This window comes from Lolium rigidum, chromosome 6 (genome assembly GCF_022539505.1).
Source record: "Lolium rigidum isolate FL_2022 chromosome 6, APGP_CSIRO_Lrig_0.1, whole genome shotgun sequence".
Classification (NCBI taxonomy): Eukaryota; Viridiplantae; Streptophyta; class Magnoliopsida; order Poales; family Poaceae; genus Lolium; species Lolium rigidum.
Genome location: NC_061513.1, coordinates 264,005,768 through 264,077,856, shown reverse-complemented (window position 1 = coordinate 264,077,856; position 72,089 = coordinate 264,005,768). Strand labels below are relative to the sequence as shown.

The following is a 72,089-nucleotide window of genomic DNA, read 5'->3' as shown; positions in this document are numbered from 1 at the left end:
CAAACTTTATAATATTTGACTTTGGCCAAACCCAGAATGCAGTGTAATTATTGACTGAGGGAGTAAGTATTTTTAATACTTTTCCAGTCAATTTTTTTAAAAACTATCTTGATGTCCTTGTTTTTTTTTCTTGTGAGTAACTTTTTTTAGTGGAGAGTACCTTTTTTTAGGGGATAGTGGACAGTACCTGTGTCTATGTGGCCAAGAAGCGGGAGGATCAGTCGATGTAGGTCTGTATTCCGATGTGCGGCCCATAGTCCATACAAGCACCACCCGTGGCGGAAGCCCGCAAAGAACAGTTCTGAGCTCAAGGGTTTCCCTGCGAGTGGCGGCGGCAACGATTGCAGGCGACGAGCAGCGCGAGGGCAGCTCAGGCGGACGCAGGGCGTACGACGGAGGTTCCGATACGGCGTGCGGTGAGGTCGGAGGAGCTGCGGGCGGATCCTCAGCACTAATCGCCACCACCACCCCTGGCAGCTGAAGCCAGTGAGTGCCCTCTTGTGCTATTGTTCGATTCGCCGGATTGATTCTTTCGCTTAGCTCAAATTTCTTTGCGCTGATTTTGTTCTTACATTTTCTTTAAAAATTTCCAGTGAGCAAGCGAGCTAAGTTCGCAGAGCCGGATGCGCGGACCACCACTGTAGGCTCTTGTGTCCAGTTCAGAATTAACTACGAGCAAATCAAGCAGCTTCCCATCGGCAAGGCTGTACTCTCCGACGTCATCTCGGCCGGGGGACACCTCTGGAGGATTGAATTCTTCCTGCGTGGGGACAGGGAAGCGGACAAGGGCGAGTATGTTTCTATCTTCCTGGTGCACATCAGCAAATGCAGAAGCGTCATGGCCAAGTTCGAGGTCTTCATGATGGGCAGGGATGGCAAACCATCTACATCTGACATACGATGGATATGCGAAACCTTCGAAATCAGTGAGGATGACGACTCATGGGGATGGGATGAGTTCATGGAGCTTACTGATGTGGAGAAAAATTTCTTAACAGAGGGACACGTCACATTGGCATGCACTATCATGGTCATGGATGACAGTGCTATCCCTCTCCCGCCTTCAGACATCGGGACCCATCTTGGCCGCCTGCTAGATCAAACTGAAGGGACAGACGTGTCATTCATTGTTCACGACGAGAAATTCCCTGCTCACCGAGCTGTGCTTGCTGCCCGCTCACCGGTCTTCAGAGCAGAGCTGTTTGGTCCCATAGCCGAGGCTACAATGTCATCCATCAAGTTGCATGACATCGCACCTTCAACATTCAAAGCTATGCTTCAGTTCATATACACGGATGATTTGCCTGCAGAAGACGAGCCCGGGGACTCTTCCATTGAGATGTTTCACAATCTACTCGTTGCGGCTGATCGGTATGCACTTGACCGACTAAAAGTTATTTGTGCCCAGAAGCTATGGGAAAAAGTGTCGGTAAATACAGTTGCAACTATCTTAGCTTGCGCAGAAACCCAAAACTGTCAAGAGTTGAAGAACAAGTGCATTGACTTCTTTGCGGTGGAGGAAAATTTCAAGGAGGCCATGTTCACCGATGGTTATGCATTGTTAGTTCTGAAATTCCCATCAATTACTGCTGAGCTCAAAACGAGGGTTAGGCCATAGCACGTCTATACCTCAGCCGTGGGAGCATAGCTTCAGTATTGTTTTGGTATATATATGGTGAGTAGTTTATGACATCAGGTCAAGCATACAATTTCTGTTTGGGGAGCCTGGGAGCTCGATATTGCAGAATCTTGCTAAGTGTTGGGTTTAGTTGCTATGAGTACCGATAAGTGTGCTGTCAGATCACTCAGATGCAAAGTTAAGGACGTCGTCGTGTTAAATCAGCATCCCATTCTGTTTTTGTTTCTGTGCTGGCCGGTTTGGACATGTTGTGTCCTGAAGCTTTTAGGATGTTCACTTTTGCTATGCTGGTCCATAACTATCTAACTATCTGTAGTCTTATCTCCATGAATATTTTATGATCGGTGCAAGTATGTCGGGAGTTAGAAATTCTGTGCACTTATGTTGTCATGACAAAGTTCTGGAATATGCCTTTCGCATACTGGTATATTTACTTCTATTACTCATCTGATACTGAAATCAGTGGTGTCCAGATGGGACCTATCACGTGCAAAAAGTACAGATTAGGTTTTGATTATTCAAAGTTATGAGAAGGGGGAACATTTTGCTGACTATTAAACAAATGAGTGTTCTATCGTAAATACAATGTGTATTTTCTTGGAAATGATACTTTGGCAATATAAATATGAAGTGCTATTTTTTTTCTTTCTAAAACCACCAAGCAAATACAATGGTAAGAAAACAAATTAGATAGAAAAATTAAATAAAATAGGGGCTTATATTGGATTGGCACGACATAAATCCAAATAGGATTAAGAAGGAGGTAAATTATGTCTAAATAATTAGAGAATGAGGAATACTAGTGATCTTCTTCTACTTTAAAGTAATATTCCAAACATAGAAAACCTGGAGACATGGTTGTTAGGGTGGGGAGAGGGTGTGGGTATTACTGTATTAGGTTCGGTGCTGAATATTATGATGACTAGATTTAGATGTGCGCCTTGGCGCACGATCCCGTGAAATTCGAACCAATCCGCAGGTAAATGGGATTAAGTTTGTAGGATTTAGAAACCCAAATCAGTAAGGTAAGAATAACAAAAGTAACTTTCGGTCACAATGCAACCCATCTTAAGCATTGTTTACCGACGAATATAGCAATGTGCAAACATCATTGGTACTAAAATTTTCAAGAAGGTCAATGTATGCTATAAGGTGACACTGGTATATTATGTGAAGAAGATCCATGTTTCAGCTACTTGACTCCAGTCTAGAATGACATCATCTTCTAACCATGTACCAAAAGATACAACTTGAACTTTCTTTTAAAAAATGTAACAACAATACACCCATCAAGCTAGCATAAACAAACGTTTACCGTTTACTGCATAATTCCACTCACCCAAAAGTCTACAAATGTCAGTTTCCTGGTGAAGACATGATAGGCTAGAGCCAACCACATAATTAACTACAATACCAATAACATGACGAAATAAAAGTATCTACATCAAGCATGAAGCAACAACAGAAGTAGCATCAACATAAGGTGCACGATAGCATCTTCACAATGTACACTTAGTTTATATTTATAGCCTATAAATGATATTCAAAGTCCAGGGTACACAAAAGACACACAAAGAACAGATACTTGAAACTTATAAGTTATAACACCAAAAGCTAGGAATCGTGGAAAGAGAAGGAATCAGCCACGAACTAAGTTAAAGGTAACATAAACATACAACAATGGAATAGTTTTTTCTACCCAACATCACCAACACATGTTTATCATCCACTGCTTGCTATTTTTGCTATAGTCAAAGCAGATGCTACATTTGATTTGGTATCTACTCGTCGAAATATGAAACAATATCCAAAGTCAACATATAAAAAGATTAAGAGCCTTCCAGTTTTGATGTCTAATTCTGGTATAGGTTTTTTCTTGATTTGTCCATCTACCTGGGCTTTCTGTGACGGCTGTTTGCGCCTACAAGCATTTTACATAGCACCATGCGAGTCAGATTCATAATAAAAGCTACATCTTATCCGTTGAAGTTGTGTTAGATGATGCGGTGGTTCCTCTGGATCCTCAGTAAGGTCAACCAAGCTGATGTGGAAGTTAAGCAAACCATAATAACCAGGCAGACTTAATACAGAACACATGATGAAATGTACCTAGTATGTAAGTAATTACCCCTTCAGATTCAACCTGACGAGGCAAACCCCGAAACAAAGATCTTGACACGGATGAGTTCTTAATATCTTTGACAACCCTATACAAAATGATGGATCACATACATATCAGATCACATGAAGGATATTTTATATACAAAGAATGCAAATGGATCCGATTAACTCTCACAACTGTAGTAATAGCAAAAGGAAAACACACATATGAGATACTTGATACATCTTTTATTGGTGATACAATGGAGATAACAGTTAAAAACAAAAGTGCTATACTTGGACTTAAATCAAATGTCGCATCGCCACAATCAAAAACCAAATAATTTTCTAACCCAACAACCATACTTTCATTGTTTCAGCTGCAGAGTTTGCAGCTGCCATGCCTCAGAACCAATAGGTAACAAATAATATGTGTTGAATTTTTTCAGGAATTTTACTTCATAGATGGGGCGGTATCAACTTACAAGTACCATGATATCTAAAAATTAGATTGAAATGCTGAAACATGTTGTTTGAGCAAAATAAGTAAATCTTTATCTTCTATCAAAGGCGTTACATATTACTAATGTGGTAAAGTGATATGCTACTTCTTCATGGCACATGCTCAACAAAAATGAACACAATACAAAGAGGCATTAGTGTGACATAAGACTCTAGAATAGAGAAAATCAATGTTTTTTAGAGGTCAATAGGGTTCTGATACGTCCATTTTGCATCACTATTTTATATCATAATTTACTGTTATTCATTGATATATTTCATATTTAGAGATGATACTTATGTTATTTCATCTATTTTGCATGTTTCATGATTATTGGAGAATCGCGCACCGGAGTCAGGATTCTGCTGGAAAAAGCGCCGTCAGAATGCAATATTTCGGAAGATCAACAGTTGACGGAAATTATATGAAAAATCCTATTTTTCCAGAAGACGAAGGGAGCCAGAAGGGGGAGCCGAGGGGACCCGAGGTGGACCAACCCCATAGGCCGGCGCGGCCCAAGGCCTGGCCGCGCCGCCCTGTGAGGAGGGGGCCCACAGCCCCCTCTCGCCTCCTTTTCTTCGCGTACGCCTTCGTCCCGAAACCTAAGCCCCAGAAGATAATCGCGAAGAGCCACAGCCGCCTCTGCGGGGCGGAGAACACCAGAGAGAAAAGAGCTCTCCGGCGGGCAGGAATCCGCCGGGGAAATTCCCTCCCGGAGGGGGAAATCGACGCCATCGTCACCGTCATCGAGCTGGACATCATCTCCATCACCATCGTCATCATCTCCATCATCATCACCGCCATCTCCACCGCTGCACCTCGTCACCGATGTAACAATTCGGGTTGGATCTTGATTGTTTGATAGGGGAAACTCTCCCGGTGTTGATTTCTACTTGTTATTGATGCTATTGAGTGAAAGCATTGAACCAAGGTTTATGTTCAGATTGTTATTCATCATCATATCACCTCTGATCATGTTCCATATGATGTCTCGTGAGTAGTTCGTTTAGTTCTTGAGGACATGGGTGAAGTCTAAATGTTAGTAGTGAATTATGGTTGAGTAATATTCAATGTTATGATATTTAAGTTGTGGTGTTATTCTTCTAGTGGTGTCGTGTGAACGTCGACTACACGACACTTCACCATTTATGGGCCTAGGGGAATGCATCTTGTACTCGTTTGCCAATTGCGGGGTTGCCGGAGTGACAGAAACCTGAGCCCCCGTTGGTATATCGATGCAGGAGGGATAGCAGGATCTCAGAGTTTAAGGCTGTGGTTAGATTTATCTTAATTATTTTCTTGTAGTTGCGGATGCTTGCAAGGGGTATAATCACAAGTATGTATTAGTCCTAGGAAGGGCGGTACATTAGCATAGGTTCACCCACACAACACTTATCAAAACAATGAAGATTAATCAGCTGTATGTAGCGAAAGCACTAGACTAAATTCCCGTGTGTCCTCAAGAACGTTTGGTCATTATAAGTAAACAAACCGGCTTGTCCTTTGTGCTAAAAAGGATTGGGCCACTCGCTGCAATTATTACTCTCGCACTTTACTTACTCGTACTTTATTCATCTCGTTACATCGAAACCCCCTGAATACTTGTCTGTGAGCATTTACAGTGAATCCTTCATCGAAACTGCTTGTCAACACCTTCTGCTCCTCGTTGGGATCGACATTCTTACTTATCGAAGATACTACGATACATCCCCTATACTTGTGGGTCATCAAGAATATTTTCTGGCGCCGTTGCCGGGGAGTGAAGCGCTATTGGTAAGTGGAATTGGTAAGGGAAATTTCTACTGTTTGTGCTGATTTTATTTCTGCTTGCTGCTATAATTCATTATGGAGAGATCTTCTCTTGAGTGTTTATTTGGGAAATCTACTACTACTGCAAAGGTAGTGGATGAGGCGCCGGGTAAGGAAGAAATACCATACAAAATACCTATGAAAATTATTGAACGTGTAGTGGGTAACCGTTATACAGGGGATGGAACTGTCCACCCTGGAGATCATTTATTGTTCTTACATGAATTACGCGGTTTATTCAAGTGTGCATGTATTGCTATGGATGAAGTGAGAAAGAAACTATTCTCTATATCGCTGTCTGGTAAAGCGGCGCATTGGTATAAATTACTGGATAATGGGGATTCTCTTGAATGGAATGATATTGTGCCCCGGTTTTATTCTAAGTTCTATCCTCCAAGTGAGATTCACAAAGATCGGAATCGCATATATAATTTTTGGCCTCATGAAGGAGAGAGTATTGCCCAAGCGTGGGGGAGATTGAAGTCTTTAATGCTCAAATGCCCCATTCATGAGCTTCCTGGTAATATTATTATTGATAATTTCTATGCAAGACTTTCTTTTCAAGACAAGACCTTGCTGGATACTTCTTGTTCTGGATCATTTACACGCAACAAGGAAGAGTTTAAAAGGGACCTTCTTAATCGGATCCAAGAAAATACTGAAGGATGGGAGAGCGACAAGGATAGAGAATCAGGTATAAGTTATGATTATAAATGCATTGAAGCTTTTATGGATACTGATAAATTTCGTAATATGAGTGCTACTTATGGTCTTGATTCTCAAGTAGCTGCAAATCTTTATAAAGCTTTTGCCTCTCATTATGAATTGCCAAAGAAGAACTTTGACAAGTATCATGAACCGTATAAAGATAAAATTGATTCATCTATAAATAAATGTGTTGTAGTTGAAACTGTTGATCATGTTATTCCTGAAGCTTATATTGAAATAACTCCTTTCCCTGCTAAAATGAAGGAGTACTCTGTTATAAATAGTGCGGTTCATAAAAGTGAAAAGAAACCTATAGAACTCGAAGAACAAATAAAAGTTGAACTTCGCTGTTGCAATAGTTAAAGATCTTGTGACTGAAAATGTGGAAGATGGTCATATTATTTTCTGTGAAGATGCTTCTAATATTGTTTCACATCCTAATAAGTCTAGGAAAGCTAGTGTTCCTATGCTCTCTGTTAGAATTGGTGATCATTGTTATTATGGTTTATGTGACATTGGTGCAAGTATTAGTGCTATTCCTTATGAGCTTTACATGGAGATTATGCACGAAATTGGTTCTTGTGAACTTGAAGATATTGATGTGGTTATTCGGCTAGCTAATAGAGAAACTATCTCTCCAATTGGTATTGTTCGAGATGTGGAAGTTCTATGTGGTAAGATTAAATATCCTCGCTGACTTTTTGGTACTTGGTTCTCGCTGCTAGTAAGTATTGTCCTATCATTTTTGGTAGACCTTTTCTAAATACTTGTGGAGCTATTATAGATTGCAAGAAAGAGAAAATTTTGACTAAATTTGCTGGTGAATCTTATGAGTTTAACTTCTCTAAATTTGCCAAAACTCCATATAAAGCTGATTTGCCTAATAATGATTTTAAAGTTGAACAGTGTGCATCTATTGCTCTTGCTCCTAGTAATCCTTTGCAGCAACATTTGGAGAATAGTGAGAGTGAAGTCTTTAGGGAAGAAAGAAATGAGCTTGATGAAATTTTCCTTCGTCAACCTATTCTTAAACATGATTTACCGGTAGAAGATCTAGGTACAACACCACCACCAAAGGAAGATCCTGTCTTTGATTTAAAACCATTGCTCGATAATCTTAAATATGCTCATATTGATGATAAGAAAATATATCCTGTTATTATTAGTTCTAAGCTTTCGAGTTTGAAGAAGAAAGGTTATTGGAAATATCGAAGAAACACCGAGGTGCTATTGGCTACACTCTTGATGACTTGAAGGGGATTTCTCCCTCTATTTGCCAACACGCCATTAATATGGAAGATGATGCAAAGCCTCGTTGTTGAACCTCGGCGTCGTCTAATTCCTAAGATGAAGGATGTGGTAAGAAATGAGGTATTAAGACTCCTTGAAGCTGGTATTATATATCCTATTGCTGATAGTAGATGGGTTAGTCCTGTGCATTGTGTTCCTAAGAAAGGAGGAATGACTGTTGTGCCTAATGATAATGATGAGCTCATACCTCAAAGAGTAGTTGTAGGGTATAGAATGTGCATTGATTATCGAAAAGTTAATAAGGTTACTAAGAAAGATCATTACCCTTTGCCTTTTATTGATCAAATGTTAGAAAGGTTATCTAAAAATACTCATTTTTGTTTTCTTGATGGTTATTCTGGGTTTTCACAAATTGCTGTTAAAACTAAAGATCAAGAGAAAACCACTTTCACTTGTCCCTATGGAACTTATGCTTATAGGCGTATGCCTTTTGGTTTATGTAATGCTCCTGCTACTTTTCAAAGATGCATGTCTGCTATTTTTCATGGTTTTTGCGAGAGTATTGTAGAGGTATTCATGGATGATTTTTTCTGTCTATGGGAATTCTTTTGATAATTGCTTGCGAAAGCTCGATAAAGTTTTGCGGAGATGTGAAGAAACTAACCTTGTTCTTAATTGGGAGAAATGCCACTTTATGGTTAATGAAGGAATTGTATTGGGACATAAAATTTCTGAGAGAGGTATTGAAGTTGATAGAGCTAAAGTTGAAGCAATTGAGAAGATGCCCTATCCGAGGGATGTTAAAGGTATTCGTAGTGTTCTTGGTAATGCTGGGTTTTATAGGAGATTTATTAAAGATTTCTCCAAGATTTCAAAGCCTCTTACTAATCTTCTTCAAAAATATGTACCTTTTGTTTTTGATGACGATTGTAAGGAAGCTTTCGAAACTCTAAAGAAAGCCTTAACAACTGCCCCTATAGTTGAACCTCCTGACTGGAACTTACCATTTGAAATTATGTGTGATGCTAGTGATTTTGATGTAGACGCTGTTCTTGGACAGCGAGTAGATAAAAAATTAAATGTTATTCATTATGCTAGCAAGACTCTTGATGCTGCTCAAAGAAATTATGCTACAACTGAAAAAGAATTATTAGATGTAGTCTTTGCTTGTGATAAGTTTAGATCATATATTGTTGATTCAAAAGTCATGATTCATACTGATCATGCTGCAATTAGATACCTTATGACAAAGAAAGATGCTAAGCCAAGGCTTATTAGATGGGTACTTCTGTTGCAAGAATTTGATTTACATATTGTAGATAGGAAAGGTGCTGATAATCTTGTTGCTGATAATTTGTCTAGATTGGAAAATATTGCTTATGATCCTGTTCCTGTTAATGATAGTTTTCCAAATGAACAATTGGCTGTAATAAAGGTGAACTCGCGAGATAGCCCTTGGTACGCTGATTATGCTAACTTTATTATATCCAAGTACTTGCCTCCAACCTTTTCAGCTCAGCAAAGGAGGAAATTATTTTATGACTTGAGGCATTATTTTTGGGATGACCCACACTTATATAAAGAAGGAGTGGATGGTATTATGCGAAGATGTGTTCCTGAATATGAACAACAAGAGATATTGAGTAAATGTCATGGTAGTGCTTATGGAGGACATCACGCCGGAGATAGAACCGCACAAAAGGTTCTACAATCAGGTTTTTATTGGCCAACTCTCTTCAAAGATGCAAGGAAATTTATTTTATCTTGTGATGAATGTCAAAGGGTTGGTAATATCTCCAGTACGCAATGAAATGCCTATGAATTATACTCTTGTTATTGAACCATTCGATTGTTGGGGATTCGACTTCATGGGTCCTTTCCCTTCTTCAGAAGGTAACACTCATATACTTGTTGCTGTTGATTATGTTACTAAATGGGTGGAAGCTATACCCACAAAAAGTGCTAATGGTGAGACTTCTTTAAAAATGCTTTTAGATATTATTTTTCCTAGATTTGGAGTACCTAGATATATTATGACTGATGGAGGTTCTCATTTTATTCATGGAGGGTTTAGAAAAACTCTTGCTAAGTATGGTATTAATCATAGAATTTCTTCCGCTTATCATCCTCAAACTAGCGGGCAAGTAGAATTATCAAATAGAGAGATTAAATCTATCTTGCAAAAGACTGTTAATAAAACTAGAAAGAACTGGGCTATTAAATTGAAGGACGCACTATGGGCTTATAGAACTGCTTATAAAAATCCTACGGGTATGTCGCCTTATAAAATGGTTTATGGAAAAGCTTGTCATTTACCTTTAGAATTAGAGCACAAAGCTTATTGGGCTGTTAGAGAACTAAACAAAGATCCTAAACTAGCCGGTGATAAGAGGTTGTTGCAATTAAGTTCTCTAGATGAATGGAGAAGTGAAGCTTATGAAAATGCTAAACTCTTTAAAGAGAAAGTTAAGAAATGGCATGATAGAAGAATTATCAAAAGAGAATTTAATGTTGGGGATAAAGTCCTATTGTATCGGTCTCGTCTCAGATTCTTTGCAGGGAAGTTGCTCTCAAAATGGGAAGGACCATATGTCATTGATGAGGTTTATCGATCAGGAGCAATTAAAATTAGCTCTCTTCAAGGTAATGCCACACAGGTAGTGAATGGACAAAGACTCAAGCATTATATCGCTGGAGATTCTTATAATGAAGATGTTGATATTATCCAAGTGGTAACTCCGGAAGCTTTCATCAAAAGTCAAGTTGACAGTCCTGCAGAATCCGACTTTGAATAGGTAACAGTTCTGGTAAGAAAAAGTCCGCGATTCACTTTCCGAACAATGTTTTTGCTGTTTTTGGAAAATATGAAAAATTACGAGATCGAAACGGAGTGGAGGAGATGCACGAGGGCGTGCCCCCATAGGCCGGCGCGGGCCCCAGCCTGGCCGCGCCGCCCTATGAGGACACCGCCTCGTTGTCCCCCTCCGACTCTGGTTCGACCTGGTACTTTCCGTTTGTCATAAAAATTCCTGCTATATAATCCCCCGGACCCCTGGAGGTCCGTATATCATTTTTTCGACGTGTTTTGTTTCGAGCTGTTTCTGCCAGGATCTGCTTCGGATCTAGAACCGCCATGTCTTCGTCGGGAACTCCGAAGGACAGTTTCTTTGAGGACGTCGTTAACCCGTACATGAATGAGCTGAAGATGCACCCCAAGGAATTGCTGCTTGTAGATGGAAAGTTGCAGATCAAAGATGTCCAGGGTCCTAAAGGAGAAGGAAGCTTGGAAGACAGGATAAAAAAGCTAGAACAAGAGGTCTTCAACTACAAGAAGATGGCTGAGCGTGAGGTGGATATCTTCCACAAGATTGTGTCTGAACTCATTGCTGAACACGAGAAGGAAACTGCAAAGCTATGGGGCGACATCCTCTCACTTCACGACACCACCAACAAACTCCAAGCTCAACTCTATGACGTTCGAATCAGAACTGTGAGTATGAAAACAGGTTTAAACATATAAGCCATGCTCGCTAGTTTCGGGATTCCGGAGACCAAGATGTCTTTTGTTGATGGAGAACCTCTTCCTTGGAAATCTGATGATGGCAAGGATTCACCATCATCACCGAAGGAGTAATTCATCATCGGTATTGGCATCCCCTTGGTTTGTTCCAAGCTTGGGGGTGTGCCGCGGTATCACATCATCACTATCTTTTACTTTTTATTATCAAGTAGTGTCATATCATGAGTAGGGAAGTTATCATCTAAGATGTGTTGCGGTATGGAAGTATCTCCCTTTAGTTGGTTATCTATGTATCCCTTGGTGTGAGTTATCATTATGGAATATTAATGAGAAGTTTTATCATTTACATATTGCACATTTTATTTTAGTTTGCAATCTCTATTATGTGATTGATCTTGTTGTTAGTATTGGTATCACTTTGGGAGCATTGAGTAAATCTATTTGGTTTTGGCAAACTTAGCATTGGTCAATAGCAACAACACTTTGAGTTTTAAGTAGAAAAGAGGAAATACATGTAGATATGTTATTATCTTTCTTGTTAGTTCTTAGCTTAGTATTCTGAAGTTAAAATTGTTTGTGCTTACAAGTAAGATGCATGATTGTTTCTATCACATGTATATTTGTTTGTTTTCCTCAACTCTTATGCTTGCTAATCAACCTTGCTAGCCAAAGACCTGTACTGAGAGGGAATGCTTCTCGTGCATCCAAACTTTAACCCAAACCTAAGCCATTTGTGTCCACTATAACTACCTATTATGTGGTATTTCCTGCCACTCCAAGTAAATACTTCATGTGCTACCTTTAAACAATTCAAAACTTTATTACTCCTTATTTGTGTCAATGTTTTATAGCTCATGAGGAAGTATGTGGTGTTTATCTTTCAATCTTGTTGGGCAACTTTCACCAAATGGACTAGTGGCTTCATCCACTTATCCAATAACTTTGCAAAAAGAGTTGGCAATGGGGTTCCCAGTCCCAAATTAATTAACTTTCGTAATTTTACAAATAGACACTCCTCCATGGTATGTGATTGATTGGACGGCACCCGAGGATTCGGTTAGCCATGGCTTGAGAAAGCAAAGGTGGGGAGGAGTGATGACCCACAAGTATAGGGGATCGCGATAGTCTTCGAGGGTAGTATAACCCAAATTTATTGATTCGACACAAGGGGAGGTAAAGAATACTTATAAGCCTTAACAACTGAGTTGTCAATTCAGCTGCACCTAGAAAAGCACTAGCAACAGGGGTGATGTGAAAGTAGCAGTAATATGAGAGCAATAGTAACAGTAACACAGTAGCAGTAACAGCAGTATGAGAGCAATGGCATCAGAAGATAGTTGATACTACTTCCAATGACATGTAGGACAGGTATATAATGATGAGATATGGACCGGGGTTCCCAACGATCTACACTAGTGGTAACTCTCCAATAACAAGTGACAAGTGTTGGGTGAACAAATTACAGTTGGGCAATTGATAGGAATCAAAGCATTAAGATAGAACATCAGGCTTATTAATTATGTAGGCATGTTTTCCAATTATAGTCGTACGCGCTCACAATGAGAAACTTGCACAACATCTTTTGTCCTACCAGCCTAGGTGGCAGCCGAGCCTCAAGGGAAACTACTGGATATTAAGGTACTCCTTTTAATAGAGTACCGGAGCAAAGCATTAACACTCCGTGAAAACATGTGATCCTCACATCACTACCATCCCCTCCGGTTGTCCCGATTCTTGTCACTTCGGGGCCTTTGGTTCCGGACAGCGACATGTGCATACAACTTGTAGATACAATCTAAGCAATAAGTATAGAGCTTAAATCTAAGATCATGCCACTCGGGCCCTAGTGACAAGCATTAAGCATAACAAGATTGCAGCAACAATAACTTCACAAACTTTATAGATAGACTAATCATAATGTATCATCCATCGGATCCCAACAAACACAACACCGATTACATCAGATGAATCTCAATCATGTAAGGCAGCTCATGAGATCATTGTATTGAAGTACATGGAGGAGAGAATACCAACTAGCTACTGCTAGAACCCGTAGTCCATAGGGGAACTACTCACGGAGCATGATGGAGGCGATGGCGTCGATGGAGATGGCTTCCGGGGGCACTTCCCCGTCCCGGCAGGGTGCCGGAACAGAGAGTTCTGTCCCCCGAATTGGAGTTTCACGACGGTGGCGGCGCCCCTGGAGTTTCGTCAATTGGTACTGTGTTTTTAGGTCGAAAGGGGTTATATAGGCGAAGAGGCGGCGCAGGAGGGTCGACAGGGTGGCCTCACCCTAGGCCGGCGCGGGCCCAGGCTTGGCCGCGCCGCCATAGGGTGTGGTGGCCCTCCGGCCCCTCTCCGACTCTTCTTCGGTGTTCGGAGCCTTCCGGGAAAAATAGGAGGTTTGGCGTTGATTTCGTCCAATTCGAGAATATTGCCCGAACAGCCTTTCCGGAACCAAAAACGGCGAGAAAACGAGAACCGCACTGTGGCATCTCGTTAATAGGTTAGTTCCGGAAAATTCATGAAATCATCATAAAGTGCAAGCAAAACATGTAATTATTGTCATAAAACAAGCATGGAACGACAGAAATTATGGATACGTCGGGGACGTATCAGCATCCCCAAGCTTAGTTCCTGCTCGTCCCGAGCAGGTAAACGATAAAAAGAATAATTTCTGTAGTGACATGCTACTTACATAACCTTGATCATACTATTACAAAGCATATGAAATGAATAAAGTGACTCAAGGCAATGATCTATAGTTGGTAACAAGTAGATAACATATAGCAAAACTTTTCATGAATAGTACTTTCAAGACAAGCATCAAAAGTCTTGCACAAGAGTTAACTCATAAAGCAATAAATTCAAAGTAAAGGCATCGAAGCAACACAAAGGAAGATATAAGTTTCAGCGAGTTGCTTTCAACTTTCAACATGCATATCTCATGGATAATTGTCAACATAAAGTAATATGATGAATGCAAATAAGCAAGTATGTAAGAATCAATGCACAGTTAACACAAGTGTTTGCTTCTAAGATGGAAGGAAGTAGGTAAACTGACTCAACATAAAGTAAAAGAATGGCCCTTCGCAGAGGGAAGCATTGATTGCTATATTTGTGCTAGAGCTTTGGTTTTGAAAACATAAAGAGAGCATAAAAGTAAAATTTTGAGAGGTGTTTGTTGTTGTCAACGAATGGTAGTGGGCACTCTAACCCCCTTGCCAGACAAACCTTCAAAGAGCGGCTCCCATTTTATTTTTATTTTTGGGTGGCACTCCTTCCAACCTTTCTTTCACAAACCATGGCTAACCGAATCCTCGGGTGCCTTCCAACAATCTCATACCATGAAGGAGTGCCTTTTTATTTTAGTTTTATTATGATGACACTCCTCCCAACCTTTGCTTACACAAGCCATGGCTAACCGAATCCTTCGGGTGCCGTCCAACAATCACATACCATGGAGGAGTGTCTATTTAAGTTAATTAATTTGGGACTGGGAATCCCATTGCCAGCTCTTTTTGCAAAATTATTGGATAAGCGGATGTGCCACTAGTCCATTGGTGAAAGTTGCCCAACAAGATTGAAAGATAAACACCACATACTTCCTCATGAGCTTTAAAACATTGACACAAATCAGAGATGATAAATTTTGAATTGTTTAAAGGTAGCACTCAAGCAATTTACTTTGGAATGGCAGGAAATACCACATAGTAGGTAGGTATGGTGGACACAATTGGCATAGTGGTTGGCTCAAGGATTTTGGATGCATGAGAAGTATTCCCTCTCGATACAAGGCTTAGGCTAGCAAGGTTGTTTGAAGCAAACACAAGTATGAACCGGTACAGACAAAACTTACATAAGAACATATCGCAAGCATTATAATACTCTACATCTGTCTTCCTTGTTGCTCAAACACTTTACCAGAAAATATCTAGACCTTAAGAGAGATCAATTATGCAAACCAATTTCAACAAGCTTTACGGTAGTTCTCCACTAATAGGTTTAAACCACATGAAAAACTTAATCTATTTGAGAGCTCAAAACAATTGCCAAGTGTCAAATTATCCAAGACATTATGAGGCATTTTCTGTTTCCAACCAAATAATAATAAGTGCTGTAGCTTCCAACTTTTATCATTGAACATTAAAAGTAAAACGAAGAACAAGTGTTCATATGAAAAAGCGGAGCGTGTCTCTCTCCCAAACAAGGATTGCTAGGATCCGAATTTATTCAAACACAACAAACGAAAAAGTAAACACGCAGACGCTCCAAGTAAAGCACATATGATGTGACCGAATAAAAATATAGTTTCAGGGGAGGAACCTGATAAGTTGATGAAGAAGGGGATGCCTTGGGCATCCCCAAGCTTAGACGCTTGAATCTTCTTAAAATATGCAGGGATGAACCACGGGGCATCCCCAAGCTTAGACTTTTCACTCTTCTTGATCATATATCATCCTCCTTTCTTGACCCTTGAAAACTTCCTTCACAACAAACTTCTCATAAACTTCATTAGAGGGGTTAGTACTCAAAAAAATTTGAATCCACCTTGGTCCTGTAGTGTCACATTGCAAGAACTCAATAAAACATTAGCTACAGCTCTCTATGTCTAGAAAAGCTCGCTTAAAGTCCACAAGAGACAATGCAAAAAACAGAGACAGAATCTGCCAAAACAGAACAGCCAGTAAAGACGAATTTTAATAAAATACTTCCGTTGCTCAAATCAGAAAACTCAAAACTAATGAAAGTTGCGTACATATCTGAGGAACACGCACGTAAATTGGAATATTTTTCTGACTTTCCTACAGAGAAAACAGCCCAGATTCGTGACAGATAGAAATCTGTTTCTGCGCAGAAATCCAAATCTAGTATCAACCTTCGATTAGAGGCTTCACTTGGCACAACAAAACACAAAACTAAGATAAGGAGAGGTTGCTACAGTAGTAAACAACTTCCAAGACACAAATATAAAACAAAGTACTGTAGCAAAATAACACATGGTTATCTCCCAAGAAGTTGCTTTCTTTATAGCCATTAAGATGGGCTCAGCAGTTTTAATGATGCACTCGCAAGAAATAGTATTTGAAGCAAAAGAGAGCATCAAAAGGCAAATCCAAAACACATTTAAGTCTCACATGCTTCCTATGGAAAGGAGTCTTGTACATAAATAAATTCATGAAGAACAAAGTGACAAGCATAAGAAGATAAAACAGGTGTAGCTTCAAAATTTTAAGCACATAGAGAGGTGTTTTAGTACCATGCAAATTTCTACAACCATATTTTCCTCTCTCATAATAATTCTCAGTAGCTTCATGAATAAACTCAACAATATAACTATCACATGCAGCATACTTTCCATGATTTCCAAACACATAATTTTTATCAAACTCAAAAATAGTGGGATCCAAACTTTCAAACTCACTTTTATCAATAATATAACAAGATGATTGATCAATCTCAAGAGATATGGGACTCTTAAATAAAGTCAATACTTTTCCAATACCATTTTCATTAGTAGTACAATTAATATTATCAAGTAACATAGGACCATCATCTAGAGCTTTATCATAAACATTTGCCAAGCAAAATTCTTTAGTACCATGCATTTCGACATCAGGCACAAACAAAGCATTATCATAAGATTTATCAAAATAGCATGGATTATCATAAATAACAGTAGCATAATTATTCTCACAGGTATTACTCATAGGTACTATTTCAAGAGAATCCACAGGAACATAACATTCAACCTCTTTCGGTAAGCATGGAGGACAATCAAATAGTGTAAGGGATAAAGAGTTACTCTCATTAGAAGGTTGGCATGGGTAGCTAATCCATTCTTCCTCCTTTTGTTCGTCGCTCTCCTCTTCTTTTTCATCCAATGAGCTTTCAGGTTCATCAATTTCCTCCTCTTTTTCATCCAATGCGCTTTCAGGTTCATCAATTTTTTCTTCCACAGGTTCCTGCAAATTGTGAGTGCATTCTTGTGCATTAATGAGTCTCTCTTTATAATCAATGATATAAGGATTCCTACTGTAGCATTCTATGCAAGAATTAAGGATAGTAGAGACATAATCTTTAAGGTCCTTACAAATAGCACAAGTTTCATAATTCTCAACCATGAAGGATTCTATCTCGGAGGCTCCCATAAATAAGACAAATTGTTCTACCTCTTCGAACCCATAATGAATATAGCAATTCCGGTTATAGTTCTTAATAAAAAATTCCTCACTAAAGCCACATTGAAATTTAAGATGTTTAGTATCCTGTTGAGAGCAACAGTTTATATCATGGCGTCTAAGCAAGATTCTAGCAATTGTATTTAATTTCTCTATCATAGCACTCATTATTTTACCAGTTCTTGATTCTCTATAATTATTATAATATTCTATAAGCTCCAAGTAGGTTGTAGGTTCTCCCATAACAGCAGTTTTTAATTTTTTGGTTTTTCAAATTTTTATGGATTTTTGGGTATATGAGACAAATAAAACAAGACAAAAATAAACTAAGCAAAAGTAAACTACGCAAAATAATACTAGACAGAAATAAACTAAGCACAAATAAACTAGACAAAAGTAAACTAAGCAAAACAAAATAAAATAAAACAGAGAGAGAGGTAGAGTGTACTCCCCAGGTGAACTTATGAGTAGAGCTATACCTCCTCGACAACGGCGCCGAAAACGAGTCTTGATGACCCACAAGTATAGGGGATCGCGATAGTCTTCGAGGGTAGTATAACCCAAATTTATTGATTCGATACAAGGGGAGGTAAAGAATACTTATAAGCCTTAACAACTGAGTTGTCAATTCAGATGCACCTGGAAAAGCACTAGCAACAGGGGTGATGTGAAAGTAGCAGTAATATGAGAGCAATAGTAACAGTAACACAGTAGCAGTAACAGCAGTATGAGAGCAATGGCATCAGAAGATAGTTGATACTGAAAGTGCATGGAGCCCCCATGTGTGGTTTTGGTAATTAATGACAATCCCTATGGACTAATGTTTGCATTGAGTTATATTTGTAGGAGTTGTCCATAGGCAAGTCTTGAACCATATGTTGGCTTCAAGGTTGCAATAAGAAGAATTTGATGAAGGATATCAAGTGTCAAGTATGTCTTGAAGATGAAGATGAAGTGAGCCCTCAAGTTACTTCAAGACATCAACATGATGAAGAATGAAGAAATGAAGTGCAAGTTCAAGATGAGCCATCTCGAAGAGATCCTTTGCTTGAGTCTTGCCATCCATATGGTGATCATGGATATGTGAAGATGCGCCGAAGAAGAAGCTCTCCCATGGTGGATTATGGGGGAGCAATCCACAAGACTTCGTCAAGCAAGCACAAGCAAGAAAGGCGTTCCATCTTGTTGAGGTCAAAATCATCGTCTCCGCGTGCCTCGGTTATCTCTATACCCGAGCTCTTTACTTATGCACTTTACCTTGTGATAGCCATCGTGCTTGAAGTTATATATATCTTGCTATCACATACTTGCTTGTATTGCTTAGCATAAGTTGTTGGTGCACATAGATTAACCTTTGCTTAGATTAGGTTGTTGGTGCTCTTAGGTGAACCATAGTATATAGGCTTTAGGCTTGACAAAGTAAACGCTAGTTTTATTCCGCATTTGTTAAGCCCATCTCGTAAAAGTTTAAATCGCCTATTCACCCCCCCCTCTAGGCGACATCCGTATCCTTTCAATTGGTATCAGAGCAAGGTCTCTCATTCTTAGGCTTCACCGCCTTGAGAGTAAAGATGTCGGCTAGAGGATTAGTGCACGATAACACTCTTATATTAGATGGCACAAATTATGATGTTTGGAAAATTTGCATGCTTAGTCATTTTCGGGACATTGACCCTCATATGGAGAAAATTGTAGATATAGGTTTTTCTCCTCCTATGGATTCACAAAATCTATCTTTAGAGGATGAGAAAAATTTATATCTCAATTCTCAAGCTTCTTATGTTCTTATGAATGCTTTGCGAGATGTAGGTCTTTTTCCATACTTGCCTTTTGGAGCGCTCATGAGTTATGGACAAAAATTCAAGATAAATATGATGTGTCCAATATTATTAAGGATGATTGCATTGCTTCCACTTCCGGCCGTGATGAGTTCTCATCTTCATCCACTTCACCAAAGTGTGTCAAGACACAAGGTAATGATATAGTGAGTGGTGATGAAAATTGCAATCTTGATATTAAGCTTTCTATTGATGATTCTTCATCTCTATCTCGTTGCAATGTTTCATCTACGGACTCAAACACATCTAGCACTAGAAATGATTTACATGCTTGTGTTGATAGTCCTTGCATATCATGTGTAAGTTGCTTGAATAAATCTAATGATGATATGCTTGCTTTGTCTTGTGGCCATGATAAAAATGCTTCTATTTCCTCTAGTTGTTGTGTGACTAACATTGTAGAGGAAACCAAAGATTCTATTGGTCAAGACAAGATCTTGAAAGGAGCCTCAAGTAACTCCTCATCTTTATCTCACGGTTCTCATATGTGCCTTATGGCCAAGGGTTCCACGGTATCTCCTACCATGGAACCTCATACTTCTCGTGGTGATAAGGATGAGGATGTTTATGAAGAAGAGGATTGGGTTGTCTCTCTACGCGATAAGGGTAAGAGTGTATTCAAGATTATTTGCAAAGATAAAATTGCTAGCACTCACTTCTTTGAAATCTTGACTACCGCTATTGAGAGCCAAAAACTTATTTGGATGCATGAGAACACCATTGATAGAAAGGGTGCTCTTGAACGAGAGTATGCCGATGATGTAGCATCATTAAAGAATGAACTTGAAGAAGAACAAACCATCAAGGAAGCTCTTGAGGAGACCTTTGCCCTAGAATTGTCTAGAGAAAAGGAAAACCATGATAGAGCTCTTGAGATGGCAAATGAACTAAAGCTAAAAAATGATAAGCTTGTGTTTGTTAATGCTAAACTCCTTGAGGATTTTGAGCAACTCAAAAAGGGCTCAAGGGTCATTGAGAGTGCGCTCACCAAACTCACCGAGTCGCATGAGCAACTTAAAGCTTCTTATCTAAAAGTGCATGACAACTTACCTTCTCCCATTGCTATTAATAATGATGCTTGTGCTACTAACTCTACTTCTTGTGAAGCATCTATCTTGAAGGAGAATGTTGAGCTAAGGGCTCAACTTGATTTGCTAACTAGCAATTATGGGAAATTGGAAGAAAATCATGGAAAGCTTTCTAGCTCCCATAAGGATCTTCTAGCCTCTCATGATAGGCTAAAGTTAGCTCATGAGGCTATCATATCTAAGGCAACACCTTGTGAGCCTCATGTGGGTACTAGCACTACTACTCAAAATGTTATATTGCCATGTGCTAGTCCTAGTAATTCATCCACTCATAATATTGCTAAATCTTATGATGAATTATCTTCCTTGCCTTCTTGCTCTAACAATGAAGGTTCTACTTCCTCTAGTACTTGTGTTGTTACTAACCATGTAGAGGAAATCAAAGAGCTCAAGGCTCAAGTCACTTCTTTGAAGAATGACTTGGTAAAGGGTCATGAAGGGAAATGCAAACTTGACACGATGTTAAGTGTGCAACAATCCCCCAATGACAAGAGTGGACTTGGATTCAAATCCAACAACAAGAACAAGTCCAACAACAACAACAACAACAAGAAGAAGGGCAAAGTACAAGTCAAAGACCCGGCCAAGATTGTTTGCTTCAAGTGCAAAATTGAAGGGCACCATGTTAGATCTTGCCCTTTGAAGAAGAAGCAAAAAGGAAGCGGCCTCAAGCTCAAACTCATATTCAACCTCAAGTTGAAGAAATTCCACTTCCCAAGAAGAATCAAGCCAATGCTCCCATTGTGGAGAAATCTAGTGAGAAGAAGGAGAAGAAAAGAACTTGCTACATATGCCGCGAGAAGGGCCACATCTCCTCCTTTTGCACTATTGGTACCTCATCCAACTCTATCACCGTTGATGATGTTTATTCTCTTCGTAAGGATGAGGATGGCAATGTGTTTGCTAAATTTGTTGGTGCTCAAAGTGGTGTCAAGAAAAGAACCATTTGGGTTGCCAAGCCTATTGTGACTAACCTCTTAGGACCCAACTTAGTTGGGGACCAACAATCCAAAACTTGATCAATAGGTGCTTGTTGGAGGGCATTGGAGACTTGGCTACATCATGAAGAATTAAGGGATCTTCATCATTTATATTATCTCAAGCCAAGTCTTTTGGTTATCTTACTTCTATCATACACCCAATGTTCCTCCTTGCGGTAACATGTGCTCAACTCATTTATATTGAAAGTTACTCGCCCCTTTGCATGTGTTAGTTTTGTTCCTAACATGTGTTTGTATATGTTGTGCATCCTACTTGTTTTTCTTGAGTAATCAAGTCTATGTATGTTAGGTTGCACACCATGTATTTGTGCTTGTGTTGGAGCCTCTTTGCATCTTGTTGTATCTTATATGGCTCTTATGAGAGATTAATGGACTATAACATTTTGGGTGAGTGATATGCCTTTAGGAATTTCACAATCCTAACAATGTGTGTACATGAGGAATATCACTTAGAATTGATATTGCAAGATTATCTAGTCTCTATGTGGTATGTCATCTTCATGAGAAATTCAAATTCTAATGTCCATTAATATCTCTAGTTGGATCTTATTTGCCTCTTGTGAAAATAAATTCCTTATCACATTATGGGGGAGTAATAAGCTTTGTGCATATTACAAGCCTAGGAAATGTGAACTTTTGAGGTTGTGTCACATAGAATTGATATTGTAAATTGTCTCTCATATGTGACATGTTTTCTCAAACAAGTTCCAATTTGCTTAAATGGCTTCATTGCTAATATCTTTGTGGATCTTATTTGTGAAAGTTTTTCTTGGCATGGTTTTTCACAATGTGTCCCTCAATACATTTTTGTAAAACCATGTGCTTCAAGTCATACTATTAATTGCTTTGCATGTTGGTATGAATGCTATTAATTGCTTTGCATGTTGGTATGAATACTATTAATTGCTTTGCATGTTGGTATGAATACTATTAATTGCTTTGCATGTTGGTATGACTAATTGAAGCTATCAAGAAACTCTCTTTGCATGTTGGTTAACTCTTATCTTTTACCATATGCTTTATTTGGTGTAAAAATGATCTTACATATACTTACAAACTACCACCGGAAAATATTTCCTAATACCTCTTGTCCTAGGACAATTGGCAATCTATTATTGGGTAGAAATTTATTGATCATATTTACATTGGCTCTTATGTTTAAATTGTCTTATTTATTGCCATGAATGTGTTGTGCTTTGACTCCCATGTGTCTTCCTTGCATCTTATGGATCTAATTTGTCTATTCAAACTTTCTTAGCATTTTAGTAGATTTAGGTAGCGTGATGACCCTAGTTTTGTGCATTTAGTATTCATATGCAAAATCCTAGATAATGCACTAATCTTGGGGGAGCTCTCCTATATTTGTTAGAATGCTTAACATCTCTTGATCTTTATCAAAAATTTGGTTTTGGGAGACATAACATTTTCTTTTTGGTACTTTGTGCCATCATAAAAAGTGTCGAGGGTTTGGTTTATTTGTTGGAACCTTGCTCTCTTGGGAGTTGGTTATCTCATTCCTTTGTGCTTAGGTTTAATTAGCTTCTTATAATGAGATAAGTCTTTGGAGTCAATCTTGTGTTGATTTGATTCTTTGATATAATTTGGACAATCATTGTCTCTTGGTTTATTTGGTGTTTTTGTCCAAATTGTATCTTCCTTTGGTTCTTGAAAGTATTGTGCATGCATATTTAATATATGTATATCTTATGGCATGTGTCACTTTCTTTGATCCAATATATAGGGTAAACTCCATCAAATCCTAATTTGGCTAAGATGTGCATGAAATTCAATTTCATATCTATATGGACATAGAATTGTGGAGTTTGTCCTATATGTTGTAGTGTGTCTAACTACTTTGAACCCAATTAGTTTGGGGACCTTTTTGTACTTACCTTTGTGTTAGGTACAATGGATATGCAGTGGATGCTTGTCTCACTCTTGGGGAGAAGTGGTGACTCAATGGTAACTTGAGGCAAGCTAGGATGGTCAACGAACACATATCTACTACATCCTCACCAATGCTATCTCGGTAACAAGTATCTTCTCATGCATATTTTTCTAGCATCCAACCATGTGGTTGCATCTTGGCATGAATCTCTTGATTTGCAAATGTTGTGCTTCTTGTTAAAATCTTAACGAAACCTCTTTATTGCGAATGTGAGTAGTTTGAGATGAGCACATATGTTGGGAAGTATATAAAATCATGATCATGATTCACCCATCCCATCTCTGCCTATCTAGCAATTTTATTGCATATCAATTCCTCAAGCCTCTCACATGTGCAATATCGATGAAAGTGCAAATTGAGTTATTTCTTTTAGTATCCCCGTTTGTGATACTTGTTGCCTTTCTCAAATGCATCCCAACTATCTTCTATCCCTTGTTGATATTTGTGATGTATTTTAGTTGTTTGTGGTTAAAGTTCATGAATGTACAATAAGATAAAATTGAGCCTTTGGCCATGCTATTAAGCAAAAATTCTTATTGGTATATTGCATGACTTTGTCTTGGATATCATGCTATATTTCTTGTGTATCTATTTTGTGTGTGCATGTTTCTTTGTGGATAAATATCTTTGTGATATTGCTCACTTAGAGAAACTTATACACATAAGAGATGATACATCTCCATTCGATATCTTATTTATTTGTTGCGTGTTGATTAGTCATGCTAAGCAATATAATTCATTGAAGACTATGATGATGCTTTTTGCTCATCCTTGTAATAGTCTTATAATATGCTTTATCATGCCTTTCACATATCCTCTTGGTTGAGCCTTTTATTATGGTGCCTCTTACTTGTTGCTCAACCATTTGTTTGTTGCAAGTGGTAAGCTTAATTTTCTATCTATGATCTATTGCAAATGTTTGTGTTTTAAATGGTAATGAGGGAGTGAGGATTCCATGTTATGCATATTGTATTCAAATGCAACATTTTATTTTATGCATGTACCTTGGGGAGCTTCCTCATTTGATTTAGAACACTATTTTGTGGTGATCATTAGAGTTTGATTCACTTGGTATCTTTTGTTTTGAATGATATTATGGGAGTGATGATTCCATGTTTGTGCACTTTATACTCCAATGCAAATTGTCTTGTTTTGTGCACAAACCTTGGGAAGCTTCCTCAAATTATTTAGAGCAATCTTCTTGATCTTATCATAATATCTATCTTTCTTTTGGTATCTTCTTTGTGGTTCATTTGGTTGCTTGCTTCATTTGTTGAAGCTTCTTGACTTTGTTATCTTTTTGCAATCTTTGATCCTATCTATAGTGTGATTCGTTCCGAATATTCGTCATTGGATACGTGCATTTGATTCCACTCAAATTATGAGAAATGCACACGGTATGGAGGAACTCTCACTATATTGGCCTTCTAAATTTTTCACCCATTTCGGCAATTGGTGCCAATGGGGGAGAAGTTTGGAGGGTTTAAGGGAATTTGGTTATGTCTTTGCTTTGTGCTTAAGCATGTGCCTTTATTGCATTGCATCTTGTTGCTTTGCATAGTTCAATATTTAGAGGAAACTCCACTAGGCTTTGAATGCCAATATATGCAATGAAAGTCTAGATCATTCACACATGCATACATTATGGGGGAGTTTGCTCTATATATTCAACTTGTTTGTTACTTAAATTCCTTATATAAACCCTCTCAAAGAGATTGTCATCAATTACCAAAATGGGGGAGATTGAAAGTGCATGGAGCCCCCATGTGTGGTTTTGGTAATTAATGACAATCCCTATGGACTAATGTTTGCATTGAGTTATATTTGTAGGAGTTGTCCATAGGCAAGTCTTGAACCATATGTTGGCTTCAAGGTTGCAATAAGAAGAATTTGATGAAGGATATCAAGTGTCAAGTATGTCTTGAAGATGAAGATGAAGTGAGCCCTCAAGTTACTTCAAGACATCAACATGATGAAGAATGAAGAAATGAAGTGCAAGTTCAAGATGAGCCATCTCGAAGAGATCCTTTGCTTGAGTCTTGCCATCCATATGGTGATCATGGATATGTGAAGATGCGCCGAAGAAGAAGCTCTCCCATGGTGGATTATGGGGGAGCAATCCACAAGACTTCGTCAAGCAAGCACAAGCAAGAAAGGCGTTCCATCTTGTTGAGGTCAAAATCATCGTCTCCCGCGTGCCTCGGTTATCTCTATACCCGAGCTCTTTACTTATGCACTTTACCTTGTGATAGCCATCGTGCTTGAAGTTATATATATCTTGCTATCACATACTTGCTTGTATTGCTTAGCATAAGTTGTTGGTGCACATAGATTAACCTTTGCTTAGATTAGGTTGTTGGTGCTCTTAGGTGAACCATAGTATATAGGCTTTGGGCTTGACAAAGTAAACGCTAGTTTTATTCCGCATTTGTTAAGCCCATCTCGTAAAAGTTTAAATCGCCTATTCACCCCCCCCCTCTAGGCGACATCCGTATCCTTTCAGATACTACTTCCAATGACATGTAGGACAGGTATATAATGATGAGATATGGACCGGGGTTCCCAGCGATCTACACTAGTGGTAACTCTCCAATAACAAGTGACAAGTGTTGGGTGAACAAATTACAGTTGGGCAATTGATAGGAATCAAAGCATTAAGATAGAACATCAGGCTTATTAATTATGTAGGCATGTTTTCCAATTATAGTCGTACGTGCTCGCAATGAGAAACTTGCACAACATCTTTTGTCCTACCAGCCGGTGGCAGCCGGGCCTCAAGGGAAACTACTGGATATTAAGGTACTCCTTTTAATAGAGTACCGGAGCAAAGCATTAACACTCCGTGAAAACATGTGATCCTCACATCACTACCATCCCCTCCGGTTGTCCCGATTCTTGTCACTTCGGGGCCTTTGGTTCCGGACAGCGACATGTGCATACAACTTGTAGATACAATCTAAGCAATAAGTATAGAGCTTAAATCTAAGATCATGCCACTCGGGCCCTAGTGACAAGCATTAAGCATAACAAGATTGCAGCAACAATAACTTCACAAACTTTATAGATAGACTAATCATAATGTATCATCCATCGGATCCCAACAAACACAACACCGATTACATCGGATGAATCTCAATCATGTAAGGCAGCTCATGAGATCATTGTATTGAAGTACATGGAGGAGAGAATACCAACTAGCTACTCGCTAGAACCCGTAGTCCATAGGGGAACTACTCACGGAGCATGATGGAGGCGATGGCGTCGATGGAGATGGCTTCCGGGGCACTTCCCCGTCCCGGCGAGGTGCCGAACGAGAGAGTTCTGTCCCCCGAGTGGAGTTTCGCGACGGTGGCGGCGCCCCTGGAGTCTTTCTGGAGTTTCGTCAATTGGTACTGTGTTTTTAGGTCGAAAGGGGTTATATAGGCGAAGAGGCGGCGCAGGAGGGTCGACAGGGTGGCCTCACCCTAGGCCGGCGCGGGCCCAGGCTTGGCCGCGCCGCCATAGGGTGTGGTGGCCCTCTGGCCCCTCTCCGACTCTTCTTCGGTGTTCTGGAGCCTTCCGGAAAAAATAGGAGGTTTGGCGTTGATTTCGTCCAATTCCGAGAATATTGCCCGAACAGCCTTTCTGGAACCAAAAACAGCAGAAAACAGGAACTGGCACTGTGGCATCTCGTTAATAGGTTAGTTCCGGAAAATTCATGAAATCATCATAAAGTGCAAGCAAAACATGTAATTATTGTCATAAAACAAGCATGGAACGACAGAAATTATGGATACATCGGGGACGTATCAAGGAGTGTCATCTAAATAAAACTAAAATAAAAGGACACTCCTTCATGGTATGAGATTGTTGGCAGGCACCCGAGGATTCGGTTAGCCATGGTTTGTGAAAGCAAAGGTTGGAAGGAGTGTCAACCAAAAAGAAAACTTTATGGGAGCCGCTCTTTGAGAGTTTGTCTGACAAGGGGGTTAGAGTACCCGCTACCAGTCGTTGACAACAACAAACACCCCTCAAAACTTTACTTTTATGCTTTCTATATGATTTCAAAACTTGAAAAGCTCTAGCACATGATTTAATCCCTGCTTTCCTCTGTGAAGGGCCTATCTTTTACTTTATGTTGAGTCAGTAAAACCTATTTCCCTCCATCTTAAGCAAGCATTTGAGTTGTTGGATCCAACCATCTATATTGTGATATATTTAGTCATGCCTTTTATTCTTCCTTGTTTAGTACAAGTTTTATCTGATGAATATAGCTTTGAAGATTATCAATGATTATGAGGAGATTATTATGATTGAGTATGCAAGTTGTGCTATATAAGCTTTAATATAAGAGCTCCGCTCGATAGATAAGTATAATCTGTTAACTGTTCTTTGACCAAGAACGAAGTTTGCCATCACCAATTATGATTTTCTATGCACCTTTACTTGTGATTTCCTTTTACTTGCTTCAAGTTGAATTATATGAGGAAGTTGTTCACTAATATGTCTTGTGTGAATTAATATGATGCTTCTTGTCCGTATTTTATTTATCGACTCTTCACTCCATAAACATGTGGTCTTGTTTACCGAGTTCAGTTTCGCTTGGGGACAAGCGAAGTCTAAGCTTGGGGGAGTTGATACGTCCATTTTGCATCACTATTTTATATCATAATTTACTATTATTCATTGATATATTTCATATTTAGAGATGATACTTATGTTATTTCATCTATTTTGCATGTTTCATGATTATTGGAGAATCGCGCACCGGAGTCAGGATTCTGCTGGAAAAAGCGCCGTCAGAATGCAATATTTCGGAAGATCAACAGTTGACGGAAATTATATGAAAAATCCTATTTTTCCAGAAGACGAAGGGAGCCAGAAGGGGGACCCGAGGGGACCCGAGGTGGGCCCACCCCATAGGCCGGCGCGGCCCAAGGCCTGGCCGCGCCGCCCTGTGAGGAGGGGGCCCACAGCCCCCTCTCGCCTCCTTTTCTTCGCGTACGCCTTCGTCCCGAAAACCTAAGCCCCAGAGGATAGTCGCGAAGAGTCACAGCCGCCTCTGCGGGGCGGAGAACACCAGAGAGAAAAGAGCTCTCCGGCGGGCAGGAATCCGCCGGGGAAATTCCCTCCCGGAGGGGGAAATCGACGCCATCGTCACCGTCATCGAGCTGGACATCATCTCCATCACCATCGTCATCATCTCCATCATCATCACCGCCATCTCCACCGCTGCACCTCGTCACCGTTGTAACAATTCGGGTTGGATCTTGATTGTTTGATAGGGGAAACTCTCCGGTGTTGATTTCTACTTGTTATTGATGCTATTGAGTGAAACCATTGAACCAAGGTTTATGTTCAGATTGTTATTCATCATCATATCACCTCTGATCATGTTCGATATGATGTCTCGTGAGTAGTTCGTTTAGTTCTTGAGGACATGGGTGAAGTCTAAATGTTAGTAGTGAATTATGGTTGAGTAATATTCAATGTTATGATATTTAAGTTGTGGTGTTATTCTTCTAGTGGTGTCGTGTGAACGTCGACTACACGACACTTCACCATTTATGGGCCTAGGGGAATGCATCTTGTACTCGTTTGCCAATTGCGGGGTTGCCGGAGTGACGAAACCCGAGCCCCCGTTGGTATATCGATGCGGGAGGGATAGCGGGATCTAGAGTTTAACGCTGTGGTTAGATTTATCTTAATTACTTTCTTGTAGTTGCGGATGCTTGCAAGGGGTATAATCACAAGTATGTATTAGTCCTAGGAAGGGCGGTACATTAGCATAGGTTCACCCACACAACACTTATCAAAACAATGAAGATTAATCAGCTGTATGTAGCGAAAGCACTAGACTAAATTCCCGTGTGTCCTCAAGAACGTTTGGTCATTATAAGTAAACAAACCGGCTTGTCCTTTGTGCTAAAAAGGATTGGGCCACTCGCTACAATTATTACTCTCGCACTTTACTTACTCGTACTTTATTCATCTGTTAACATCAAAACCCCCTGAATACTTGTCTGTGAGCATTTACAGTGAATCCTTCATCGAAACTGCTTGTCAACACCTTCTGCTCCTCGTTTGGATCGACATTCTTACTTATCGAAGATACTACGATACACCCCCTATACTTGTGGGTCATCAGGTTCAGAGAATTATTGATTTCAAAAAATATATCCATTGTTAATATATATGGTCCAAGCTTACTTAAGATTGAGCTCACTCTTCTTAAAAAAAAGATATTATGAAGATTCAATGTAACAAACTAAATTGGTGTAAGAACCTTATTAAACTTTCATATTGATTTTTTCCTAATGTTAATTGTAACCTTCACCTTGCTGGTACCTTCAGTACACATAACTAAGATTCAAAATGCCCTAGTTTCTACCCGATCACATTAAAGCATGTGACTATATATAAGAAATGGTTTTCTGAGTAGATTAAGTAGGCAAGTAGCATGCTTCCTATAAATGAGATCCTACAGGGCGAGAAGTGATCACCATTGGCTATCTATAGGATCTTGAATCATCCATATGATAGTTTGGTTGTTAAATAAAAAAAATTCGTTGTTGAAAGGTTTCACATTCAATTCTAGCTACTAACCACTAATCGGGTAGGACGAAAACAGGCCAACCCCCTAACAGTAAAATGCTATGAGCTCACAGGATTTACGTATGACCTAATAATATCATTTAGCAGGCAGCTATGAACATATTTAATCTCTTGTTTGATGCCCATGGTCATATCTCGGGAAAAACAATAATGAAAAACAGTGATGTAGGACCTGAAATTGTCCGACCATTGGAGAACTTCGGCTATACTTGTATGGAATAAAAGGGTCACGAAGGAGAACCAGCGGTAGGAGAAGGGCGGCGAGCTCAGATAGAAGGTGCCTGCATCAGACTCCACAACACTGAGGCATAGATAGCAGCTCTTGAATATTCAGATTACATCCGAGCCAAATCTTGTACATTCTTTCCTTGCAAGTCGCCTACATTTGATCAGCTGAGCAGCGCCTATTTTTTTATCCGGCAATATGAAAAATTATATGTTCAAACACACAAATGTTGGTGATACATGACACAGTTTTCTTTTTACCAATGGATAATGTCAGGAATGACCTTTGACCTAGACCTTTTGAGCGGTTGTTATAAGTTCTATTTCTAAGGATTCATTGTAAGGATTGGGTTTAATTGAGACGGATATTAGATGATTAATTATTCCTACCACCCTAATTTCTCCTATGCATTTTCCTAGCAAGGAACAAATGGACACACTTGCTAAAATTTATGGGTCTGGCTTGTTTATGAAAACAAAGATATGGAAGGAAGCTGGAGGGTGGAAAGGAAAGATGAAAGTAATGGTGAAAGTCCGGCTCAAAGAATTTTCCTCACATACATGCGATCAAATTTGCAAAAGTACAAACTCGAAATTAAACAACAGAAGCTAGTAGAAATGGAATACAAAATTTATGCTAACGGCCTGGTATACTGATATATATATATATATTCTATCGAAACATCGGACATCTGAATCCACCAGACGCTAGTAGAAGTGGAATGCAAAATTTATGCGTGTCAAACATAAAAAAATAAGTAGCACTGAAGCCCCTGGATAAGAGCAACAAGGCCGCCAGATACAAGTACTAAACAAGTACAATGAAGTTGCATGAAAAAAGTATAGGTTCGCTGGTTATTTATGGATACTAAATAAAACGATCCTGAAATACGATACCAAATTAGGCTGGATTGGTTGTCCCGAGCCACCTGGGCGAGGTAGTCATCTCTGCAGCCGTGCAATTACAGCATTGCCTGGACACCCAAGGAAGCGGATGATAAATGGCTAGTCAGGCTTGAGCATATAAGGTTGTTCTCTTACCTAACCCTCTAATATACATACCAAAAAAGTGTTCAACTCGGAGCAAATTCAGAAAAATCTTAATGTGTCAGCAAATGAGTGCCTTTCTCCATAGTAGCCAAACAAGTCCATAAAATTCTCGTGGTTTAGTTCGAACAAATCTGTGACATGGAAGTAAAACCATCAGAATCAAGTATGAGCTGAATAATGTGATTTACTAAAGCTCAAGGGCATTGCACAGTACCTATTCCTGTGATGAGGTTAATTTTTTTTGACCATTTCATAAATTAAGCAAATACTGGACCCCTGATCACAGAAATCATACATGCATACAAACAAAACAATTCAGAACCTTATTGGAGTTCAAAGAGGACTAAGCAAATAAGTGGAAAGCGAGAGAAAATTAGTTATTACTACCAAAACATTGTCACGTCGATCCATCTAACCAAAAAAACTGCAATAATAGCTCGATAATGAAACTACGCAACCAGCGCTCGGAGACGATCAATGCAAAACCTCCGGGGACGCTATTTGCTGATGTTATCATCTGTTTCAGCACAAAGCTTATCTCCTTTTTCTATCTCTATCAATTCAAAAAACTCAGTATTCATATTACTTTCACAAAAAATGGTGAATAGTCACTATTTCAAACAACATGTGCGGGTTGAAAATCAAATAGAAGAAGACCGAATGAGAGGTAGAACAGGACAAAGAAGAGGTACTATAGTAAAGCAGATAATAATTCAGGTTTATGTTTGGGCTATATCAGTTAGTATGAACAACTGGAAAGGCAATATAATTTGATGGCATATCAAACTTTTTGACACAGAAAATCGGGGTTTTTGAGTTGCGACTCAAAATTGAGTCTTGAGGCATCGACTAAGTGTATAGTCGACCAAAGTCTTTGTATAGTCACCATAAGTCACTGTAGAGTCGCCATAAGTCACTGTATAGTCGCGAGTCGCCGTGATTTTTGGAAAACAACTCGGCGACTATACATCGACTATTCAGCGATTATACGGTGACTCAAAAACCATACAGAAAATCTCAAAGAGCAATATGGTAAAATCTAAGTATGACCCTGTAAATAGCAATGATGTGATAACCACTTGTCGTGAATTAAGATGCGGATCTTTCCCCAATCCACAACTTCAGTCCATGGTGTAAACAAATAAATTATTGGTTCAGAACCTTAAACTCTGAAGATATACTAACAAAAATATTGCTATGGAGAACACCAGAATTAAAGACATTATTACCTTTCAGGTCTATAAGATTGTCCAAATAACTATCCCGCTTTCTTCGGTTGAATCATGTCTGTCCTTATCTCATAGAGATCCATTCTGCAACAACATTGGGCCAAAGTAAGTATCTATCATGTTCTATTTGTCATGGCCAATTTACAAGCATGCATAGAAAGACTACATCTATATATAGGAGTAGTAAAACATCACTGGATTTTTCTACCAGAACCAAAAGCAACAAGCTGCTCTTGCTCCATAATATCAAGGGATTAGGAAGACGAATTCATACCTACAGTGGAGCACGTAGAGCTGCCGATCCAAGCACACAAGCTCATCTTCACCGTCCTCCCACTTTCCTCATCGCCGAGCTCAAACGCGGCTGCGCTCCACCTCTGACTGTTGTCACACGCTCGTGGCCTTGTCGGCCGACCGACAAGAGCAGATACAGAAAGCATCGACATCACATAATCTTAACACATTCTGCAAGACGGACCTGAGACTGCAAGAAGAGCGCAAATGCATGCCAGCAAATATGAAAATTGAGTCTTTGGATATAAATAAGCAGTTCATATGAGAGGAGATAGAACACATATTTCTCAAGCTACTTCGTGATCTATAAGCCAGAGGTCTAGATGAACACAAATATTTCTCAAGAGCTAAGGATGTATCGATTTTATAACAGGTATTTATATTTCATGAATTTTGCTCGAGCAAACATTTGGCATAGATTAGTATTCCCTTGCAAGAATTATCTCGAATTTTTTTTAGAAAAATATAACAGAATACCCACAAATAAAAACGAAATCAGAGAGAGAGAGAGGAACCTATAGGTTCTAATCGTCCGTCTTTTGGTGCCTCCGCTTGTTGAACCAATGACCCTTCCGCCATGCAAGACAAAGAGAGGCAGAGGATGTGGGGCTCGAAGTCCCACTCCTGGCAATGAACAGCCTCAGTTTCATGGGCGCTATCGGCCGGAAAGGCAGCGCGGAGTAGCATCTCGGCCACGAAATCGGCCACCGCCACGAAGGCAGGCCAATATGTTGTAGCAGCAGCTGCTGCTCCTATGGCTGCTTGCCCCTGCAGGTCCTTGTGAACACGAAATTTGCATCCTCTTGCAATGGACATATCTTCGTATGCACCATGTAGAAACGAATCTGAAAAACCAAAACGAGAAACGGATCTAAATCCATGTAGAAACGGATCTGCACGAACCAGGAAACAGTGTCCTGGGGACTAATCAAACAAGATGCAGATAAAGGTCTGCTTCCACTTTTAGTTTTTTAGTTTAGCCTATAAAAGAGCACATTTGAGAGGACGAACCTGAATCCCAAGAGGCAAAGGGGCTCGCTCGGGAAGAAGATTTCTACCAACCTCTATCTGCCCAGGCCGTCGTCCGGCGCTGCCGCACCTGCACCTTGCGCTGCTCCACCATCACACACGGGCTCACCAGCTCCCCGTCGCAAGGCTGCTGCTCGCGCGCCGTCCGCCCCTTCTCGCGTGCCTCCGAGCGACCGCAGATTGAGGCGATCCCGGCGAAACGAAGATGTGGAGGCGATCCTCCATCTCCAATGCCGCTTCTTGCCCCGGCTGCCGCCCTTTCGTCGCCGTTTAGGTCCGCCCTGGCCTCCGGCCGGCAGGGCTGCATCTAGCTGGGTGGAGAAGGCAGGGAGGTGGTCGGCGGAGCAGGGGGTGGGAGGAGGGTCAGGGAAGAGAATGAAAGGATTGGGGGAGAGAGGAGCAGACGCAGATTGGGACAGGTTTCGCTCGTCGCCTTCGTCTCAAGCCGCATTCATGCTTGACCCACTTATAACTTACCCAAGGCGACTGACAAGTGGACCCGTCCTAATGCAGGTCCCATGCGTAGTCACAGGCGGGTAGAATAGCGCTGCTCCATGGCTTTATCTAGGAAGGGCAATGAATGGAAAGCCGCCCACGCGTCCACGCCCACGAACCACCACCAGCACAACTGGCCAGAATGAACGGCCGAGATCCGTCAACTGACACATGCTGACAAGATCTGATGGCCTAGAATCGCAAATCGTTGTGAGACCCCCTGTGGGGGGCATCTATTATACCTTTAGACTAGATTTAGATGTGCGCCTTGGCGCACGATCCCGTGAAATTCGAACCAATCCGCAGGTAAATGGGATTAAGTTTGTAGGATTTAGAAACCCAAATCAGTAAGGTAAGAATAACAAAAGTAACTTTCGGTCACAATGCAACCCATCTTAAGCATTGTTTACCGACGAATATAGCAATGTGCAAACATCATTGGTACTAAAATTTTCAAGAAGGTCAATGTATGCTATAAGGTGACACTGGTATATTATGTGAAGAAGATCCATGTTTCAGCTACTTGACTCCGATCTAGAATGACATCATCTTCTAACCATGTACCAAAAGATACAACTTGAACTTTCTTTTAAAAAATGTAACAACAATACACCCATCAAGCTAGCATAAACAAACGTTTACCGTTCATTGCATAATTCCACTCACCCAAAAGTCTACAAATGTCGGTTTCCTGGTGAAGACATGATAGGCTAGAGCCAACCACATAATTAACTACAATACCAATAACATGACGAAATAAAAGTATCTACATCGAGCATGAAGCAACAACGAAGTAGCATCAACATAAGGTGCACGATAGCATCTTCACAATGTACACTTAGTTTATATTTATAGCCTATAAATGATATTCAAAGTCCAGGGTACACAAAAGACACACAAAGAACGAGATACTTGAAACTTATAAGTTATAACACCAAAAGCTAGGAATCGTGGAAAGAGAAGGAATCAGCCACGAACTAAGTTAAAGGTAACATAAACATACAACAATGGAATAGTTTTTCTACCCAACATCACCAACACATGTTTATCATCCACTGCTTGCTATTTTTGCTATAGTCAAAGCAGATGCTACATTTGATTTGGTATCTACTCGTCGAAATATGAAACAATATCCGAAGTCAGCATATAAAAAGATTAAGAGCCTTCCAGTTTTGATGTCTAATTCTGGTATAGGTTTTTTCTTGATTTGTCCATCTACCTGGGCTTTCTGTGACGGCTGTTTGCGCCTACAAGCATTTTACATAACACCATGCGAGTCAGATTCATAATAAAAGCTACATCTTATCCGTTGAAGTTGTGTTAGATGATGCGGTGGTTCCTCTGGATCCTCAGTAAGGTCAACCAAGCTGATGTGGAAGTTAAGCAAACCATAATAACCAGGCAGACTTAATACAGAACACATGTAGAAATGTACCTAGTATGTAAGTAATTACCCCTTCAGATTCAACCTGACGAGGCAAACCCCGAAACAAAGATCTTGACACGGATGAGTTCTTAATATCTTTGACAACCCTATACAAAATGATGGATCACATACATATCAGATCACATGAAGGATATTTTATATACAAAGAATGCAAATGGATCCGATTAACTCTCACAACTGTAGTAATAGCAAAAGGAAAACACACATATGAGATACTTGATACATCTTTTATTGGTGATACAATGGAGATAACAGTTAAAAACAAAAGTGCTATACTTGGACTTAAATCAAATGTCGCATCGCCACAATCAAATAAAACCAAATAATTTTCTAACCCAACAACCATACTTTCATTGTTTCAGCTGCAGAGTTTGCAGCTGCCATGCCTCAGAACCAATAGGTAACAAATAATATGTGTTGATTTTTTTCAGGAATTTTACTTCATAGATGGGGCTGTATCAACTTACAAGTACCATGATATCTAAAAATTAGATTGAAATGCTGAAACATGTTGTTTGAGCAAAATAAGTAAATCTTTATCTTCTATCAAAGGCGTTACATATTACTAATGTGGTAAAGTGATATGCTACTTCTTCATGGCACATGCTCAACAAAAATGAACACAATACAAAGAGGCATTAGTGTGACATAAGACTCTAGAATAGAGAAAATCAATGTTTTTTAGAGGTCAATAGGGTTCAGAGAATTATTGATTTCAAAAAAATATATCCATTGTTAATATATATGGTCCAAGCTTACTTAAGATTGAGCTCACTCTTCTTAAAAAAAAGATATTATGAAGATTCAATGTAACAAACCAAATTGGTGTAAGAACCTTATTAAACTTTCATATTGATTTTTTCCTAATGTTAATTGTAACCTTCACCTGGTACCTTCAGTACACATAACTAAGATTCAAAATGCCCTAGTTTCTACCCGATCACATTAAAGCATGTGACTATATATAAGAAATGGTTTTCTGAGTAGATTAAGTAGGCAAGTAGCATGCTTCCTATAAATGAGATCCTACGAGGCGAGAAGTGATCACCATTGGCTATCTATAGGATCTTGAATCATCCATATGATAGTTTGGTTGTTAAATAAAAAAAATTCGTTGTTGAAAGGTTTCACATTCAATTCTAGCTACTAACCACTAATCGGGTAGGACGAAAACAGGCCAACCCCCTAACAGTAAAATGCTATGAGCTCACAGGATTTCTGTATGACCTAATAATATCATTTAGCAGGCAGCTATGAACATATTTAATCTCTTGTTTGATGCCCATGGTCATATCTCAGGAAAAACAATAATGAAAAACAGTGATGTAGGACCTGAAATTGTCTGACCATTGGAGAACTTCGGCTATACTGTATGGAATAAAAGGGTCACGAAGGAGAACCAGCGGTAGGAGAAGGGCGGCGAGCTCAGATAGAAGGTGCCTGCATCAGACTCCACAACACTGAGGCATAGATAGCAGCTCTTGAGTATTCAGATTATATCTGAGCCAAATCTTGTACATTCTTTCCTTGCAAGTCGCCTACATTTGATCAGCTGAGCAGCGCCTATTTTTTTATCCGGCAATATGACAAATTATATGTTCAAACACACAAATGTTGGTGATACATGACACAGTTTTCTTTTTACCAATGGATAATGTCAGGAATGACCTTTGACCTAGACCTTTTGAGAGGTTGTTATAAGTTCTATTTCTAAGGATTCATTGTAAGGATTGGGTTTAATTGAGACGGATATTAGATGATTAATTATTCCTACCACCCTAATTTCTCCTATGCATTTTCCTAGCAAGGAACAAATGGACACACTTGCTAAAATTTATGGGTCTGGCTTGTTTATGAAAACAAAGATATGGAAGGAACTGGAGGGTGGAAAGGAAAGATGAAAGTAATGGTGAAAGTCCGGCTCAAAGAATTTTCCTCACATACATGCGATCAAATTTGCAAAAGTACAAACTCGAAATTAAACAACAGAAGCTAGTAGAAATGGAATACAAAATTTATGCTAACGGCCTGGTATACTGATATATATATATATTCTATCGAAACATCGGACATCTGAATCCACCAGACGCTAGTAGAAGTGGAATGCAAAATTTATGCGTGTCAAACATAAAAAAATAAGTAGCACTGAAGCCCCTGGATAAGAGAAACAAGGCCGCCAGATACAAGTACTAAACAGTACAATGAAGTTGCATGAAAAAAGTATAGGTTCGCTGGTTATTTATGGATACTAAATAAAACGATCCTGAAATACGATACCAAATTAGGCTGGATTGGTTGTCCCGAGCCACCTGGGCGAGGTAGTCATCTCTGCAGCCGTGCAATTACAGCATTGCCTGGACACCCAAGGAAGCGGATGATAAATGGCTAGTCAGGCTTGAGCATATAAGGTTGTTCTCTTACCTAGCCCTCTAATATACATACCAAAAAAGTGTTCAACTCGGAGCAAATTCAGAAAAATCTTAATGTGTCAGCAAATGAGTGCCTTTCTCCATAGTAGCCAAACAAGTCCATAAAATTCTCTTGGTTTAGTTCGAACAAATCTGTGACATGGAAGTAAAACCATCAGAATCAAGTATGGGCTGAATAATGTGATTTACTAAAGCCCAAGGGCATTGCACAGTACCTATTCCTGTGATGAGGTTAAATTTTTTTTGACCATTTCATAAATTAAGCAAATACTGGACCCCTGATCACAGAAATCATACATGCATACAAACAAAACAATTCAGAACCTTATTGGAGTTCAAAGAGGACTAAGCAAATAAGTGGAAAGCAGAGAAAATTAGTTATTACTACCAAAACATTGTCACGTCGATCCATCTAACCAAAAAAACTGCAATAATAGCTCTGATAATGAAACTACGCAACCAGCGCCAGGAGACGATCAATGCAAAACCTCCAGGGACGCTATTTGCTGATGTTATCATCTGTTTCAGCACAAAGCTTATCTCCTTTTTCTATCTCTATCAATTCAAAAAACTCAGTATTCATATTACTTTCACAAAAAATGGTGAATAGTCACTATTTCAAACAACATGTGCGGGTTGAAAATCAAATAGAAGAAGACCGAATGAGAGGTAGAACAGGACAAAGAAGAGGTACTATAGTAAAGCAGATAATAATTCAGGTTTATGTTAGGGCTATATCAGTTAGTATGAACAACTGGAAAGGCAATATAATTTGATGGCATATCGAACTTTTTGACACAGAAAATCGGGGTTTTTGAGTTGCGACTCAAAATTGAGTCTTGAGGCATCGACTAAGTGTATAGTCGACCAAAGTCTTTGTATAGTCACCATAAGTCACTGTAGAGTCGCCATAAGTCACTGTATAGTCGCGAGTCGCCGTGATTTTTGGAAAACAACTCGGCGACTATACATCAACTATTCAGCGATTATACGGTGACTCAAAAACCATACAGAAAATCTCAAAGAGCAATATGGTAAAATCTAAGTATGACCCTGTAAATAGCAATGATGTGATAACCACTTGTCAGGAATTAAGATGCAGATCTTTCCCCAATCCACAACTTCAGTCCATGGTGTAAACAAATAAATTATTGGTTCAGAACCTTAAACTCTGAAGATATACTAACAAAAATATTGCTATGGAGAACACCAGAATTAAAGACATTATTACCTTTCAGGTCTATAAGATTGTCCAAACAACTATCGCGCTTTCTTCGGTTGAATCATGTCTGTCCTTATCTCATAGAGATCCATTCTGCAACAACATTGGGCCAAAGTAAGTATCTATCATGTTCTATTTGTCATGGCCAATTTACAAGCATGCATAGAAAGACTACATCTATATATAGGAGTAGTAAAACATCACTGGATTTTTCTACCAGAACCAAAAGCAACAAGCTGCTCTTGCTCCATAATATCAAGGGATTAGGAAGACGAATTCATACCTACAGTGGAGCACGTAGAGCTGCCAGTCCAGCACACAAGCTCATCTTCACCGTCCTCCCACTTTCCTCATCGCCGAGCTCAAACGCGGCTGCGCTCCACCTCTGACTGTTGTCACACGCTCGTGGCCTTGTCGGCCGACCGACAAGGGCAGATACAGAAAGCATCGACATCACATAATCTTAACACATTCTGCAAGACGGACCTGAGACTGCAAGAAGAGCGCAAATGCATGCCAGCAAATATGAAAATTGAGTCTTTGGATATAAATAAGCAGTTCATATGAGAGGAGATAGAACACATATTTCTCAAGCTACTTCGTGATCTATAAGCCAGAGGTCTAGATGAACACAAATATTTCTCAAGAGCTAAGGATGTATCGATTTTATAACAGGTATTTATATTTCATGAATTTTGCTCAGAGCAAACATTTGGCATAGATTAGTATTCCCTTGCAAGAATTATCTCGAATTTTTTTTAGAAAAATATAACAGAATACCCACAAATAAAAACGAAATCAGAGAGAGAGAGAGGAACCTATAGGTTCTAATCGTTCGTCTTTTGGTGCCTCCGCTTGTTGAACCAATGACCCTTCCGCCATGCAAGACAAAGAGAGGCAGAGGATGTGGGGCTCGAAGTCCCGCTCCTGGCAATGAACAGCCTCAGTTTCATGGGCTCTATCGGCCGGAAAGGCAGCGCGGAGTAGCATCTCGGCCACGAAATCGGCCACCGCTGCTGGCGTGCAGTTGACGTGGGAGATAGAAATCTTTGTGGTGTAACTTTTCTTCAGGTCCCCGGCAACGGTGCCAGAAAAAATGCTTGATGGCGTGTACAGCACACGTCCGTTGGGAACCCCAAGAGGAAGGAATGATGCGTACAGTAGCAAGTTTTCCCTCAGAAAAGAAACCAAGGTTTATCAAACCAGGAGGAGCCAAGAAGCACGTTGAAGGTTGATGGCGGCGGGATGTAGTGCGGCGTAACACCAGGGATTCCGGTGCCAACGTGGAACCTGCACAACACAACCAAAGTACTTTGCCCCAACGAAACAGTGAGGTTGTCAATCTCACCGGCTTGCTGTAACAAAGGATTAACAGTATTGTGTGGAAGATGATTGTTTGCAGAAAACAGTAAAGAACAATTGCAGTAGATTGTATTCGATGTAAAGAATAGGACCGGGGTCCACAGTTCACTAGAGGTGTCTCTCCCATAAGATAAATAGCATGTTGGGTGAACAAATTACAGTCGGGCAATTGACAAATAGAGAGGGCATGACAATACACATACATGATATGATAAATATAGTGAGATTTAATTGGGCATTAAGACAAAGTACATAGACCGCTATCCAGCATGCATCTATGCCTAAAAAGTCCACCTTCAGGTTATCATCCGAACCCCTTCCGGTATTAAGTTGCAAACAAAAGACAATTGCATTAAGTATGGTGCGTAATGTAACTAATAACTACATCCTTGGACATAGCATCAATGTTTTATCCCTAGTGGCAACAACACATCCACAACCTTAGAACTTTCTGTCACTCGTCCCGCATTTAATGGAGGCATGAACCCACTATCGAGCATAAATACTCCCTCTTGGAGTTAAGAGCAAAAACTTGGCCAGAGCCTCTACTAATAACGGAGAGCATGCAAGATCATAAACAACACATAGGTAATAGATTGATAATCACCATAACATAGTATTCTCTATCCATCGGATCCCGACAAACACAACATATAGAATTACAGATAGATGATCTTGATCATGTTCGGCAGCTCACAAGATCCGACAATGAAGCACATAAGGAGAAGACGACCATCTAGCTACTGCTATGGACCCATAGTCCAGGGGTGAACTACTCACTCATCACTCCGGAGGTGATCATGGCGATGAAGAGTCCTCCGGGAGATGATTCCCCTCTCCGGAAGGGTGCCGGAGGCGATCTTCTGAATCCCCCGAGATGGGATTGGCGGCGGCGGCGTCTCTGGAAGGTTTTCCGTATCGTGGCTCTCGGTACAGAGGGTTTCGCGACGAAGGCTTTAAGTAGGCGAAAGGGTAGGTTAGGGAGCGTCACGAGGTGGCGACACAGCAGGGCCGCGCGGCCAGCACCTGGGCCGCGCCGCCCTAGCGTGTCTTCGCCTCGTGGCCCCACTTCGTTTCCCCCTCGGTCTTCTGGAAGCTTCGTGCAAAAATAGGACCCTGGGCGTTGATTTCGTCCAATTCCGAGAATATTTCCTTACTAGGATTTCTGAAACCAAAAACAGCAGAAAACAAGCAATCGGCTCTTCGGCATCTTGTTAATAGGTTAGTGCCGGAAAATGCATAAATACGACATATAATGTGTATAAAACATGTAGATATCATCAATAATGTGGCATGGAACATAAGAAATTATCGATACGTCGGAGACGTATCAGCATCCCCAAGCTTAGTTCTTGCTCGTCCCGAGCGAGTAAATGATAACAAAGATAATTTCTGGAGTGACATGCCATCATAACCTTGATCATACTATTGTAAGCATATGTAATGAATGCAGCGATCAAAACAATGGTAATGACATGAGTAAACAAATGAATCATAAAGCAAAGACTTTTCATGAATAGTACTTCAAGACAAGCATCAATAAGTCTTGCATAAGAGTTAACTCATAAAGCAATAAATCAAAGTAAAGGTATTGAAGCAACACAAAGGAAGATTAAGTTTCAGCGGTTGCTTTCAACTTATAACATGTATATCTCATGGATATTGTCAATGTAAAGTAATATAACAGGTGCAATATGCAAGTATGTAGGAATCAATGCACAGTTCACACAAGTGTTTGCTTCTTGAGGTGGAGAGAAATAGGTGAACTGACTCAACATAAAAGTAAAAGAAAGGTCCTTCAAAGAGGAAAGCATCGATTGCTATATTTGTGCTAGAGCTTTTATTTTGAAAACATGAAACAATTTTGTCAACGGTAGTAATAAAGCATATGTATCATGTAAATTATATCTTACAAGTTGCAAGCCTCATGCATAGTGTACTAATAGTGCTCGCACCTTGTCCTAATTAGCTTGGGTTAACACTGATCATCATTGCATAACATATGTTTCAACCAAGTGTCATAATGGGGTACCTCTATGCCGCCTGTACAAGGGTCTAAGGAGAAAGTTTGCATTGGATTTCTCGCTTTTGACCATTCTTCAACTTAGACACCCATACCGGGACAACATAGACAACAGATAATGGACTCCTCTTTTAATGCTTAAGCATTCAACAACGGTTAATATTCTCATAAGAGATTGAGGTTTTATGTCCAAACTGAAACTTCCACCATGATTCATGGCTTTAGTTAGCGGCCCAATGTTCTTCTCTAACAGTATGCATACTCAAACCATTTGATTGTGAAAACCGCCCTTACTTCGGACAAGACGAACATGCATAGCAACTCACATGATATTCAACAAAGAGTTGATGGCGTCCCCAGGAACATGGTTATCGCACAACAAGCAACTTAATAAGAGATAAAGTGCATAAGTACATATTCAATACCACAATAGTTTTTAAGGCTATTTTGTCCCATGAGCTATATATTGCGAGGCGAATGATGGAATTTTAAAGGTAGCACTCAAGCAATTTACTTTGGAATGGCGGAGAAATACCATGTAGTAGGTAGGTATGGTGGACACAAATGGCATAGTGGTTGGCTCAAGGATTTTGGATGCATGAGAAGTATTCCCTCTCGATACAAGGTTTAGGCTAGCAAGGTTATTTGAAACAAACACAAGGATGAACCGGTGCAGCAAAACTCACATAAAAGACATATTGTAAACATTATAAGACTCTACACCGTCTTCCTTGTTGTTCAAAACTCAATACTAGAAATTATCTAGACTTTAGAGAGACCAAATATGCAAACCAAATTTTAGCAAGCTCTATGTATTTCTTCATTAATGGGTGCAAAGTATATGATGCAAGAGCTTAAACATGAGCACAACAATTGCCAAGTATCAAATTATTCAAGACATTTTAGAATTACTACATGTAGCATTTCCCAATTCCAACCATATAACAATTTAACGAAGAAGATTCAACCTTCGCCATGAATACTATGAGTAAAGCCTAAGGACATATTTGTCCATATGCAACAGCGGAGCGTGTCTTTCTCCCACACAATGAATGCTAGGATCCATTTTATTCAAACAAAAACAAAAACAAAAACAAAAACAAACAGACGCTCCAAGCAAAGCACATAAGATGTGACTGAATAAAAATATAGTTTCAGGGGAGGAACCTGATGATGTTGTCGATGAAGAAGGGGATGCCTTGGGCATTCCCAAGCTTAGACGCTTGAGTCTTCTTAAAATATGCAGGGGTGAACCACCGGGGCATCTCCAAGCTTAGAGCTTTCACTCCTCTTGATCATAGTATATCATACTCCTCTCTTGACCCTTGAAAACTTCCTTCACACCAAACTTCAAGCAAACTCATTAGAGGGTTAGTGCACAATCAAAAATTCACATGTTCAGAGGTGACACAATCATTCTTAACACTTCTGGACATTGCACAAAGCTACTGGACATTAATGGATCAAAGAAATTCATCCAACATAGCAAAAGAGGCAATGCGAAATAAAAGGCAGAATCTGTCAAAAACAGAACAGTCCATAAAGACGAACCTGGAAGGGGCACTTAACTTGCTCAAACGGAAAAACTCAAAACTAATGAAAGTTGCGTATATATCTGAGGATCACGCACGTAAATTTTCAGATTTTTTTGATTTTTTTACAGAGACTTCTGCACGAATTCGTGACAGACAGCAATGCTGTTTCTGTGCAGGAATCCAAATCTAGCATCAACTTTACCATAGAGACTTTACTTGGCACAAAAACATGATAAGGAGAGGTTGCTACAGTAGTAAACAACTTCCAAGACTCAAATATAAAACAAAGTACTGTAGTAAAAACATGGGTTGTCTCCCATAAGCGCTTTTCTTTAACGCCTTTCAGCTAGGCGCAGAAAGTGTATATCAAGTGTTATCAAGAGATGAAGCATCGACATTACCTTGGGCGTTGGGAGTTGCCTCAACAATGCATGTTATCTTATCTATGTAAGTTTCAGAGGATCCCTTTTCATTACTCTTACGCTTACTATTCTCATCGAACAAATTTTTAGGAACAAGCCAACCATAGTTATTTTCTAGTGCCTCGAACATTCCCGCGAGCTTGCAAGGTATTGATGTCTTAATATCCCCTACATCATTAACATTATTAGTGTACTTTATTCTATCAATGTCCATTTTTTCAAGGGTACTAGCAAAGTTGGTGTAAGAACCAAGCATCTTATATTTAATAAAGACTTTTCTAGCCTCTCTTGCTACACCACCAAATTCTTTAAGAAGGGTTTCTAAGACAAAATCTTTCTTCTCCCATTCCTCCATATCACCGAGTGTGAGAAACATGTGTTGGATTATAGGATTGAGATTAACAAATTTAGTTTCCAACATGTGTACTAAAGAAGCAACAGCAATTTCATAAGTAGGAGCAAGTTATACCAAGTGTCTATCTTCAAAATCTTCAACTTTACTAACATGAGTGAAAAAATCTTCTATATTATCTCTTCCAATGATAGACCCACGTCCTACTGGTATGTCTTTTAGAGTGTAATTAGGGGGAAACATGATGAAATAAACAAAAGGTAAATAAAGTAAATGCAAGTAACTAATTTTTTTGTATTTCTGATATAGAGAACAAGACAGTAAATAAAGTAAAGCTAGCAACTAATTTTTTTTGTATTTTGATATAATGCAGCAAACAAAAATAGTAAATAAAGTAAATCAAGACAAAAACAAAGTAAAGAGATTGGATTGTGGAGACTCCCCTTGCAGCGTGTCTTGATCTCCCCGGCAACGGCGCCAGAAAAAATGCTGCTGGCGTGCAGTTGACGTGGGAGATAGAAATCTTTGTGGTGTAACTTTTCTTCAGGTCCCCGGCAACGGCGCCAGAAAAAATGCTTGATGGCGTGTACAGCACACGTCCGTTGGGAACCCCAAGAGGAGGTATGATGCGTACAGTAGCAAGTTTTCCCTCAGAAAGAAACCAAGGTTTATCGAACCAGGAGGAGCCAAGAAGCACGTTGAAGGTTGATGGCGGCGGGATGTAGTGCGGCGCAACACCAGGGATTCCGGCGCCAACGTGGAACCTGCACAACACAACCAAAGTACTTTGCCCCAACGAAACGAGTGAGGTTGTCAATCTCACCGGCTTGCTGTAACAAAGGATTAACCGTATTGTGTGGAAGATGATTGTTTGCAGAAAACAGTAAAGAACAATTGCAGTAGATTGTATTCGATGTAAAGAATAGGACCGGGGTCCACAGTTCACTAGAGGTGTCTCTCCCATAAGATAAATAGCATGTTGGGTGAACAAATTACAGTCGGGCAATTGACAAATAGAGAGGGCATGACAATGCACATACATGATATGATAAATATAGTGAGATTTAATTGGGCATTACGACAAAGTACATAGACCGCTATCCAAGCATGCATCTATGCCTAAAAAGTCCACCTTCGAAGTTATCATCCGAACCCCTTCCGGTATTAAGTTGCAAACAACAGACAATTGCATTAAATATGGTGCGTAATGTAATCAATAACTACATCCTTGGACATAGCATCAATGTTTTATCCCTAGTGGCAACAAGCACATCCACAACCTTAGAACTTTCTCGTCACCGTCCCGCATTTAATGGAGGCATGAACCCACTATCGAGCATAAATACTCCCTCTTGGAGTTAAGAGCAAAAACTTGGCCAGAGCCTCTACTAATAACGGAGAGCATGCAAGATCATAAACAACACATAGGTAATAGATTGATAATCACCATAACATAGTATTCTCTATCCATCGGATCCCGACAAACAAAACATATAGAATTAGAGATAGATGATCTTGATCATGTTAGGCAGCTCACAAGATCCGACAATGAAGCACATAAGGAGAAGACGACCATCTAGCTACTGCTATGGACCCATAGTCCAGGGGTGAACTACTCACTCATCACTCCGGAGGCGATCATGGCGATGAAGAGTCCTCCGGGAGATGTATCCCCTCTCCGGCAGGGTGCCGAAGGCGATCTCCTGAATCCCCCGAGATGGGATTGGCGGCGGCGGCGTCTCTGGAAGGTTTTCCGTATCGTGGCTCTCGGTACAGAGGGTTTCGCGACGAAGGCTTTAAGTAGGCGAAAGGGTAGGTCAGGGAGCGTCACGAGGTGGCGACACAGCAGGGCCGCGCGGCCAGCACCTGGGCCGCGCCGCCCTAGCGTGTCGTCGCCTCGTGGCCCCACTTCGTTTCCCCCTCGGTCTTCTGGAAGCTTCGTGCAAAAATAGGACCCTGGGCGTTGATTTCGTCCAATTCCGAGAATATTTCCTTACTAGGATTTCTGAAACCAAAAACAGCAGAAAACAAGAATCGGCTCTTCGGCATCTTGTTAATAGGTTAGTGCCGGAAAATGCATAAATACGACATATAATGTGTATAAAACATGTAGATATCATCAATAATGTGGCATGGAACATAAGAAATTATCAATACGTCGGAGACGTATCAACCGCCACGAAGGCAGGCCAATACGCTGGCGGACGATGTTGTAGCAGCAGCTGCTGCTCCTATGGCTGCTTGCCCCTGCAGGCCCTTGTGAACATGAAATTTGCATCCTCTTCCAATGGACATATCTTCGTATGCACCATGTAGAAACGAATCTGAAAAACCAAAACGAGAAACGGATCTAAATCCATGTAGAAACGGATCTGCACGAACCAGGAAACAGTGTCCTAGGGATTAATCAAACAAGATGCAGATAAAGGTGTGCTTCCACGTTTAGTATTTTAGTTTAGCCTATAAAAGAGCACATTTGAGAGGACGAACCTGAATCCCAAGAGGCAAAGGGGCTCGCTCGGGAAGAAGATTTCTACCAACCTCTATCTGCCCAGGCCGTCGTCCGGCGCTGCCGCACCTGCACCTTGCGCTGCTCCACCATCACACACGGGCTCACCAGCTCCCCGTCGCAAGGCTGCTGCTCGCGCGCCGTCCGCCCCTTCTCGCGTGCCTCCGAGCGACCGCAGATTGAGGCGATCCCGGCGAAACGAAGATGTGGAGGCGATCCTCCATCTCCAATGCCGCTTCTTGCCCCGGCCGCCGCCCTTCCGTCGCCGTTTAGGTCCGCCCTGGCCTCCGGCCGGCAGGGCTGCATCTAGCTGGGTGGAGAAGGCAGGGAGGTGGTCGGCGGAGTAGGGGGTGGGAGGAGGGTCAGGGAAGAGAATGAAGGGATTGGGGGAGAGAGGAGCAGACGCAGATTGGGGCAGGTTTCGCTCGCTGCTTCTGTCTCAAGCTGCATTCATGCTTGACCCACTTATAACTTACCCAAGGCGACTGACAAGTGGACCCGTCCTAATGCAGGTCCCATGCGTAGTCACAGGCGGGTAGAATAGCGCTGCTCCATGGCTTTATCTAGGAAGGGCAATGAATGGAAAGCCGCCCACGCGTCCACGCCCACGAACCACCACCAGCACAACTGGCCAGAATGAACGGCCGAGATCCGTCAACTGACACATGCTGACAAGATCTGATGGCCTAGAATCGCAAATCGTTGTGAGACCCCCTATGGGGGGCATCTATTATACCTTTAGATATCATTTTTCTTTAACTCCTAGAATCACAATTGAAGACATCATATGCTGTCCAAACGATTTTGTTCACGGAAGATGAAAGATTCTGAGAATGAGAAACAGATGGACCCGTACGTATTCACTTTGGAGACATTCATATGCAGTCCAATCAAGCAGATCTTCTCATGTTTTGTACACCCCATGATGCATTTGGAGGTGTCATTTTGAGATGAAAAGCTTGAGAAAATGTTAACAGTTGATCCGCTATTGAAAAAATTGTTTCCCGCATAAGATACATGTCTAACAGTTCCCTAAGTAATAGACTTCGGCAGGCTAATGGCCAAATTTCCCGAGAATGACTACTGCAACCAGACATGGATAAAAAAAAATCTGCTATTCCCTGTGGCCCGTCTTTGTTGGTGTGAATCTCCGTTTTAGCCTCTAGGTTTACTTATACTCGCTTTGTCAATTAAAAGGGGGCCAAAGGGAGTAACATATATAGCTCAAAAGTTGCAAACACCAAACACAGCGAATTGTACGAATTTACATATATCTAAGTCTGGTTTATAACTGAAACCAGCCAACGGCTTAGTATCCTCATTGCTTGGTTTGTTCTCTCTCTCAGCTTTAATTCCCCTCTCGGAATTCTCTGACCCTACAATTGCAAAGGAATACAGAGTGAACCCTGATGCTGAACATTGGACATGCTCAACAACACTATAGCCGGGCAGAAGGAGGTGATCACTCCACAACATAAGGGTATATATTGTATGAGGCACATTTTTTGCATAACCCTAATACGGTGCCAATCTTTTGTATCTCTAAACTTGCAGGGTGCTCTTAGGCTGCGCCAGTGGTTACCTTGTGAACAACGCTGCCTGCCGTGCTGCCCAGGTCACAGTTCTCAAGCCAACGACCACTGTCACAGACTCACACTTCTCAAGCCAACGACAACCGATGATCTTATCGGCGAAAATACCACATGTGTTTTATTTTGTTGAGTCCAGTTAGCTGCAACTCCCTGAATTATGTGTAATAATCAACAATTAGCATTCTGAAGATACCATATTTGTGTGCTTATCTTTAGCCTCGCGACACTGTGATGTTATTTGTTGCACGAGTGATGTTTATATAGTTCTTTGTGTAAGAACAAATGGATTTTGCTATTGTTCTGGACAGTCCTTTTTCTGCACATGCTAGTAACTTGAACAATGGGACATGAAGGTCTGCTTCACTGACGCCTATAACTTCAACAAATGCTACTAATACATTTTTCCATCCAGCGGAACCCCATGACCTTGAAACACACGGCGGTGTATTTTTCCAGCTTCAAGTGTTCATTCATGAATTTCTGGTTCTCGGTCCCAATGTACTCATAGTCGCTCACCGTGTTCCAGATTTGAGAAACACGCCATGCTTTAGGATGCTAGGTCGTTTCTATTTTTTCCTTTTCTTTCTTTCGTCTATTTCATTGTACCTTTGTTCCTTTCTAGTTTACCTTCCTAATTAATTTCTATTTTTCAACCCTTTTGTAGTGTGGTTTATTTCTTTTCTGCTCTCATCTCTAACCTTTTTATGCAAATACATGAATACTTATTAAACACATAAGCATTAATTTTTGAGTGTTCGATTTTCATTTCTTTAAATACATAATAATATGAATTTATATAAAGGGGCACCGGGTTCTGGTTTGCCTTGGTCCCCTGAAATCCCGGTATCGGCCCCGTGCCCCACGTTGACACTAGCATCTACTTTTGTCTTCGATGATGCATATGTCAATGTCTAATATAGTTCAAATTACATAAATTATTTAATTATATTTTGTTAGAGTTTAGTTCAATGTTGGCATCACATTCCCCTGGAATCTGAGTATAGGGTCCCCACGTTGAAACTAGCACGTACTTTCACCTTTCATGATGCATATGTCAATGTCTAATATAGTTCGAAGTACATAAATGAAAGTTGAAATATATTTTGTTGACTTCAGCTCAACGGTGGCGTCAAAAGAGGTATACACTGCCAAAGATATTATCCAAACAAAAAAAGGAGGCTCCATGGAGGAAACATAAGGGCATGTACAATGGGGGCATCATCTACCTACTGTCCCAGGTTTCCAGGTAAGCAAAGAAAAAAAATAGGAGGTAGAAATCAACCACAACATTCCAAGATATCACATGCAATGGTCCTCCAACATGATTCAAACCATTTTTTCTTCACCTATTTTCTACTTCACCGGCTCATCCTCTCTCCTCTCTCTCCTCACTCTCTCACACTTTTCCAACTTTTAGCATTGAGAAGGTGGGATCTCCTGCAAGAGACCACTTTAATCTGCATGTGTTAGGTAGAGCCGATGAGAACCATCCAAACCTACATAGCAGCTGGAGCAGCGGTGGAGCATTGGCCATGCCCTAAGGTTGTTGCGCTCGTATTTACAAGTTTCAAAAGACCTAATTCTTTTGGAGAGGTATATGGACACAATTTCTACGAACGTGCAAAATTGCCTTAGAAAATATGCTGTATTTTGGTTTTACGAAAATGAGAAAAAATGGGGCTCTAAGTAGTCATTTACAAAATTCACTTTTGAAGTCTTTTATATGTAGGGCGCATATTGATTGACCACATAATTCAATGAAAAATTGTACGGAGTACTTACATGGTAAACATCTATATGTACTTGTATGCATTTTCTCGAAAACTTTTCGAGTGAAAACATGAGGTTTTCAGAAAGCAGGCTCCATGAAGCTGGGTTCCATTTGATGTTTTCTCGAGCTGAACGACCCGAAACGCCCAGTCGGGCCCAAGCCGCCGCCGCGCCGCAGCATCCACACGCTGCTGACCTGGCCTTGCCCGGCGCCGGCGAGCCTCCCTTGCCGCCTCCGCGGCGCAGTGGGCAGTCGCAGCGTCCTCCGGGACCGGCTCGGCGCCCGAGCCCCGAAGGTTCCATCTCCTCAACCGCCTGGTGGCATGTACGCCACGCACAGCCACGGGCGTCGCCGCGAGAGGGGAGTCCGTGCCCATGGCGGCGTCGCCAGGAAGCGCGCATCGCTTTCTCCGCTGCAGGTGCTGTGCTGCTCCATCGGCGCCATTGTCCTCATCGCGAACGCTCGCGGCGCCCTGTTCCCAAAGGTATTATTGCTTACTTTCAGAACTAGACATCGCTAGTGAAAATAGCACCACCGAGTTCTTAAGCATGAACCGATGATTACCCCGTATGGCCGTATGTCTGGACTAGCGATCTTCTCATCAGATTTGTCACTCGCAAAGAAGTTTCTGCACGATTGATTCGTTGCCGAACCTTGTCAGTGCTTGCAAGCAGCATTCAGCAGATTCAGCATGTGAAGCATGGCACTGAACTGACTGAATCCTCCCCTAATTCGATGCCTTTTTCGGTGATTGCAGGAGTCGTATCTTGGTTCCTGTTGGAGCACCACCACGAGCAAACCTCGAGGTGTGAAGTATGAGCTGCACACGCTCCCTGTAAGGCCTTTGCTGTCTTGAGATGTCCTTTAGCATTGTACAGGAAAGGCGAATGAATGGCTCACAAGTCTGGACGCTAGTTTCCTAGGTGGATGCAATGGCTGTGGCTGACGGTGACTCTATCACCGTGTATGTTGACACGGCTTACCCTCATGAATCTGGAAACGTGCCCCGTGAAGTTCAGGAAGCCGCGGTGGAGCGGATCAAGGCGCGGGCGGCCAAGAACTACCAGAAGGCCGACGCGCTTCAGAAGATCATAGTGGATGCTGGATACAGGTCACTTCAAATTAACATCAATGAACTGTCTGCTTGCGCATGGTGTCAGCTTCTGATTCTTTTTATGACTTCCAATTGCAGGCAAGTTCCTAACCTGAGTGGTGATCAGGTTCTTGCAAAGAAGTACCGGGTCAGGCTAAGGTTTGTCTCGCTTCTTGTGCTCAATGTTTGAGGACTTTTTTCAAGTTGTACTGCAGTTGAGATAATATGGAACGCAACAATGTAATGCAGAGGGATCGATGCACCAGAGAACTCGATGCTTTATGGTAAAGAGGCAAAAGAGGAGCTAGTGAAGCTGGTGCAGGGAAGAACCTTAAAGATTTCCGTATATGATACTACCGGTACGGTCAACTGGTTGGAGATGTTGAGTGCAATGGGGTCTTCGTGCAGGTAGAAACTCATACTTTTTTGTTTGAATTTCGAAGTCTTATACTGACGTCTGTATACTGGATATGACCAATGGAAGTATTGAATTCTTTTTTCATCCTGGCTTCTTCTTTTAAAAGACCTCTAGCGTTGCAATTGCACCTTTACATATCAAGGCTGTGAAAAATGCCTATGTATCAGAGCAACATGCTTTTGATATTGAATTATGCAACTGACAATACCTACTTTATAAGCTTGTCAGTATTAGTTTGTGACACTCTGACTAAGAAGCAAGTAACTTTTAGGTACATATTTGGGGTTAAGTTCTGCAACAAAATTCTGAATTGATTCATCTGAAAACAACCTACTTTATAACCTTGTTAACTATACTTTGCAACATTCTGACTAAGAAACAACTATGTTTTCTCTCATCTTGCTTTTGGACTAGGAACACATGCTGAAGAAAGGGCTCACCTGGCACTACACTGCCTACGATAGAAGGCCAGAGCTTGCCAAGGTATGCAGCAGCATTAGACACCTGATAGGCTCGGTTCGCTTAACTAAATCACTGGAGAGCAGTAGAGCACCCTTTGAACATTTCTCCAACCATATATACACCTGAAAAGGCCTTGACGAACTGAAATTTATGTCAGTGGGAGAGCCAGGCGCGAGCGAGTGGGCTGGGACTGTGGGGGCTACCGAACCCTGAGAAGCCATGGGAATGGAGGAAGGAGAAGCGCATGAGGAAATGGTGAGTCAGTCAGCCGTGACCTGTGACCATGAAGAGCTGAAGACAGGGCTTGTTTGATTCGATCTCCTGAGATTTTCTAGACCGGAATACGTTCATCAATTTTGTACCTCGACAGTTTCATCATGTTGTAACAGCTGATGTAGAGTGGAGCAGAAAGCATTGGGTGTTGTAAATCTCCAATTTGGGATTTTTGCATTAGATTGTTGTGAACATGTAACCTTAAGATAACAGGGTCTGATTGACATATCATCAACTTGAGTTTGCAATCGATATTATGGTCTTAATTTGTTTTCGATTTTCTGAGCCCTTTTCTCCGCGCGAAATGACGCTCTTGCTCTGTACTGGACTGAACCAGTATCGACCGAACCCATCCCCCTGTTCCTCACCTGTTCGGCTGGAGACCACAGACCAGATCACAAAAGCAGCGACCGGGGTGAGGGACCTGCCCCGCCGACGGGAGCACTCCGGCGCGACGCTTGGCCGGCGCGGCGCGACTCCGGCGAGCAGGCTGCCAAGTGATTCTTTCCTCGGTCCCGTTCATCTCTCCTACCAGTGCACCTCCCCAGTCCGTCTCTCTCGTGCTCGTTAGGTCAATCAGAGGTGACTAGCTGCCGCCGGTGAAAGGAACGAGATCGGTCGGGTTAGTATTGGGGCAAGAGCGTCATTCCGCGTGATAGTATTGGGCTCACAAATTCCAAAATGATTTAATCCCTAATTTAAAAGGGTACATGATAAAAAAAAAGGCATATATATGATCAATGGCAATCTAAAATGGGGCATATGATCATTTCCATTGTTAAAGTTAAACAGGGCTTCTGATCAAATCTCCATCTATCTTCGCAAGTTAAACCTCTGCCTAGTGAGGCATTTTGCTGATGATGCTTGTGGTAGGGGACCCCGTGTAGGAGATGTGAAATCTTCTTGCCTCCTCATGGTGGGGGTTGCTCGATTGGTAAATATTCAGTTTTATTATGCACACGAAATTTCGACTGATATGTAATTATCTTCAGTGTTAGAGCAGGTCTAACAGACCCCGTAAAAGGCTCAACCCCGTAAAATAACCGCCGATATACGGGGTAGGCCTCTACCCGGCCGTCTAGCAGACCCCGTAAAACAGGCCCCCGTGTCGATTTTTTACAGTTTCGGCTACGGGGTGGCTTTTGGCCCCTTACTTGTACGGGGCGGGAGGCCAAACCCTCACTCGTGGCGCGCTGAATTTTCAGAAATCGCAACTGCTTCCGCGACGGCTGTTGGCGCTCGTCGGTGCCTCCGGCGTGGCGGCGGCTCGGTTCGCCGGTGAATTCGCGCCGTGGGTGCCAGCGGCGGGTTGGTCGGCTTGAGGACCTGCAGGTGGGCGCGCAGGTGGGGTTGGGGAGGCGGACGAGGTGCAGCAGCGGCCGTGGCGGGCGGCGCGCGCGGCCGGCCGGAGCCGGCCGGAGCGGGCGCGGCCAAGGCCGGCGCGGCCGTGGCGGGCGGCGGCCGGCCGGCGCGGCCAAGGCCGGCGCGGCCGAGGCGCGGCGCGGCCAAGGCCGGCGCGGCCGTGGCGGGCCGCGGCCAAGGCCGGCGCGGCCTTGGCGGGCGGGGACGGGGACGGGCGGCCGTGGGCCGGCGGCGGCGGGGGCCGGCCGGTGGCCGGCGGGCAGGGGCTAGGCAGGTGGGGGGCGGCCGGGGCAGGGGCTAGGCAGGGGCGGGCGGGAGGAGGAAGAAGAAGTGGAGGAAGGGGATTTTTTTAATTTGGCATATTTTCGGAATATTCCTTTTTACAGTTTAGTTGTACGGGGTCTGCTAGCTTGGATAATTTTTCGGCCGGTGAAAACTGAATACAGGACCCTCTACTCGCGTTTTAAGGGGTGAAAAAATATGGGACCTGTTAGACATGCTCTTAGGTTTGTCAGGCTCTGAAGGTGGCGTGGTCTCTGTGAGAATCTTAGATTTGGTTGGTTTTGATGAGCTGATACCATGGAGCAGAAAGCGCAGGGAGTTTGTACCAGCGCGTACAGGTACGCCCACCGCCGCGAGGGAGGAGCCGATATCCATGATGTATTTGTCGAGAAGAGCGTGTTCAGGGTGCTACTTTCCTGTATCAGTGCAGCGCTCCTTCTAGGAAATGTTTGTCGTTCCTTGTTGTCGAAGGTACTTCTCTCACAAGTTCATTCCCAAAATCCAACTATGACATAGTATCCGCCATTCCACTCGGGTGCTCTGGTTGCTAGATGTCAATTTATTTCCATGAACTTCTTGGAATCTTAGCAATGTGGATCAAGATGCCGATAGATATATGTTAGGTTCCTCTACAGTCTACAAGATAAAAAAAAATTACACATTCCATGTTGAGGATGATTAATGCCATTGTTTCAGATTCTGGTAGTGAAGGAACCATAACATTTATGATTTTTTTGTTTTTGAAACAAGGCAAGACTTCCCATTTTCATTGCCAAGCTTAAATGTTTCAGGAGACTTTATGCCTCGGTTCATTTTGGAGTGCTTCATTTTCTGCTATTATTGCTAAACTAGCATGGTGTAGGATAACGTTGCATACAAAAAATAAAAATTTTCCTACCGCGAACACGCAATCCAAGCCAAGATGCAATCTAGAAGATAGGAGCAACGAGGGGATGAACGAGACTAACCCTTGAAGAGATTCCAAAGCCTACAAGAGGAGGCTCTTGTTGCTGCGGTAGACGTTCACTTGCCGCTTGCAAAAGCGCGTAGAAGATCTTGATCACGATCGCTTCCGGCGCTACGAACGGGCAGCACCTCCGTACTCGGTCACACGTTCGGTTGTTGATGAAGACGACGTCCACCTCCCCGTTCCAGCGGGCAGCGGAAGTAGTAGCTCCTCTTGAATCCGACAAGCACGACGGCGTGGTGTCGGTGGTGGTGGAGAAATCCGGCGGAGCTTCGCTTAAGCGTGCGGGATGTGGTGGAGGAGAGAGACCGCTAGGGTTTGGGGAGATGGGCGCCGGCTAGGGCACCCTTGAGGGGTGCGGTCATGGTGGTGGCTTGAGTGGCCGGCCAGCCCCTCTCTCCCCTCTTTATATAGGTGGAGGCCCCAAGGTTTAGGTCAAAGAGTCCGAATAAGACCCCAACAAAACCTTCCAAGTGTCCAAACCTAGGGGGAGTGGGACTCCCCCTTTCCTTGGGGGGTGGCCGGCCACCATGGTGGGGAGTCCACTTGGGACTCCTCCACCCTTAGGTTGGCCGGCCAAGGTGGGTGGAGTCCCTCTGGGACTCCACCTTCCATCCTTATTTCTTCCGGACTTTTCTAGAACCTTCTAGAACCTTCCGTAGAACCTTCCGAATCATTTTAATTCACATAAAATGACATCCTATACATGAATCTTATTCTCCGGACCATTCCGGAACTCCTCGTGATGTCCGGGATCTTATCCGGGACTCCGAACAAATATTCGAACTCCATTCCATATTCAAGTTCTACCATTTCAACATCCAACTTTAAGTGTGTCACCCTACGGTTCGTGAACTATGCGGACATGGTAGAGTACTCACTCCGACCAATAACCAATAGCGGGATCTGAAGATCCATAATGGCTCCCACATATTCAACGATGACTTTTAGTGATCGAATGAACCATTCACATACAATACCAATTCCCTTTGTCACGCGATATTTTACTTGTCCGAGGTTTGATCTTCGGTATCACTCTATACCTTGTTCAACCTCGTCTCCTGACAAGTACTCTTTACTCGTACCGTGGTATGTGGTCTCTTATGAACTCATTCATATGCTTGCAAGACATTAGACGACATTCTACCGAGAGGGCCCGGAGTATATCTATCCGTCATCGGGATGGACAAATCCCACTCGTTGATCCATATGCTTCAACTCATACTTTCCGGATACTTAATCCCACCTTTATAACCACCCATTTACGCAGTGGCGTTTGGTGTAATCAAAGTACCTTTCCGCTATAAGTGATTTACATGATCTCATGGTCATAAGGACTAGGTAACTATGTATCGAAAGCTTATAGCAAATAACTTAATAACGAGATCTTATGCTACGCTTAATTGGGTGTGTCCATTACATCATTCATATAATGATATAACCTTGTTATTAATAACATCCAATGTTCATGATTATGAAATTAATCATCCATTAATCAACAAGCTAGTTAAGAGGCATACTAGGGACTTTCTTTGTTGTCTACATATCACACATGTACTAATGTTTCGGTTAATACAATTATAGCATGATATATAAATATTTATCATAAACATAAAGATATAAATAATAACCACTTTATTATTGCCTCTAGGGCATATCTCCTTCAGTCTCTCACTTGCACTAGAGTCAATAATCTAGTTTACATTTGTAAAGATATAACACCTTGGCCTTCTGGTGCTTTATCATGTTTTGCTCACGGGAGAGGTTTTAGTCAACGGATCTGACACGCTCAGAAACGTATGTATTTTGTAATTCATTTGCATCTCAATGCATCACTCATTTCCAAATGAGTCGGCATTTAAATATGTTTGGTCTTCTGGTGGAACCTTAATTCCGCGGTCTGAAATATGTTACTAATATTGTCACACACAATATAGCTTCAAAGTTCTGACTCTGTCGGAACTACACCAAGTTCTCAAAGAACCTCTTGACTTAACATCCTTTGTCATTGTCAAAACAATGACATACTCTGCCTTCTTTTGTAGAATCCTTCACAATATTTTAGAACTCTTCTAAATCTAGCATAGACAACTTCTAGCTCATTTGTGCTACCTTTTAAACAACACTTAGTCTAATTTGAGATTGAAATTTTATTTTTCATATGTGACAAAACAAATATCGGTGTAATCACCTTACAGCGATTTGTTTGTCATTTTTCCATATAAAACTATATATCTATCCTTGGATCTTCTAAAGTACTCAAGGATATTCCTACTGTTTGTCCAATAATCATCACATGAATTATTCTGGTATATGCTCCTAAATTTTTAGAGCACAGGACATCTGATTTTGTACATATTCTTCGTGATCTAAAATCACTCATGTGTTTTTACTCATCGAGTGTCAGATACACTCAAATCTTGTTAAACCTTCACATGACAAGAACATTTTCTTAATATTTCTATATTGAACTACTTCAATATCCATTCTATGTACTTTGACTTAAACTTATTATGTGTTTCAATCTATCTTCATAGATTTTGACACTAAATATGTTTCAGTCCATATCCTTTCATTGAAGTTAATTTCTCAATGAATCCTTTTTAATCAAGTATATAATTACATTATTTATAACCAACTATATGTCACATACATAAAGTATTATAAATATGTCTTAGCGCTCCCACTTAATTTCTTGCAAATGCAAGCCTCTTCATCGTCTCTGATGAAATCAAAAAAAAACTCTTTGACTATTTCATCTGGTGAAGATTCTAACTCCGTAATACTCACTTCATCCAATTGAAGTTCGTATACCTATCTAGTATTCTACGGACTAGCAAAATAATTGGTTGTATCTTGTATACATACTTCTGTTAAGTAGTGTATTTTACCATCCTACTAGCATATCTCATAAAACAAATATGTAGTGATTACTAGAATAATCCACATAGACTATAAGCATTGCTACGGAAGATCTAATCTTATCGTAGTCAACTCTTTGAACTTTGTCGTAAACTATTTTTCGACAAGTCGAGCTTCTTTAAGGATATTTCATCCAAGTCTATAGATCCATTTACTTTCAAAAAATATTCATCTATTATGGATTTCATGGCGTATGGCCATTTTAACGGGTCGTGGCCCATCATAACTTCTTTGTTTGTAGTTGGTTTATCATTGTTCAAAATCAATCCTTTGTCCACAAATCATTTATTTGATCACAAAGTAAACCATACCTACAAGGTTCAATATGTACTTCGATCTCCATGGCTAAAACACTTTGTAGTCATGGGAGCCATGATCGTCGTGGCCGCTTCCGAAACCAATTCCGATGATGCGCTACTCTGATCATTATGCTCAGGTTCATAAACCTTATCAAATTATATTGTCCTCCCACTCAAATACTTCACTAGAAACAATTTCTTGGAAATAAGAAACATTGACAAACACTTTTGTCTTTCTCTCCATAGTGGGAAGAATTCCCAATCAATTCTCTGGGATAACCAACAAAGACATTCATCCGATTTTGGTTGTTTAACTTTTAGACCAAAATTTAAAGAAAAGACTATTAGGGTTTATACCCATACCATAACTCGTATGGTGTCATTTCTAAGGATCATGATGATGCTCTATTCAGTGTAAAAGCGGTAGTCACTAAAGCATAATCCACAAAAATATAATGGCGTCATAATATTTTATCTCATCATTAATTCAACAAGGCTTGGATACATCTCTCGGATACTATATCATCATTATGATGCTCCAAGAAATGTGAGTTGTAGAACAATTTCATGACTCTCTTAGATGTTCGCTAAAACTCGTAATTCAAATATTTTCACCATGATCCAATCATAGATATTTGACTTTTCTATTACGATGATTTCCACTTCATGCTGAAATTTATTTGAATCCATTCAAATGTTTCAAACTTCTTCCTTATTGAATATATCCACATATATATACTCAATTCATTGTTGAAAGTTTTCATGAAGTAGAAGAATCTCCCGCACACAACTATACCCAGTGAACCACATACATCATCATGTATTTTTCACTAAGTTAGTTGCCCGTTCAACTCTTGGCCTATGAACGGTATTTTAATCATTCTCTTTAGAAAAGATTTGCAAGCGCCAAATGATTCAAAAATCAAATGACTCCAAAATCCATTTGCATGGAGTTCCTTCATGCGTTCCTTTCTAACATGACCTAAATGGCGGTTCCACAAATAAGTGGAATTCAAATCATTTGCCTTATGGCATTTTAGCGTCAGTGTTATGTATGTGTGTTTCACCATTAAGATTTATAATAACTTATCCATCATATATGGAGTAATGTCATAATTTGAACCACTCATTGTTTTCATTTGATCAGAGCAAAATAACAATTATTAAGTTCTTTATTATAAATTCTAAGGGCTAGATAGAATGCCAACGACGAACATAATAACACTTTATTTTGTTCCAGACGTGCATTTCTATCATATTCCTTGTCGATCACTTAGGCCATTGTATTCTTGTATTGCGTTGTTTTGTATGACACTTCATACCAACCAATATAGTAATAATACCCAAGAATTTCATAGTGTGACCTAACTAGGAATACAACCATAACATGTATATTATTTATATACACCTGAGCTAGACTTTGTAGTCTTTTCTTTCTTTCAGCCAAAAGATCTTTTGCAGTTTCTCTTTTAGCTTTCCTCATTATTCAGAAAAACACTTCAACATTAATAACTTCTAGGTTTGTTGGTCTAATACCAATAACCTTGAGGTTCTTATTTTGAAGTTGATCATCATATGACAAGTGTTCCAGATTTCACTATTAGTAACTTTGTAATATGATGAACAATTTCACTCATAATTTTATCCATCATATCATGACGACTTTCCGAGACCATGTCTGTACATGCTAGGCTCGTAAAGTTTTAACCTTGGTATTTGCATGTGCAAATCTAGCTTGCACCCGTTGTATGCACTCGTAGAATCTATCACACCCGATCATCACGTGATGCTTCGAAACGACGAGTCTTAATAACGGTGCATATTAAGGATGGTCACTTCATGGATATGCGAATATTGTTAGTGCCCCAATAGTTGGAGGATTGTGACGCCTTGCATCTTCAACCTTCGTACATTCCCATAAAACTTATGAGTTTATGTAGTCTCACCAAAATATATTATATCATCTTGCAATAAGGTCTTAGATATCATATATATCTCATACCTTGATTATTTCTGAAAACTAAATTTTCAGCTCCTTACTTTTCAAACAGATTTGAACTTCAAGTTTTACGGAGACAAGATAACTTTAGGTACTAATTGAAACCATAGCTCTTTGAATCAACAATGTGAGGTTTACTAAAAGTTTGCAATAGGACTTAATCAATTCTTGATTCTTTAACAATACGGTACCAATCCGTAAAGTTTCTTGTCAGATTTTAACAGTATTTCTATCTCAATAACAAGACTAGCGCATGGTAGAAAACGGATGCCAATACTACAAAATTAATTCAAAATACTACTCATACTATGTTTATGATAATTAGTTCATGTTTTAATCTAATTACTAATGAACTCCCACTTAATACAACATCCATCATAGTTGTTAAGTGGTACACGATCCAAATCCACTACACCAAAACCGATCATCACGTGAGATGATGTAGCTTCAATGGTGAACATCAACATGTTGATCATATCATCCATATGACTCGTGTTCAACCTTTCGGTTTCCGTTGTCCCGAGGCCATGTCTCGTACATGCTAGGCTCGTCAAGCAAACCCAAGTATTCCGCGTGTGCAACATGGCTTACACCCGTTGTATGTGAATCGTTGAATCTATCACATCCGATCATCACGAGATGCTTCGAAACGACGAACTGTTACAACGGTGCATACGAGGGGAGAACACTTTATTATCTTGATATTAATGTGAGGGATCATCTTATAATGCTACCGTCGCGATCTAAGCAAAATAAGATGCATAAAGGATTAACATCACATGCAATTCATATGTGATATGATATGGCCCTTTAGTCTATGTGCCTTCGATCTTCATCTTCAAAGCACGGACATGATCTCCATCATCAACGGGCATGATCTCCATCATCGTCGGCGTAGCGTCAAGGTCCATGGCGCCGTCTTCATGGTTGTTCACCTCATGTAGCAACTATTACAACTACTTTGAAATACTACTCAACATGAAATTTAAAGACAACCATAAGGCTCCTCGCCGGTTGCCACAATACAATAATGATCATCTCATACATATTCATCATCATATCATGGCCATATCACATCACCAAACCCCGCAAAAACAAGTTAGACGTCTCTAATTTGGTTTGCATATTTTACGTGGTTTAGGGTTTTCGAGTAAGATCTAATCTACCTACGAACATGAACCACAACGGTGATACTAGTGTTGTCAATAGAAGAGTAAATTGAATCTTCACTATAGTAGGAGAGATAGACACCCGCAAAGCCTCTTATGCAATACAAGTTGCATGTCGAACGAGGAACAAGTCTCATGAACGCGGCCGCTTCATCCCACTATGCCACAAAGATGCAAAGTACTCAAACTAAAGATAACAAGAGCATCAACGCCCACAAAACCATTGTGTTCTACTCGTGCAACCATCTATGCATAGACACGGCTCTGATACCACCGTAGGATAACGTTGCATAGAAAACAAAAAATTTCCTACCGCGAACACGCAATCCAAGCCAAGATGCAATCTAGAAGATGGGAGCAACGAGGGGATGAACGCGACTAACCCTTGAAGAGATTCCAAAGCCTACAAGAGGAGGCTCTTGTTGCTGCGGTAGACGTTCACTTGCCGCTTGCAAAAGCGCGTAGAAGATCTTGATCACGATCGCTTCCGGCGCTACGAACGGGCAGCACCTCCGTACTCGGTCACACGTTCGGTTGTTGATGAAGACGACGTCCACCTCCCCGTTCCAGCGGGCAGCGGAAGTAGTAGCTCCTCTTGAATCCGACAAAGCACGACGGCGTGGTGTCGGTGGTGGTGGAGAAATCCGGCGGAGCTTCGCTTAAGCGTGCGGGATGTGGTGGAGGAGAGAGACCGCTAGGGTTTGGGGAGATGGGCGCCGGCTAGGGCACCCTTGAGGGGTGCGGTCATGGTGGTGGCTTGAGTGGCCGGCCAGCCCCTCTCTCCCCCTCTTTATATAGGTGGAGGCCCCAAGGTTTAAGTCAAAGAGTCCGAATAAGACCCCAACAAAACCTTCCAAGTGTCCAAACCTAGGGGGAGTGGGACTCCCCCCCTTTCCTTGGTGGGGTGGCCGGCCACCATGGTGGGGAGTCCACTTGGGACTCCTCCTCCCTTAGGTTGGCCGGCCAAGGTGGGTGGAGTCCCTCTGGGACTCCACCTTCCATCCTTATTTCTTCCGGACTTTTCTAGAACCTTCTAGAACCTTCCGTAGAACCTTCCGAATCATTTTAATTCACATAAAATGACATCCTATATATGAATCTTATTTTCCGGACCATTCCGGAACTCCTCGTGATGTCCGGGATCTTATCCGGGACTCCGAACAAATATTCGAACTCCATTCCATATTCAAGTTCTACCATTTCAACATCCAACTTTAAGTGTGTCACCCTACGGTTCGTGAACTATGCGGACATGGTTGAGTACTCACTCCGACCAATAACCAATAGCGGGATCCGGAGATCCATAATGGCTCCCACATATTCAACGATGACTTTTAGTGATCGAATGAACCATTCACATACAATACCAATTCCCTTTGTCACGCGATATTTTACTTGTCCGAGGTTTGATCTTCGGTATCACTCTATACCTTGTTCAACCTCGTCTCCAGACAAGTACTCTTTACTCGTACCGTGGTATGTGGTCTCTTATGAACTCATTCATATGCTTGCAAGACATTAGACGACATTCCACCGAGAGGGCCCAGAGTATATCTATCCGTCATCGGGATGGACAAATCCCACTGTTGATCCATATGCTTCAACTCATACTTTCCGGATACTTAATCCCACCTTTATAACCACCCATTTACGCAGTGGCGTTTGGTGTAATCAAAGTACCTTTCCGATATAAGTGATTTACATGATCTCATGGTCATAAGGACTAGGTAACTATGTATCGAAAGCTTATAGCAAATAACTTAATGACGAGATCTTATGCTACGCTTAATTGGGTGTGTCCATTACATCATTCATATAATGATATAACCTTGTTATTAATAACATCCAATGTTCATGATTATGAAACTAATCATCCATTAATCAACAAGCTAGTTAAGAGGCATACTAGGGACTTTCTTTGTTGTCTACATATCACACATGTACTAATGTTTCGGTTAATACAATTATAGCATGATATATAAACATTTATCATAAACATAAAGATATAAATAATAACCACTTTATTATTGCCTCTAGGGCATATCTCCTTCACATGGTGGCCCTCGCAAATGCGAGGGCATTGGATTAATTGTCTTGAAAGTGATAGCGATATTATATTTTTGTTATGGAATCAATAATAATACCAATGGATTATCATTGAAATTTTTTATACCATAGTAACCATAATATTATCCTACATGCACAATAACATCTTTATATTCCTTAATTTGTGGGTGAAATTTTACTTCACCAATTGCGGTAGAATTATAAATAACATTAGCCACTCTTGAGGTTTTGTAGATGGTGATATTATATCTTTTTATAGGATCAAATCCATATCACGAGCTCATTCGCAAAAAAAAATCCATATCACGAGCTAGCTTGTAGATTTATGTGATCGTCGATATTAGCTCATTGGTCTACGAATTTGGGACGTTGCTATATTGTTATCGTCGGCCTTCTCGCATTCTTAAAGCTTAGCATGTGTCACCAAACTTTTTTCTCGATTGTTATTTCCGATATCTCGTAGTAAACCGATTTTTTGGTTAGTCAACGAAGACAAAATATTACCGTAGAAATTAACCAACATTTAGATATATGCTCAAAATTTATTTTTTGTTTGAGAAGTTTTAGACGAATTAGTAAATGTGTTCGACAAATTTCGGGTAGTATTTTCAGAATTTCCAAAAACGTAATATACCGTTGCCTGCGGTAGGGCATGACACCACCTAGAAAAAAATATTACCTACCCAAATTTACGGACATTTACATAATTTGCTCAAATTTATTTTTTGTTTGAGAAGTTTTTGATGAATTTTGGACAAAGTTATGAATTGGTATGACAATTTTGCGCGATATTTTTGCTAGTATTGTCAAAATTTCTGAAAAAGGGAAACAATGTTACCTACCTGTGTTTTCTCTCACCGAGAAAAAAACGTTGGCAGCCACCCACTAACGTGAAGGTGATCTATCAACAAAATGCGAGCTACTATTGCTCTAATTCATAGTGCATGGCTCATCGATATTAAAAAAGGGGTGTTTTTTCTACAGTGCCTTAGTGTACTTTTTTGGCCAAACATGCACGTCTCCAATTAAACATGAAGTGCCTCGATTTAAAAAGAAGCCGCATGGCTTACCGGATATGCATTGTATCCACATTAGTGCATATTTTTGAGCAATCGTGTTGTGCCTCATCTTTTTGTTTAATATCAACAATTAAATATAAATCCAGCAACCTAAATATGTACAATGTTGGCTGCTTTACATGCGTAGGTTCATCTTATGTACTTACCAACATATGTTTGTCTAAAGAATTCCTGATTTCACGCCACCATACCTGGAAGTGGTCCGTGAAATATCCTTATACCTGGAAGCGGACCGGTATTTTGAAGGAAACATATCAGAGCTTAGGCGTAAACCATCTTGTACTCTTATTATAAACGGACGTGTATAGTTTTTTCTTTCTTTAACACAGGTGTGCGTAACCATATGACTTATCCTGCCATACATTTTCTTTTGTAATTTTTTTTTGTTGTATGTAACACTTTTTATCTTTTAATATCATAGGATTAGAATCATCGGTTTATATTATTTAGCATATGTGGATTAACGCGGTGTCTCCTAAAACACACTTATTATGCTTTTAGTACTCCCTCCGGTCTCTTTTAATTGACTCAGATTTAGTACAACTTTATACTAAATTTGAGTCAATTAAAAAAGAACGGAGGGAGTAGTATATATAATATATATTTTTGTGTGTCGTACATGTTATTCTCACACAAAATCCAAGTTTCTCAGTCTAGGAATTTTTCTAACGGAGGCAATTATATCCCATGGTGACACGATCTGATGCTACAACTTTTTACAGTTGCACACTATGGATTACTTTTATTTTTTCGTGGTGATCTGGTACGCGTCATTCCATATTTGATACGTAATCGTGTGGACTATTAAGAGGTATCTTCACGGTTATTTTTTTAAATAGACTTTTCTTTATTTATTTAGGGAAACGGACTTGCCTATTGCCTATTAGTAAGGGATCTCTTTCCCGCAAAAAATCCTTTCCATGTATAAGCAACAAACGTGAGCCCAAAATAAAAAGAAAAAATTACGGGAGTCCCAGGACCAATAATGTGTACATGATCTCTCCTCCCCTTGAAAATTTACTTTCCATGTACACAAATATGTGGGTCCAAATTTAAAAAATATGGCAGTCCATCAAAGTTTAATCTTCCATATATTAACGTGTCAAACTGGAACTACACTCACGTTCTAGCTAATTTACTTGTACTTTTTTTTTGTAAGAACCAAGATAGACATTTTGAAGGTGTAGGTTGACACGTTATTAACCAAAAAAAAAACAGTTGTATGAGGAGACCATAAATATCACGATCAGATTTGCCTTATAGAACAAATTATGATGTTGATGCTTCTTCTCTTGATGTTACTTGATTTTCACTTTCTGCGCCTAGCTGAAAGGCGTTAAAGAAAAACGCTTATGGGAGACAACCCATTATTTTATTTTTGCAATTTTTGAGTCAAGGTGCTTGTTACTACTGTAGTAACTAGCAAGGTGGCTTTGGAGTGCTTCATTTTCTGCTATTATTGCTAAATGGTTGCAATACAAGCCTGTGAAGAAAGGTGGGTGCTGAGGTTGTTCTGCATTCTTTCTATATTTTTTCAATTATAGTAACTTTCGCCATAAAGTTGCACAAAAAAGGATACTCTTGTTTATCACCATCGGCTTGGAAAAAATGATTATATACAAGTGAAACTTCATGCTCCTTATTCAGCACTATATTCAATTTTCTGCAGAGTCATTGATGATCATGCCAGCTTTTGGCATTCAGCTAGAACAACACTTCTGGAGGTATGAAAATTTGACGGGTCGAGTTTTCACTCTTGTTCTCAGAATTTGCTCCTCTTGAAGATTATATGACATTGCAAGAGCACATCATCAACTGCAATAAGATATATGAAGTTAAAGGCTTTGGATACCTACTAAAATTAGCACTTATTTCCTGTCAGTACTCAGTACTAGTTAGTGACAAGATGTGCAATGGATAAAGTAGTTCTGAGGTTAACTAGAAGTGACCATCTTATGCTTGCCCTTTCCATTGTTTTATTATATATGGTATAAGGTAGAAATATTAGAGGTCTCTTCATTCTTTTATCTCTTTGACATCTATGTTATCTTTCATAGTGGAAGAGTGCATCGCCAATTTGTGCCCGTCAGCAAGCTCCTAAAGCCGCTGCTGAATGAGTGTGTGACCCCTGTTACATGTTACTGGAGCTTGGCGGTGCTTTTACGCGATGAGGATGAGCTCATGCTTGTTTTCAAGGTAAATCTCGCCTGCTTTCAGATGATTTTGAAGTGCAAATGTTAGGAACCTGTGGCCTGAGAGAGCTTATCTGCAGAAACTGCATCCACCGGTCAAAATCTTGGTCCTGATCTGGAAAGCTTTGTGCACATTCACAAACTCCGACGGCATTAGCCTTTCTGAAGTTCCTCGACCAGATGATTTGCATGAAAATGTTGATCAGGATGGTGCTGTGGAGTCATGAATAGCACATGGAAACTATTCCCTGAAGCGTTTCCTACCAAGTGACAGCATGATGCTCAGTTTTGTCACCACTAACTGAAGATAAATTATCAGGTGGAGAATGTTAGCGATACTACCAGGGCTCTGATCATTCGTCCGAACAGGCTAAATTATTTTCTGCTTAGCTGCATAAACTGAGTGACCCACTTGTAACACTGGCCATGTGTGGTTCTGACTTGTGAAAATTCATAACAGGATGTACCGTGCTGTTGTTCAGATGAATTCACACCACTGGGGAATTCATGTTCCTCTCACCAGGAGCAGCCAGTCGAGTTAATACGGGACGTCGACTAACTCTGGCCAGGCTGCTCCCGGTGGGAAGTCATGTTCTCTACACTGTAACTCTGCAAGGAAGGTACATCTGTCTGCTGATAACAAAACCTTAGCCATCTCCAGACAGTCATATCTGTTGCGTTGATTGTTTTCTTCTTTTTATGCCTTGGGCGAGATGTGAAAATATAGAAAACAAACCATCTGCTTAGTGCAGGAGTTGACAAACCACACGCCCGGATCTTCAGGCTGCAGCTCTAATAATACTCTAAGGACGATGATGCAGAGAAGAAGCAAAATTAATCACACAAGTTGCAATAATGTACTAAGTCTACTAATCTTTTTACTCGCCAGTAGACTGCATGTGTACACCATCCATTTTATGCCAAATTAAGCAGGCCAACAACCGCAGTGGATCTCAAGATGTAGAGACGGAGATATGTGTACATGTCAGTGGCTGTTTCCGAAGAACTCTCCGGAGGCCATCACCATCATTCCAACCATGCCCAACGGCCATTGTTATCTACAATTTCTACATCATCACCAACTAAGACAGACAAATCGTCAGGCAAGATCTCAAGCACCTGCATTTAATAATTAAACTACATTCCCGGCTTCATTCAGAAATCTAAATTGAACATACAATTGCCAAATGAACCTTTGTTGTATCACTGACGTTGTGGATGCGACCGACACACACCGGTCTGGGTCACTGTCGACATGGACCATGAATCGGGAGGGCACGAGCAATGATGGCTTTGTCTGTCTTTCTGCAAATGGGTTGCACCTAGTATAGTATATAGATAGAATTTGGTAAGCATAAGAGGCATCGTGCATGTTTCCATTTATGTTTTCAGTTTCTATTGCTAGCTCAGGGTCAAGTTATCTTCTTCTCATGATGGCATATTGGGATTACCTAAAGATTCCCCTTAGCCTGGTTCACTCCCATTTTGTTGTGCCATTTGGCGGCTAGGGCCTATAGGAGAAGAAAGACCAATCACATGAGTAGATCGATCTTAGTAAGTCTCCTCTCTCACTATGCTTCATTGCTATGCTGACATTAACTTCAGAGTCTACCATATGGACACTAGTGGCGGGGCGGCAACCATGTAAGATACTCCATCGTGACATCTAAGAACTGTTCCCACAAACCAATTCACAGGCGCTGCGCTGTCACAGCCGCTAGTTGTGATGAATCTAAATAAATGTCATAGGAGAATTGTACTATTATTGTTTGGGGAGCTATTAGTTTTCGGTTGATCGAGAATTAGCTTTGTTCTCGGTTAGTTCCACCTACTTGCAACTCCGAGCTATCATGACTCACACGACAAATTGAGCAGCCTTACCGCCAGGGGGCACCTTTTCTCCATTGCAACCCACTCTTGCAAGTCTTGCAATTAAGAATCGGTTGCAATCCACTTACAAATGTTAAGACAAATGAATCACAATACATCTAATGTGCTGGAGTAAAGCTCTAAATTAATTATCGGTCAACTAGGACCAGCAAAAGCGTATTGCTTATGCAATAGACCCGACACATACCCGGCAACATATCACGTTTTGTGGCGATGGGGCATGCACGGTTGTGATGTGCCGGACCTCTGTACAAGTCAAACGAACAACACGGTTGGCTGCTCCTAGGACGATCGATGGTCGGCAACGTCATCGTGTAGCTTGCCTCGGTCGCTAGCGTCGGCGATGTTTGACGCGGGCTGCAGTACTAGCTAAGCTGAAGAGAAGAGCAGCTGCACGTCTCGTCAGGACTGAAGAATGGTTCCTGAAGAAACAGCGCCGTCCTTCGATTAGATGCGGATCATCAGGTTTCAGGATTATCAACGCAAGACGCTGAGAAAGGCAGGGTCGTGATGCGATTACTAACGACAGATAACTGCCCGCTAAATCTCAACTGATTTCGCGCTGCCATTTGGCATGTTTCTTACCCACGAACGTCAGAAATAAGTCTTCGATTTGAGCCGTGCGTGTGCAGGTGACCGTTAGCTTACGAGTTCCGGTACACGGAGTGTGCGCGGTAATTCTTCCTGGTGACGTCAAATTGAGACTTCCTAGCCTTGATCCAGCTATGTAAGTGTTCATGTACCTGCACTTTAAAACAATCATGGTCGCCCGTCGGTAGTTAGGACTGCTACTCCCTAGATAGTAGCGTAACCTGATCGGTGGTTAGGATGCAGGTCAGGCCAGGAGACCACTCAAGTAAACAAGGGAGCCCTTGCTATATGCATTTGGGAATGAGATGTGGTTGAGGTCATAGAGCATTTCAATGCATCTCGTTCATCAGACCATACACTCCCGATGCAATTCAATTCCCATGGGCAATCTATGGCCGGATAGGAAAAAATGCACCGACTATCGCTCACTCAAATGCCACACTGCGACGGTGTTGCAGCAATGTGTGTACACGGTACCAAACTACCAACGAAATGAAGACGGTAAACGTTTTCTTTCACAGTGATATTTCTGTTTCTTGATTGTTGTAAAAATAATTATTTAGTCGATAATCAGAACCATTCTTTTAATTTTATATTATATATTTGCATGAAATTCAATCTTAAGCTTGATGGTTGTTAGACGGATTAGTAATTATTGCCCAGTCGATCATTGCAGTACATAAAGACCATAGTTAGATTTTGTGTCACCTAGAGAAAACATTGTTTGAACCAATTTTTTGTTTAATTAACCAAGACCCTTTTCTAAATTACAATGGTGCTTTTCAGATATGAACTAAGACATGAAAATTCTCTGTCGACTTAGATTTAGACAGAATAATGAATATTTGAGTTGCACCTTTCTCAGATAACGAAGAGAACATGACTCGCAAAATATCTGAAGATATTTCTAGGAAGCTTTGTTCACTAGAGATGTTTACATAAATCTAACAAACTCCACAGAAAAAGTATCTAAGAGGAATTTATGATTTCTTGGTGTGCATAAATGGACTCTCGGGGCATTTCTGGTTCGCATGATTTAAAAAACTCATGAATAGAAAAAAAAATAGGAATTGAACCATAGCATTGTGATCCTATAGAATCTGAAAACATGGGAATGGATAGTACATGATTTGGGTTGCACCATATAAAAATCCAATACTTTCTATGAATAAATAAGTACAAGCCATAGTTGTCAATTGAACAAGAAAAATATCCACGAGGTTTACTACGGAATTGCATAAGAAGTACCCGTAAGAAACAATCACATTGTTTTCAATCCAACAACCCAAACAACCTCTATAGAAAAGAAAATAGAACATTCGAAAATTCCTATAACATTCTTTTGAACCAAAAAGGCCCATGCATGTTTATGAGATTCAATTTAGTAATTTACCACTATCTCACATATAGTCACTTCTTAGTTGTGAGAAATATAAAGAAACTCAGTACACTATCCAACAAAAATGGATGCTATTTTAAAGATATTTTTTATCATAATTGGAGAAACTAGTACCAAATTATGAATCTAGTTTGAGTTTAAGGTAAACCTAGCATAGATTTTTTAGAAATGCAATAGCATGATACCCACAAATGTCTAAAAATATCAACAAATCCGAAAATTGGTAAATGAGAAGTTCGATGTTAATAACCACTATGTAAAACATAAATGATAAAATAAATATAGGTATTCATACTGCAACATATGTCATGTAATGAATCAAATTAGACGACGCTCCAGTCTATCTTATTGACGTTGCTACTCTTCGTCATTGACGCCATTGTGGTTGTTCGAATGCACCCTTCGCGATGGCGGGTGTGAGTCCCGAGCACGCTGGCGGGTCCTTGGAACAACGCATCG

General features: G+C 40.7%; 2 protein-coding genes, 2 long non-coding RNA genes and 1 pseudogene across 4 annotated transcripts; 3 read left to right on the top strand and 2 right to left on the bottom strand.

The window, feature by feature from the left end:
* The first annotated feature begins 36 nt into the window (after positions 1-36).
* On the top strand, positions 37-1,618 carry LOC124664063 (BTB/POZ and MATH domain-containing protein 2-like). Its single transcript, XM_047201665.1, has 2 exons — positions 37-43; positions 594-1,618. Exons 1-2 carry the CDS (start codon positions 37-39, stop codon positions 1,616-1,618), a joined length of 1,032 nt encoding a protein of 343 aa, XP_047057621.1.
* A 29,612-nt stretch (positions 1,619-31,230) lies between these two features.
* LOC124668567 lies at positions 31,231-32,728 on the bottom strand. The gene is made up of 3 exons (XR_006991741.1): positions 32,685-32,728; positions 31,670-31,731; positions 31,231-31,586 (listed from the first exon to the last, which is right to left on the bottom strand). It is a non-coding gene; the product is annotated as an uncharacterized LOC124668567 (long non-coding RNA).
* A 2,683-nt stretch (positions 32,729-35,411) lies between these two features.
* Positions 35,412-36,756, bottom strand: LOC124668176. The gene is made up of 2 exons (XR_006991574.1): positions 35,938-36,756; positions 35,412-35,749 (listed from the first exon to the last, which is right to left on the bottom strand). It is a non-coding gene; the product is annotated as an uncharacterized LOC124668176 (long non-coding RNA).
* A 13,848-nt stretch (positions 36,757-50,604) lies between these two features.
* LOC124664062 lies at positions 50,605-53,627 on the top strand (annotated as a pseudogene).
* Positions 53,628-55,296: 1,669 nt separating this feature from the next.
* On the top strand, positions 55,297-68,178 carry LOC124667434. Its single transcript, XM_047204716.1, has 6 exons — positions 55,297-55,527; positions 55,848-55,863; positions 66,982-67,053; positions 67,228-67,282; positions 67,616-67,754; positions 67,831-68,178. The coding sequence occupies exons 1-6, from the start codon at positions 55,354-55,356 to the stop codon at positions 67,975-67,977; spliced, it is 603 nt and encodes a 200-aa protein (XP_047060672.1). The 5' UTR covers positions 55,297-55,353; the 3' UTR covers positions 67,978-68,178.
* Positions 68,179-72,089: the final 3,911 nt, after the last annotated feature.

Coding starts and splice junctions, on each gene's coding strand:
- LOC124667434 (XM_047204716.1), top strand. CDS start 55,354: ATGGAGCAGAAAGCGCAGGGAGTTTGTACCAGCGCGTACAGGTACGCC. Junction 67,283..67,615: donor CTAGAACAACACTTCTGGAG/GTATGAAAATTT, acceptor TATCTTTCATAG/TGGAAGAGTGCATCGCCAAT. Junction 67,755..67,830: donor AGCTCATGCTTGTTTTCAAG/GTAAATCTCGCC, acceptor GCTTATCTGCAG/AAACTGCATCCACCGGTCAA.